Source organism: Aedes albopictus, chromosome 3 (assembly GCF_035046485.1).
Source record: "Aedes albopictus strain Foshan chromosome 3, AalbF5, whole genome shotgun sequence".
NCBI lineage: Eukaryota > Metazoa > Arthropoda > Insecta > Diptera > Culicidae > Aedes > Aedes albopictus.
In genome coordinates this window covers 131,492,998-131,564,278 of record NC_085138.1, presented here as the reverse complement: position 1 = coordinate 131,564,278, position 71,281 = coordinate 131,492,998, and the positions used below count along the sequence as shown (strand labels likewise).

General features: G+C 41.3%; 3 protein-coding genes across 6 annotated transcripts; 2 read left to right on the top strand and 1 right to left on the bottom strand.

The window, feature by feature from the left end:
- The first annotated feature begins 10,778 nt into the window (after positions 1-10,778).
- Positions 10,779-15,231, top strand: LOC109622354 (uncharacterized protein DDB_G0284459-like). 2 transcript variants are annotated; one of them, XM_029878647.2, is made up of 2 exons: positions 10,779-11,597; positions 12,226-15,230. In XM_029878647.2, the coding sequence occupies exons 1-2, from the start codon at positions 11,205-11,207 to the stop codon at positions 14,317-14,319; spliced, it is 2,487 nt and encodes an 828-aa protein (XP_029734507.1). In that variant the 5' UTR covers positions 10,779-11,204; the 3' UTR covers positions 14,320-15,230. The 2 variants fall into 2 exon arrangements, with proteins under 2 accessions (XP_029734507.1, XP_062713069.1); XM_062857085.1 differs by lacking the exon at positions 10,779-11,597 and adding an exon at positions 12,016-12,155 and having other exon boundaries at positions 12,226-15,231.
- Positions 15,232-24,654: 9,423 nt separating this feature from the next.
- LOC109405987 (peroxisomal N(1)-acetyl-spermine/spermidine oxidase) lies at positions 24,655-48,690 on the bottom strand. Of its 3 annotated transcripts, none has more exons than XM_029878636.2 (4): positions 48,188-48,690; positions 26,092-27,378; positions 25,774-25,974; positions 24,655-25,546 (listed from the first exon to the last, which is right to left on the bottom strand). In XM_029878636.2, exons 1-3 carry the CDS (start codon positions 48,422-48,424, stop codon positions 25,792-25,794), a joined length of 1,707 nt encoding a protein of 568 aa, XP_029734496.1. In that variant the 5' UTR covers positions 48,425-48,690; the 3' UTR covers positions 24,655-25,546; positions 25,774-25,791. The 3 variants fall into 3 exon arrangements, with proteins under 3 accessions (XP_029734496.1, XP_062698815.1, XP_029734490.1); XM_062842831.1 differs by having other exon boundaries at positions 24,655-25,515; XM_029878630.2 differs by having other exon boundaries at positions 24,655-25,974.
- Positions 48,691-55,101: 6,411 nt separating this feature from the next.
- Positions 55,102-57,797, top strand: LOC109622356 (protein TAPT1 homolog). Its single transcript, XM_020076614.3, has 2 exons — positions 55,102-55,505; positions 55,744-57,797. Exons 1-2 carry the CDS (start codon positions 55,265-55,267, stop codon positions 57,495-57,497), a joined length of 1,995 nt encoding a protein of 664 aa, XP_019932173.2. The 5' UTR covers positions 55,102-55,264; the 3' UTR covers positions 57,498-57,797.
- Positions 57,798-71,281: the final 13,484 nt, after the last annotated feature.

Sequence of the window (71,281 nt, the reverse complement as noted above, 5' to 3'; positions counted from 1 at the left end):
AAAGTTTTGAACAAAATACAGGAACATAAAATCAACAACTCATGAACATGTACGGCGTTACGTCCAGAAGAAAGAATAATTAATCGCCAAATCACAGACAGAATTTTATCAAAACGACGAAAATCTATTTAGATGTAGAGAGAGAGTCAAATGTGACATAATTTGAAAGCGAAACATGCGAGTATGGTTTGACTTGGAACAACTTTAAATGCATATAAATACCTAATATCATCCGAAAACGAGTGGGACAGAAACATAAAGCAAAAGTAACCGAAACAAGAACTACCTAACAGATAATCCACAAAAAAAACGAACGGAAAAGTTTAAACTGTAGTTTGTACGAATTGGAAATTTGTAAACGATGACAGAAGTTTGTACATAGAAATAAAGGTAAACATATTTGAAAAAAAAAATACATTGGGATATATTTAAAAAACTTATACTAGTTTATGTTCGATTATCCGAAAATACCCTATTTCATGTCCTGAGGTTTGGGTTTTCTGGTGACCAAAATGATATTGAACACTCGCGGACATAAAACATTTAACTTTATTTAAACAATAACTAATTACACATAATACAAATTAAAAGTGATGCGCGCGAGCAGCATCGCGCTGCTGATGCTAATTTGCACCCGATCCCGTTGGGCTTTGTTGATCGACAACAACGGGAGCACAACAATAAAACTTACGCGCCCCACCGTAGGCATCGTCATGATGGATATTGAATCTATCATGCGAGCTACAGGGCTGTGATGTCGTTTCCATTTTGGTACACAACACCCTACTGCTTCAAACAACAATGTATAAATATGGAAAAGTTGGAGATATTTACACCAACAGATCAAGTATTCAGTCAACGGAACCAGTGAAACACCCTCAAAATTACTAAATATGTATATAAAATAAACCAATTTTGGGGTGATTCGCTGAACAAACTATTTGCTATTTACATCATCATCGCAGCGTAGTTTTATGTCTTTCACATTACACGATTCCTGGCAATAACATAGCGGACTCGCAGCATTTTTTTCACCTCTTTTCATTCGCAAATTTTATGTTTAATGCTAATCACGGGTCTCGCTGCTGAAGATGGTCGCTCAAGAAGGCTACTTAAACACAGCTCCATCTTTTCAATTTACAATATTGATGACATGAATTAGTTAAATTTGAATATTTTCAGGAAAACCTGTTAGATTCGGAAGTTTCCTGCATAGATAAATGCAAGGGTAAAGGTCGTTTATTACTCACTGTGTCGATCGGTAGCTTTTATGTGCGAAAAATCGCTAGAAGAAAGTCACAAAAATAGCATATTACGAAAGCCATCTAAAGTAGAAATTCTCGTAACATCTCAAATATTTCCGTTGTAGCATGTCGAACACGTCACATTTCTAGACAGGAAAGTTACCTTACCGGTCCAGACTAAGGCCTGAATGTCTTCTGCTATACGTAGGAGTCGTCTCCATTCGACTCGGTCTATGGCTGTGAGTCTCCAGTCCCGTACTCTGCCAAGGGTCCGCAAATCGTCTTCCATTTGATCGACCAATCTAGCTCGCTGCGCACTACGTCTTCTTGTACCGGTCGGGTTGCTCTCGAGAACCATTTTCATTAGTTTGCACTTTGCTGATGACATTCTGATGACGTGACCCGCCCCCCGTAGCCTCCTGATTTTCGCGGTGTGACCAATGTTGGCAATCTGAGCAGCTGATGCAGCTCGTGTTTCAATCGCTTTCTCCAAGTCCCGTCTTTCATCTGCACTCCGCCGTAGGTGGTACGCAACACCTTCCATTCGAGAACTCCTCTGCATTCGTTGATCCTCTGCACGTATAGTCAAAATTTCGTACCTATAGAGGACTACAACCGGTCTGATCAGCGTTTTGTAGATCGTTAACTTAGTGTGACGGCGAACTTCGTAGAGTTCTCACGCTTGCTCGTGAGAAGGGAATGTCTCGGCACATGTCGACTTGGGCACAAAGCCTCTTCGTGAGCGGTTCAGCTTTTCGTCCTTAGCGCTGTACAGCTTTTCTTTTCATCGTTTCGCGATCTCGTTCTGCATGCTGCCGGTTCTTTCTCCGTAAAATCGAGTTTTGTCTGTTCTGCGTCTGTCTATAACGCGCCTCATTTTCCCTCGATTATGGCCGACTGAGGTATCATCGGTGAACAACGGCAAGAACCCATTCTCTGATAGTAGAGGAATATCTGAGGTAAAACGGCTGTACAAGAGTGGACCTAATATACTACTCTGTGGAATGCCAGCGGATAGGTTGTGTAAATGGTAATTAACTCTATTAGGGTAACTCTCGCTGAGACCGTCCCACTATTTACACCATGTCTTCAAAAATGTTTAAAATGGCGATTTTCTGAAAGTCCTCCCCAAAAAAGTAAGGAAAATGCATTTGGTTAATCAAATTGGTGGACCCCCCGTTAGTTAGAGCCACAAGCATTTTGGTGAACCCCTCGATTTTGGTCAATTGTTGGCTCATTTAAACCGTTATAACTCGAAAGTTTCGCCAGAAACCACTTTTAAACTATAGGTTGTTGGAAAGAGAAAAGATAGAGGTACTCTTTGCAGTTATAAAAAGTTTGGTCGGCCATATTGATTTCGGCCGCCATCTTGAATTTATGTACCAAAACATTTTTTTCACCATGTTGGCAACCACCGATTTTCAAATTTCTTGCGTCAATCGAAAGCTGGGATATTTTTACACAACATATCGAAAATTTTGAGATGTATCTTTTTCCCATCAAAAGTTATCTGCACTTTTGTAAATCATGACACGTTTTCTCCATACATTTCCATGCGCACCGGCAATGACACGCAACAGCATCAAAGTTGGCGCCTGCTTGTATACACAAACGCACCTGCTGCAAAATTAGGGCAAATCGGAGGATCGTTCTCATTTTTAACTGTTTCTCAACGATGCGGGCATTGCTTTTTAAACTTTTTTGGTGTTTTGAAAAGCTGAAACTTTCAACTTTTCATTAGTGAAACAGATTTAGAATGAATGTTCGTAAACATTGTGAAAAAATCGCTGCATTTATGTAAACAATCGGCACCTGGCCCAGTGCGCAAAAGTGGCATGATTCACAAAAGTGCAGATAACTTTTGATAGGAAATAGATACATCTCAAAATTTTTGATATGTTGTGTAAATATGTCCCCGCTTTAGATTGACGCAAAAATTTTGAAAATCGGTGGTTGCCAACATGGTGAAAAAACAGTTTTGGTATAAAAATCCAAGATGGCGGCCAAAATCAATATGGCCGACCCAACTTTTTATAACTGTAAATAGTAGCCCTATCTTCTCTCTTTTCAACAACCTATAGTTTTTAGATGGTTTCTGGCGAAACTTTCGAGTTATAACGGTTTAAATGAACCAACAATTGACAAAAATCGAGGGGCCCGCCAAAATGCTTGTGGCTCTAACTAACGGGGGGTCCACCAATTTGATTAACCAAATGCATTTTCCTTACTTTTTTGGGGAGGACTTTCAGAAAATCGCCACCTTAAACATTTTTGAAGACATGGTGTAAATAGTGGGACGGTCTCAGCGAGAGTTACCCTTAAGCGAAATTTTGAATGTTCTGTCTGACAGATAGTTGTTGACGATTTTCACCAGATGGTTGGGGAGATTGTACTGGCCATCGTGTCAGACGTTGTCGAATCCATTTTCAACAATGAGTAACGCCACAGCAGAGGTTTTGGAGAGAGACTTTGTAACTCGGGACAGTTGGTGCACACTGGATCGGCCGTGACGAAATCCGAACAGTTCCTCGAGTAAGATATATTGGATCGATCAGTTGCAGAAAGCTGTCGCTGATAAAATGCTTTTTCAAAAAGTTTAGACAACGCTGAGAGAAGGCTGTTGGGTTCGTAGCCCTTGGGTAAGGAAGGGTCTTTCCCAGGTTTTCCGATGGGCATGACTTTATTTGACATCCAGGATGAGGGGAAGTAGCTAAGCCGGAGGCACTTATTAAAAATCGGGGCCAGATATTGGTAGAATTGGAGACACAAATTCTTGAGTTCCAAGTTCAGGGTGTTGGGGTCCTCATATTTTTTTTGTTAGGCCGACAATTCGTCAGCTATCATCTCCAATTACTCCATTAAATCATTGGGGACCACATATAAGTTATCAGCACGCCCAGAGACAGAGACAGTTGCTTCGTGGAGACTGACAATATCTTGTCCAAGATTGAATGAGGTGACGAAATGTCGACCTATTTCATCAGCCTTCTCTTCAGGTGTTATCGAGCGATCCCTAGAGTTATCTAATGAGATCAACGGTTGAATGTGCCTACGCTGTGATTTCGTGGTGCCGTGCTACCAGTCGACTTGGTGGTAGTTGCCCCGGCAGATCGTGTGCCGATTGATCAATGAGCTAGGTTCGCACACCACCGAGCTGAGCTCCTGGTGAACGATCATGTTCCTGTCCATGTTGGTGAGGAAAACGTCGATGCTGGAGTGAGCCCCGGATCTGCTCAACCGGGTGGGATCACCCGGATTGTATAGTGTCCCTCTTCCAACTCTTGCTGCAAGATAGTGCGTTTCGTCAGGTCTTTCCCCAGGCTTCATGTTCCATCAATAACTTAAGCTTTGATAACGCTTATGGAGAAACTTCAGAGAATACAAACATGGCTGCCACAAAGGCCGACTTGTTACCCTACTCACGTTTTCAAGAGCACCAATCTTGAAAATTCGTAAACAAATGCTCTCAATTTGGAAAAGCTGCCTCTTTTTGCAAGTGAGCAAAGACAGGATAAACAAGTGCGGCTTGGTTCGATGCTTCGTTCGTCAGATTTGTGCTTCTAATGTTTGTATGGAAAATTTCAATGGGATTTCTTGATGTTTCACCTTAAACGAAAAAATCGACAACATGCGAAAGTTTATACTGTGGCATAAACCGATGGCGACTCCCCCTTGACTTGAGCCGGTCCGATCAAGCCTCACGACTCGGAATCCGAAGATGAAGACACTTTTCTCAGGTTTGAGATGCGTCTCCATAATTCCGGTGATGTCGACGTCCTATGGGTTGCCTTCCAAGTTCTATTCCCGGGATTCTATCATTTTGATCGGGTCTCCCGGAATTCCTTTCAACATTCCTCCATTGATTTCTCCCGGGAATCCGTGATAGAATTATCCTGGGGGCAATATTATTGATATTCCTTCCAAGAATCATTTAGACATTCCTTCTGTTTTTTTTCAGGGATTTCTTCAGAGATTTTTCCAGAATTTTTTAATAATTTCTCAGAAGATTTATCCTCAGATTTATTAACAAATATCTTTTGGGTTTATGACAAGAATTCTTCCATGGATTCCTTCAGATATACCACGGGGTTTCTTCATTGATTTCTCCCGACACAGTTTTATGGATTTTATCCGGTAGCACAGGTGAAAATTAACTATTGGTCTGTCTCAAGAGGAAACTTATGTGTCTCCGATGGATTTTGGCCGCTGAATCCGAATCCGGGCTCAAACTTGCTCCAGCACGTCCAAATTTTGAGCTATATCCCACCGATTTTGGGCTCTTTTGATTGCAAGCCATTAAGCATGGAAATATAGTTTTAAGCAATCACAGTGGAAATTGGTCTCATGCAAAATATTTCGTTTTACCAAACCGAATTTCATAGTTTTAAGCGATTTATTTCCCATGCAAGTCACTGTCCAAAAGTTATATGCAAGTTTACTTACTAACATAAAATATTTTGCATGAGTCGTTAATTTAGATGTTAATTGACCAATTTACCATTTGATTGCTTAAAACAAATATTTCCATGGTGGAGCGGACCTGGTGTGATGGTTAGAACACTTGATGACTATCACGCCGAGGACCTGGGATCGAATCTCACTCCCGACAAACTCACAAAATGTGAGTTCTTCCTTCGAAAGGGAAGTAAAGCGTGGTTACCGAGATGAACTAGCCTAGGGCTAAAAATCTCGTTAATACAGTTAAAAAAAATATTTCCATGCTTAATGGCTAGTAAATCAAAAAAGCCCAAAAACGCAAATTTTGCCCTATAAATTGAGGTACAGCTCAAAATTCTGACATGCTGGAGTAAATTTGAGCCCGGATTGGGATTAAGCGGCCCAAAATCTGTCAAAAACACATAAGTTTTCTCTTGAGACAAAAAAAAAAACTGTTGCGCTGTGTACATCTTCCTGGATTCCTTCAATGATTTCTCCGGGATTCCTTCCGGAAAACTCACCAGGTTTTTTTTAGATTTTTCCTGGGATTCCTTCAGGCTTAGGGATTCCTCTTGAATTCTGTCAAGGATTTCTCTAGGAATAATTTCTGAAATTTCGTTAGGAATTTTTTCGGTTTCTCTTAAGAAATTTATTTCTCTCGAAATTCGTTTAAGATGCTTCGGATTTTTTTCTCTAAATTCTTTCAAGTCTTTGAAAACAAAATTATTTAAAGATTTAAATTGTGAGCCACCTTGGGCGTTGACGGGTTGAAACACATTTAGCACTATTCTCGTTAGTTATACCGATCTCATATATGAAATAAATAATCACCATCATATAACTTCAGTGCTTAAATTCCGGCACACAATTTCTATGAAGAGAAAAAAAATTTTTTCATTGTTCACCAGCAAGAGATTTTTTTTTTCTTTGAAGAAAGAGTGCGCTGGAATTCGCTCACAGGTCTCAGCATTTTGAAACACAAGTTGATGACGATGGTGGGCATCAAGGTGAAACATTGATTTCAATTTAAATATACAAACTTTAAAAGCACGAACCTGATGAATGAAGCATCGAAGCATGTTGCATTTCAGGCCAAACATTTCAATAGGTCCTATCTGCATTTGAGAGGCTCTCTTTGTTCACTTTCTCTTTCAATTATTGCAATGGAATGGTACACTTTTCAACTATTTTTGCAGTACAAAACAAAGGAGGATTGTTTTGACCATCGTTCAATGCAAGGAGGCAATCAAAATACAAATAAACAGCTGAGATATTAACGAAAGAGAGAGAAACCAAAGAGAGCCTCTCTTCTGCAGATTTGACCTTTAGGGCCGATTTCTTCACCCGCGCTTAAATTTTAAACCAGGCTTAGCCAAATATTAAGCCGGGCTTAACTTTTTTTCGATTTCTTCACCTCGGCTTAACCACTAAACCCGGTTTAATAAAGCTACGGTTTACGTTAAGTGTGGCTTATTTTAAGCGGTGCTCTGAGGTGGCTTAAAAGCGCTAAGCCAGGCTTAACCCTTTGGAGCCGGAGGGGTCATATATGACCCCGGCGATGAAACCGAGCATAACAAACGTGTTCGACACCAGCGAGGTTGCGTCGACAGTGGCGAAACAAATCGGCTCCAAAAGGTTAAGCCGCAAATTGCAGAGTTTGGGTTTCTTCACCTGCTTCATGGATTTCAAATATTTGAAACAGCAGACAAATTTTTTTTTAAATATGTACACTTATAAGTTCCTATAGGAACGATACAATTGTTAAACGTTTCGATACGGATGGAGACGATGATAATGAAAATGATAATCTGCAGCCGGCGCGTCGTTAATATAAAATATTCAACATCCGTTTCAGAGACAATCAAATTTTTAACTTTAGATGGAAAGTAGGGCGAAAAACAAAAATTTCGAAAAATGCCAAGTCTTACCTCCAAAATCAACTGTTTTGGACTCCCAGAAGCTACGTTCAAAATTTGAGCAAAATCAATTAAGCCTAAGGGGCGCTCAAAACGCTTGAAGTTTGTATGGGAAAACATGGCCGAATGTATGCAGAAATATTTTTTAAGTTTTAGAATTTTGCCGCTAGGTGGCGCTGTAAGCGTTCAATAAATTAACCCTTTGGTATTATTGTAGGTGACTATATGCCAAACAACTTTGTCGAGGACCACGAAGTGATCCGACGGCTGTGAAAAAAGTTATACCCTAGGCAAAATGAGGCAAAGTATTGAGATTTCATTAGGCTGACACAAATTTCGATTTTCTCTTATGTCACCGCCCCCTCGGAAATTTTTTGTCCGATTTCGACATTTTGAGGGGGGACACAAATAAATTATTTAAGAAATTTAAAAAAATTCAAGTGAAATTAGAGTTGTCGAGAAAAATTCTTAACAAATCCGATGAGTTTGACGATTTTGCCTAATTGTTTGGTTAATTTTCCATCAAATACATTTATTATTCATCATCCCCCCCCCCTTGACGAGTTAACGAGCAAAGTGACAAAAGAAGAAAATGAGATTTGTTCCGGCCTTATTGATAATATTATTATTCCTTTACATGTATTGGAAAAACAACAATAAAGTTTATCCTCACTTTACCTATCGTATAACTTTTTTCACAGACGTTGGACCACTTTGCGGTCTTCGACAAACTTGTTTGGCATATAGTCACCTACAATAATGCCAAAGGGTTTATTTATTGAACGCTTACAGCGCCACCTAGGGGCAAAATTCGAAAACTTAAAATTTCAGCATACATTTGGCCAAGTTTTCCCATACAAACTTCAAGCGTTTTCAGCGCCCCCTAGGCTCAACCGATTTTGTTCAAATTTTGAACGTAGCTTCTGGGAGTCCAAAACAACTGATTTTGGAGGTAAGACTTGGCATTTTTCGAAATTTTTGTTTTTCATATAAGTGCGGGCCACCTTAATGGAAAGTCTTCAAAAAGGCACCGTGTTGATAGTTTTGGAAATTTGTCATGTTGAATTGTAAGTCGAAAATACATTTGCATTGATGTTTCTATTTATTTTGATCCGGTGCTTCTATAGTTTCGGGTCACAATAATCATATTTTTGTCTCTTATAGTTCAAGAAATATTATTTATTTTAACAAACAAACCTAGGATGACACTTAAAAATATTGCCCGTTGCAAAGATTTATAGATACCGATGCTAAAAAAAAAGATTAGGCTCAATTTCAGCGTATGTGTATTATAAATGTTTGTTTAGAATGCAAAACTATAATCAAATGTGTCAAATCAGGTTTAACTATATGGGTGAATATAGAAAGAAGCCACACCTTGAATTTTCGAAAGCACAAATCTGAGGACGCACCGAGTCATGGCAAGAGCTTGCCAAATTGTCACGGTTATAGTACGGCTTGCTTGATCATAATGTAGTGTCTAGCATGATGGAACACCGAACCACCGCGAAGCACGATGATACTGATGGAAATGATCATATTCTAGTTATTTGTTTTTCATTGCAAAAATGTTTTGCAACTTGTTGCAGCAGCGTGCATCGTATCAACGCATTTTTATATTATTGCGCATTTCCCACCCCACTGGACCCCTTTCGCAGTTAGTATAAGTGCGGGATCGTGAATAAAACTGCGATTTTGCATCGAATCGTTTCGGTGTCTTCTGCGGACTTATTCAGCACTTTGTAATGCATAAGTGCGCAGAAGACACCGACACGATTCGATGCAAAATCGCAGTTTTATTCACGATCCCGCAGTTATACTAACTGCGAAAGGGGTCCAGTGGGGTGGGAAATGCGCAATAAAATCCTAAATCTTTTGTATGGGCCGTAACTTTGCTGTGGCTTTCATTGAATGTACACAGTTCAAAATTTTAAACATATTCGAAAAATGGTCTTGACTCTGGTCTCACGACCAACACATTTTCAAAAACTCGCTTTCGAAATGTAACTCTAACAGGGCGATAATGGAGATTATTTATTCGAAGGCGATTCTAGATATCAAAACATAAAATCAACATTGCAACGCCTTTTCTGCAATGTGGCACTCTAACTTTGTAGGGAATCGCGCCACTTGGGCGGTGGCTTCTATATTCGTCTGTTTTCCACTATAACTCAGTCAAATTTGAACCAATTGACACAGTTTTTGGAATGTGATGAGATAGGTATAGTATCTACCCGTGTACAACATTTCAAGTCAATTGGTTCAAAATTGACTGAGTTATAGTGGAAAACATCGAATATAGAAGCCACCGCCCAAGTGGCGCACACTTAAAAATTCTCAATTTTGATGGAGACGTATTGGAGGAAATTGACGTAACCGATCATGACACAAAACAAACATATGATTTATTTTTACGTCTTTGAACACGTGAACACAAAAACTATCATCGTCAAATTCGTTTAAGATTTGTTTGACATATTTTTAACCGTGCGCCAGCAACATTGGAACATTACATGATCCATAACGTAAGCCAACCAGCCAATGTTTGTTTACAATAAAACGTCAAACGACGTCGTGGCTGGCTGTGATTCTCGATTTTATTTTCCGCGCTACGTTTTTAAAATATAATAAACCATTTTTTTATTTATTTGTACCAATATTTGTGCAGTGGTTTAAGTGAACAAACATGCAAAGGAGCGGCATGCAGTGTACATGTGTGGATATACGGTTTGTACTGTTCCAGCGGGCAACGATAGGGAAGTGTGCTGTGTCCAAAAACAGGAAGAGAACTTTCGGCTCGAGATTTTGGTCTGGGAGAGTGCAAAACTACATGTTGTAATTAAAATTGCATGCCCAAAGTAACGATAATTGAATAAAATATACTGAAATAAGATACCTGGTCTTTATTGTGTTTTATAAGAAGAAAAACCCGGGGTTAGAGTTCTGATAAACGAATGGGTGAATTGAGGTTATGTAACTGCCAAAAAGACCCATGCAGTAAAATTACAAACAAGCTCCAAACCGCCTCTTGTAAAAGTAAGATCAAACTTAATTTTGTGTCATTTAATTCGCTGCTATATGTCGGAGTAAAATGACACAAAATTACATGATTTTTTCGAAGTGTGTAGTACTAAAATGAAGAGAGCTGGTTCAAAAAGCGGAATCACCTAATGCTACCACCATGGGAAAAGAAAATAAGTATAAAATTGTAAGGTTGGTCAGCACAATATGTAAACTGAAAATGTGCGTCCTATGACACGGTCAATCTTGAACCCTAACAGGGGTTACCATGGTTTCAGTTTGTAAACAAACTTGTATTCAATGCTAGCCAGTTGGATGGAGGGTGGCACTTGCAATTTGCAGCTGCACCGCACACGGATCAGTCGACCATGAAAAATCGTTTGCCATATCGTGCTAGCTCATGTCGATTGCCACTTCCCACCCCTTCAAGAAAGGTAGGTTACCTAAATGTTACGTTTACCATAATGTTCCTCAATTTATTTTGGATTTCATTGCTTCCGTTATCCTCGCGTATGCACTTGGCGCACAAATGTAAGTGAACGTTGAAGGCTTTAACACGTGCTTTCATGCGGTGCGGCACATCACCATGGACGATGATGCGGCAAATGCATTCAAGGAACTGTACGAAGAAATTGATAAGCTGCTGTATCAACCGGATGGCGTGCCAATTGTAAAAAAATTAGAAGCAGTAAAAAGTGACTCCGAAAATAGTGCACTCGTGTTGAAGGACGAGGATATCGATGAATTGATTGAATATTCCAAAAAATTCGTTGAAAAAACGAAAAATGAGATAGGGTTTCCGAAGTCGAAACAGTCACAAGAGCATGGTGTACAATGTGCGAGAAGTGAAAGGAAGAGCAATAAAAAGCTGAATACACCGCCCAAGTGGATCAATGGCGGTAAAGATAAGGAATCAGCTGGAACCAATTGTGCTACAGCCATTCGAATCATCAAGAGAATTCCCAAGCCACAAATCAAGGTAAATTTACTTTTTAGCCAAACTAACTTCATAATAGGATGTAATCAGTAAAGTACTAGATAGTAGATGTATGAAAAATTAGATCGCTAATGGCGCTGTAACCAATAAAATATTTTATTTTATTTCATACCTCAGATGTGTTTATCCACTTTTTTTAAATACATATGTTGTTGTGGATGTTTTGTTTTGGGTTTACAAATTGGTTTGACATTTGTGGGATCGGTACTGACGCTGTAAGGGCGTGGCAAACTAGATGTTGGCCACACGAACACTCGCTACATTGACATTCTGTGGCTAGTTATTCTACTTACTAGATAGAAAGTAGTGAGTTTTATTTTTGTATGGTGAGATGATCAATTCTCCATTTCTCCAATTAAATGATGTAAACAGCGTGGGTATTATGATTTTTTGTCTAATTTGATTCCGTTTTAGAAATGTTTATGAGGACGTCGAGGACATCCAATCATCCAACTTATTGTTACTATATTTAACCACTGGTTGAGGTTCAGTATTTTCGTTTCCTTTATGATGAGACTATATAGAAGCATTTCATCTTCGGTAAAGTTTACCATCGTCTGAGGATTAGTCAGAGTTTTAATGTTTTGTCGACTTTTTTATTACTTTGCAGAGCCCAGGCAGTAATAAATCACCAGAGAAAAATCAACTGAACAATCAACGCCCATCTAGTGGATTGAAGAAAGTTAGGAATGTTGGAGTAAATGTCAATTTCATAAGCAAAAGTGTCGCCAAACACTCTAATAACCTTGCATTGGCAACGGGTTCAGTTGCATCCGGCACTTCACCGATTATTAAGAAACCTACAACTCCGCAATCGTCTGGAAAAATCTACAGGTTTTACTGTAGCAAGCTCAGCCCTTCCCAGCTATGGGAACAACAGCATCCAGAATTATCATATGAAAGCTCTGAGAGAAGCATCTTTCCCAGAAGGATAAAGAAGAATGACCTAATGGCGAAGCAAAAGGAGCAACAGAAAGTTGATCAACCAAAAGAGTTAAAAGTTGTACACTTGACAGAGGGACTTGTTCATTGTGCTATCAACGAAGACAAGGAAGTGACGAAAACCAACGAGGAACCCGAAAAGGTACAGGACGAAAAATCTTCTCCGGCTACGCCAGCGATTACGAAACATGTGATACCTGTGATAAGCATTAAAGGCGATTGGAAAGCTTGTCTACAGGTTCAAGAGACGTGCCGAATCAACATTTTGGATGAGAAACGTTGTGAAAATGCGCAGAATCGTCCCAGCAACTTGATGTACGTTGAAATAAAACATGGTGGAATGAATCCGGTTTCAGAAACCCGAAGTCCTGTGGATGATCAAAACATTGAAGCAAGACCTGCTGATGCTGCGAAAACTGTTCGCAAGGAAAGTTCTGAAGTAGTAATCGACCAGAAATGTGTTGATAAGTCATCTAATAGCCCAAAAACGAATCGTTATCTTCAACCGTTTATCGATGTACGCAAAGCACGTACCCCATCAAATCAACAACTCTTCGTTGATCTATCAGATTCAAACTCGGATGACAGCGCTGAGGAATTAATACTTGAAGCAGATTCCAGTGACAGCGATTCGGCAGACAACTTACAGAACATACTGAATCTCAAATCTACAGCAAAGGCCACTAAGAAAACCAAGATTATTGGAAATATTAGCAGTGTATCCTACAAGAATGAATCACCCATAGTTCCAAATGAAGCCACATCCAAAGTATCTGTTCAACTGCAAGTACCATCACCTCCCTGTCGGCTTCTAAGCCCTCCAAAGACTCCCGCGAAATCACCGCCTGCAGATGATTCTATCGAGCCTTGTCCGGATGCTTCAAGTTCGTCCAAATTTTTGGAAAACCTCCGTATTTGGAAATCCGCCATTCAAGTGCAGTCGGAAAATATGAAGCTAGGAAACCAGTTGACGGAAAATTTGGACACTTTGAAGCAAAACATGGAGGTGATTGCTGGAGAAACACGAAACATTACGCAAATCACTCGAAACTGCGAGCAGAACCTAAAGCAAATTGAGGGGTTGAAGGATCGTTACGCTAGAAACTTGGACGGATCAACAATTGGATCGTTTCGTCAGGAAAATCAGTTCACTGGGGTCACCAACCATGAAGCCACCACTACTTGCAGCTGCTTCGGATGTCGTCCACAGCTAGACACCGCTGATCCCGAACCAAGCTTCGATCAAAAGGCTTTTCAACGAGCAGTCCTAGAGCAAAATCCCAGGTATTCCAAAACGATTCAGAAAATCTGTGAGGACGGTCGCAATCGCAGCTTCAGGAAATCTCTTACTCCACCGCGGGACGTTGCAGAACGAGCTGCTCAAAAATTTTTGGAATCGTATAGTCGTTCGGTTAGCAGGATCAGCCATCGCGGAGGAGTTCCTCTGGATGAAAGTTCCATAAGGTCACATTCGCCCGGATCAGTTCGTTCGTGGAGTGAGTCATGTCGTTCAAGAATTTCCAGCGGAACTGATGGTGACGTGAGCCTGAGCTCAAGCTGGATGGTTGGTGGTATTGTTCGTCATAGGGGAGAATATTCCGATTCTGTGTCAGACGGTAGAGAACCGGTTGCTGATCGTAGGGACACTGGAGCTTTCAGCAGTACCAGCATATCGGATGATAAATCGTCCGGTGAGTTCCGAAGGATGAGAAAATCGCTTTCCGATGAGGGAGAGGTATTGAGTCAGGGTGAAATTAGATAGAATAAAATGAGATAAGCTGAAAATGTTGTCTTGTACGTTATTATTTGAAAGAACGTTCGGTTATTTGATGAAAAAGTATCGAGTGTATAGCAGTCCTGCCCAGCTAACACCAAGTCGTAAATGATGTTGCATCTTAATTGTGACTATTTGTGTATCTGCTTCCATTTACCGCGTGTGAAGTGTACGCATATCACCTCTACTTTAGCATCCTATTCAACATCATATGCGATCGTCTGTTGATTAGGTGACTTCCACCCATCAGACAATACGTTGTTGTTTGTTTTTATTGAAAAATATAGTTGATTTCCGGCAATAGGGGTACATCCCAAAATGTGTCATTTTTGAGATTTTAATGGCAAATGATGAAAAACATGTAAACTTTCATCTCACAAAGATCCGTTCCGAAATTCGTTGAGAAACACGAGATTTTGGCATTTTCTCCAATTTTCCGCAATAAAGGCACAACTCAAAATCAGTCAACTTTTTCAATAGTCGTTGAAAAATAGTATTCGAAAATTCCTGAAACAGATAGTCAATTAGTCCCTCCTCATAATACAAAATTCGTTTACTTTTGTCAAATGGTGAGAGAAATAAGTGAACTTGCAGGAGGTGCTTCAAGGTTACCAATTTTTAAACGCTCATTCTGAAAATTCACATTGAGTTGTGCCCCTATTGCAGCAAGCCGACGATATGTTGTATTTGGTGGCGGCTGTCGTACGGTATGAACGCTCGTTTAATTCGACCACCAACCCTCAAAATGCCGTCCTCGGGGTCTACGAACCAGTGTCTTAATTTGACAAATTACAATCATCCGCACCGACGCCCAGTGGCTTTTGCGTCGTAGATTTGTTTTGATTATCGTCTGGACAACACAAGTGCCACTCTCTAACACCGCTAGCCATGATGGTCTCCCATAGCGGAAGGTCCGAAAGAGCTTGAAACTATTGAGAATTCGTCATGTCTACAGGTCGTAAGCCCTGATAAAGTGTGGAACGTTTTGATGGCTGTGATCCCCTGACCATCGTGTCAAAAATCCAGGGATACCCAAGTGACCATACTGTTAGTGTTGGGGCGTGTGGTACTTTCGGAACTAGAATACCATTTTGAAAGCAGCTTCTATTTCAAGCAGCTTCAAAAACTGCAAATTTATTGAAGTATAATTAATTTAACAGTTAATAATTACCATATAAACTATCTTATCTTACAAATCTCCCAACAGTGCACAATCCATCGTTGTTCTGCCTTCCACGAACTAAAACGCATTGCTCTTTATACGCTACTTCCAATAGACATTTGCTCTATCGAACGTCGTGTGTGTGCTTTGTGCGTGCGGTGCATACGGCTTCAGCAGGGTGGTTACTTGGGTAGTGTGGAATAATTGGGTTTGGGACTGAGGGGGTCGTCGTTGATAAGGCCGACATCATTGAGTGCTCAGTGTTGGCGGTTGCATTGGTGACGATTTCTTCAGCCTTCTTCTTCTTTTTTTTCTGGCCAACTAGCACCGTTCGGAGCCAGTTGTGTTTTACGTCGGCTGGGTCTAGGAGCTAAGCCTCAATTCCGACGCCCCAGGGAGACAGCCAACACACCTGAGGACCCTACATATCGAACCCATCAACACATGGGCCGGGACCTACGGCTTTACTTCCTATCCGAGGGAAGACGTGATCACGGATTTTATGTCTCAGAAAATCCCATCGGCGTCGACGGGAATTGAACCCCGACCGACTGGGGTGAGAGGCAACCACGCTTACCACTACACCACCGACGCCGACTTCTTCAGCCTTAAGGTGACTCCCTGTATCACTCCTATTTCAGCACTTCTTTTTCGATTCTTGTTTCTAACAATCATCGAGCGCAACAGTAGTGGTGTTGCCTTTTCACATTTGTTCTATAAACAAACAAACAAAAAAGCACCTCTTTGTCTCGCTTTCACCAATGTAAACATTTCAAGATTATTAATCATTTAAAAGCAATTCAAGTAGTAGACTACTCTGTTTTGCTAAATAACAATGAAACATGTCTCAATATTACGAAAAACACCGAATTTTATGTGTAATAAGCTAAAAATGATCAAATACTCTTAGGGTCTGTTCCAATTGAAATATTAAAATTAATTTTCACTTAAACTTGACAGTTCGATAATTATTTCCTTAAGAGAACTGTCAAGTTTAAGTGTCGAACTGTCAAATTTAAGTAAAAATTAATTTTAATTCGCCAATTGGAACAGACCCTTAATATGTTCTTCCGCTGTTGATGTTTGCAAGCAGCAGCAGTGTTGGCGGACAATGCGGAGATTTCACAAATAAAAATTATTTGCTTTTATTACTGTCATATGTGATTCAAAGTACAACAATAATCATTCGAAGAATAGTTTTCGATTTTACGTCGTATAATCGATAAATTTGAGTTTACTATTTCAATGATTTTGATTGATTTTATTGATGAATTGGCCCGCAAGATCGTTCAATGATCGATGATTGTGCGCCGGACAGCACCGTCGCGTCGCGCTGCTGCCGTCGTCGTTGTATTGTGGTGGGTGGTAAAAATTGCCATCGAACTCTTGGTGCGGTTGAGACAAATTTGAATAATTTTCAAGTTTGAGTGAAAATATTTCTTTGTGGTATAGATAGTTCTAAAGAGAATTTTAATTGGAATAGTGTATTCTATATTTCTTTTCAAAATATCTTGCGTGAAGTGGAGAATTTTAGAGAAAAGGTAAGCGTCGATTTTCTTACGTAAATGTATTAGTGCAATACTGTGTTAAGTTGGATTTGGATGATGATTCTGAAGAAGTCATTTTGTGATGACACAAGAAAACCCGAATAAAAAATACAGTAGAAAAACCGAACGTTGTATTTTAACAGTACTATTTAAAACCATATTTTTACAATAGACACCACTGTAAAAATAAAAATACAAAAACAATAAAATGTAATGTAGAAACCATACAGTAAATTGTAAATAAGATTTTTACAATATACTATACGGGTGGTTAAGTATCGTAACAATATAAAAAAATATTTTTCTCCATATATATTTTTTTGCAAAACCATACATTATATTGTAAATGACTTGTTATAAATACTGGTACGTGGGTTTCAATGAACCGTACATTATATGGTACACATATGGTTTCAATAAATGTATACAATTAAATGTACCGTAAATATATTGTTTTTAATTGTAGTTTCACCACAGACAAACAGACATATTACTTAGAAGAAAATTGCTTCAAAAACATCGTTTGGCATCTCACTAGCACCTATAACTCACTCACTATAATGCTCAATCCGAAGCATTCGTTTGCAGGTGTTGTTTCCCTCGGCTCGATGTAACAATTTAGCAGGTGACGACTCCCCCGTAGCGTCATCCATTCATAAAACAGTATGTCTGTTTGTCTGTGGTTTCACTACTGGTTATACATTTAATTAAATGGTTTTGGAATGGTTCTCTTTTGTTGTGTTGTATTGGTTTACATTACATAAACCATATAATGTTATATTATCTTGTCATTTTCCTCCTGTTAATGGCATCTTAGGCTTACTAGCATTATGAGAATGCGCTTTGGGAATTCTCCAGAGCGTTTTGGATAACCTTTCATATATTGGATCGCCCACGTCTAAGTCTGAGTCGAGGTCTGATTAGTCTCTGATTGCATTAACAGTTGAAGCTTACACCAGCCAGATAACCGGGTAAGCATTATTTGTGGCAACACTTTGAGCGGCATGTTGGAACTATGCCGAGCGCGCTAAGTATTATTAGACCACTAATGTAGTTGCATGAAGTGGGTGACGAGGTACATAAGTATCATTACAGCGTGCTTAACCGTTATTGCAATATTGAGGCTCCAGTTCGACTAAAGTTTGAAATACACGGGGAAATACATAACAACTCATGAGAAAACTGTCAAGTTCGATTCAAGTATAAGTTAGGTTAAAAAGCGAACCCACAGACGAACCTATATTAGAATTTCTTTCAATATTCAGTCCAGCCCATATGTTAAAGATGGCTCTACGTCAAAGATAAAGTTCGTCAATCGTATTCCTCTCATCGCACTCTACATACCTAGCTCGCCATATCTCTTAGATCTGCAGTTCTTAAGACATCTGGTTTACTACTTATTAAAACATTTTATTGACTTCAAGTTGATGTTTCAACTTATTTTTTTTCTTTCCTTTGCTTTGCATCAAAAAAGTCACAAACATCAACAAAACAAAGCACGAAAAAAAATCTAAAATTGAATAAATAATTAAAAATGCACGGAAAAATAATGTTTCGGAAAAGTGAATGGTTCAAACGTAAGAAAAACAGTATAATATTGCTACATAAAAATCGAATGTACTATACATTTAGTAGCTACAATGTGCGAAGCTTTTAGTGAACAATTTCATTACAATATAGATAATTGTAGCTGGTACACTGTATGGTGCAGGAATGGTTTCCACCATACACCCTATGGTTAGTTTTTATCCGGGAAGGCCTTAACTCATTCTATTTCATAGATTGCCAAATTTAAGGGTAATGGTTCAATAGGGTGTTAGCAATCAGAATGGATTAGAACGAGTTAGCGTCTACAATACACCAACACTAACACACACACTCCAATACTTACACGCACACATGCACCTACAACTAACTGTAAAAGACCAGTGGGCGGGACAATGGTGCCTAACCAACAGTTGTAGGTGGGGTGTTTGGCTTAGCTACATGACTTGGTCCGGCAAGCCCATAAACATCAATTACCGTGTGCGCACCTAACTTTGCGCAGGTCCAAACTTTGCGCATTCTTGTAAAATAACGAAACAAATAACTAAATGTCAACATATTCACCAGTTTAATCATTGCACTAGCATTGTGTAAACATAAACATTATTTGACAAATATTTAATGTCCATAAAATCTTTGTTTATGTTGAATAATAAACAAAAAATACACAAAAATGTCAAATTTTGCCTCGCCTTAACACGGTTACCAAGAAGTAACTCTACTAAAAATCAACATTTTCCTCGATAAAACTGTGCAACGATGATTAATTTTGCAGTTAATTGACAAAAAAGGTGATATTCTAGTAATATCAATCACAGTTCGTAAGAAATTTTTCAATTTAATTAGTAAATAGTGGTGCGCAATGTTAGGAACCATTATTTGCACTGTGTTCCTAATTTTTGCGCACTTTCAGTAAATGCTTGTTGAACGTGAATACATGACTTATGAACCATTTAAATATTATGTAACACCAGTACTGATAATTTCAGGTCTGCCTCTCCGCCATGTAGCAGATTTTGTATAGAAATTAGTAGAAAATTGTATGAACCGTAGCACTATGTCAGTCACTCTCCATCTGTCTACAATGAAACGTGATTTGTGAACAGTCCTTCATTTGGATTTTCCGGCGGTCAATGTTAGGGACGATTCAAATATGACGTCCACCATTTTTAAGACTTTTGAGAACCCCCTCTTCCCCTGGGCCACCCCGTCACGCTTCATAGTATACCTAATACATGACATATCACACTATCTCAGACAACCCCAGCCCCCTCCCCCCATAGATGGACGTCGTATTTAAATGACCCCTTATTGTTCCTATCCGTAACGGTCACTTCATTTATCAGAAAGCTTTTACCTTTGATCTTTAGTCACTGGAAACAACCCCTCATGAAGTTTGGATTGTTCACACGGTAGGTGCCTAGTACGAACCGCAGACGAAATCAAGAATTCCGGAGGCCTCCGTTCCCCCTCCCTCGTAGGACAAAGTATTTCAACAAAGATCAATTAAGGGCACAATACCTGATCTGAATAACTTTAGTTTAACATTAAATAATAGCATTTTTGATTACTTTTTGAGAAATTCATAGCATGCGCAAAGTTAGGCACACTATGCGCAAAGTTAGGAACAATCGAAGATTTTGTGCGCAAAGTTAGGAACAAGGCAATGGAATAGTTTTTCAATTTTAAGTGTTTTTTGGTTAATATTATGATTTTTTTTATATTGCAGACTCAAAGAAGGATCATTAGTCTATCGTATGAGCATGTTGTTCATGATATATTTTGTTTGTTTGTATTTTTTATAACGACTAGAAATTTGATTTTTCTTAACTGCGCAAAGTTTGGTACATACACGGTAGTAGACGTATTGCCTAGTGAAAAGACAACGCAGAAGGGCGAATCCCCTGGCTTTAATAATAGCAGAATAGCAGAATAGCAGACAACACAAGTGGCACTCTATGAAGTTCAAGCGATGAAAAACTCATTACCTCGCTGTCTGCTGAATTTCAACCATCCACTGATATTCAAAGCCAGCATATTCATCTTCACATGATATTTTTGGTTTGAGCACGTTTAAAAATCAAAAAAGTCCACCTAAAGCAAACATAATAAATAGAGTTAGGGCAACATATGTGTGAAGAATTAGCCTAAGTTAAAATTCATGAATAAAAAGCCCTGCCCTTCGGTTAAGAAAGGGGTATGGGCGCGTTCTGCCAACTTGGTCGAGGCAGATTTCTTGTGAGAACAAGTTGCATACGTACATTCAAAAGTGCCTGAACGAAAGATGTTGCTTGTGAGGATCACTCGAAGATCGCATGAAAGATCATTCTTTTTTTTTTCTTAGAATATTCGCGTTCGTCTATTTGTTGCTCTTCGTGTTCGTATATTTTAAGTTTCATCTTCAACTGAGTTTGATGCACGCTGCTAGCCAGCAGGGATGATCTTCTCATCTGCATCCGTTGAACCATTCTGAATGGCCGTCGTGAAAGTATCACCAAAAGCGCTACCAACATTTCTTTTATATTTTCATGTATCTGAGTCAGTCTTGTTAGAGATCACAGTCATTGACACCTTTTCGTCGATATTCGGCTGCCTTTGTTTCCGACATTCGCAACACAAGCAATCAAACTACCGTACGAAACAAAAATGTCAAACGAATGCACTTGACCACGATTGCGGCTTCGGGAGACGGTTCGGCTTATGTTAGTCCTGTCTTCTTCCACAATGAGAGCTGTGTTGGCCATATGTGTGTCGTATTCAATATTAACATTCATAATCGGAATTGGCTGAAATCCATGCGAAAAGCTAGAATTAGACAAATGTCATCGTGTCACACGACATTGATTTGACCTTTGTTTATGTTTATTGATCTTCGTCCTACCGCTCGTGTTGTGTGTAAGAGGTAGCGGTAGCGCATGAATGTAACAAAGCAAGCTGACACCCGACTGCGGCACCGAATTGGGGTTTTAAATTTTGAAAAATGTATTAATTTTTTGATTTCATACGAAAGAGCACCTTTTTCTGAGCTACTATGATTTTTTCAGATTTTTAGAACTTTGTTTTGATACCTAAAATCAATTTCAAAGAGATTTTTTGAAATCACCTTTTGACAGCTGGGCAACTGTTTGACAGCTCCGCCCAGTACAAAATGCAACTAGGGGTGATTCAACAAATCGCTCGCATACAAACTTCAAATTGACGGGCACCAAAATTCATGAAAATTTGAATTTCGGCTCAGTTTGGCATGCAGATTCAGAATATGGAATTATCTCAACACCGCTAAAGGAGCCAATTGAAGGTAGTGAAAAGTGTCGAATATTTACAAGACTGATCTGAGTACCATGGAGCGATAGCAGTGGAAAATGGAAGTAATGCAGTACGACGGTGATGCGATGCTGGTAAAAATTATCGCTGGAGATAAGAATTGTTTGTACTCAGCCATGTCTAAGCCGTGCTCCAAAGTGCCAGGAACGGATGCATGCATTAAGCAATAATCTACAAAATCCCGGGAAAAATGTTGAAGGCCTTAGTTCACATGGAAATCCAGCTGTAGACAAGATGTGGCTATGAGAGGATGTTCGTTGGAATATTGAAAGGACATTGTCAATGGCAGAGCCAATGCAGTAGGAGATGGTGAAGTTTGACTACGAAGACGGTTTGTTAGAAACCACAGACAGCAAAACGACAGGCTTATCGTATTTCGATGGGAATGGCGATGAGGAAGAAGCAGCATTCCAAGAACATAACCAAAATTTAGCCACATTTGCTTACCACAAAAAAACAACACGATCGAACGAAAACAGGAAAGAGCAACTCAACTTAGAAACAAAACCAGTATTACTGGTTTTGTTTTGAAGTTAAGTTGCAATGTTCAAAACGCTTACCCCTAAGTGCAGCTTTGGCCGTGATGGATAACGCGCAGGTACTCACGACAGTATCCACAAAAAGTTGATCGGTTTCGCCTTTTTTTTTTTTTTTTTAGTCGTTCTCCTCCCCATCTGCTTACCGACGGTCTAAAAATAGATTTCCCAGCTGCCGCAGTTGCTGCCGTCACCAACACAATCACATTCCGGGTTTGTTTGTGGCAAAAGTGCAGTCGTTTGAATCAATCCATTATTTCATGTTGAAAATACCATATCTCTGTTTGTTTTAACAAACTGTCAAAAATTTCGACAAATGAAAATATTTGTATTATTGCTGACTGCACCCCAAATTGGACTGACACAATAGTGTGCACAGACCTTCAAAGTGTGATTGCAGCGTAGGACCACGTCAGATCGAGTTGAGGTATTCGGTGCACTTATTCCTTGTAAATAGAGGCATAAGTGCACCGAAGACGTCGAGACGATCCGAGGCAAATGTGCACTTTTATCACACTTTTTAGGCGTATCAAAAAAAGTGTGATAGTCCAATTTGGGATGTAGTCAGCAATATCAAACAATAGAACAGTACAGTTTAAACTAGAAATCAGTTTGTCGCTATAGTAAACTAAAAAATCGGTTGATTTGAACTAGAATTTAATTGTGTTTACAATTTATTTTTCTGCGTGTAACAAGCGACTCAAAGGTAAATTACGTTGACCATTTAACTAGCAACACATTCTCTTACAGCTCAATACACCACATCGATTTCCCACCTTTCCCAATCCTTAAGGCCACGCAAAACATAAAAGCCGCATGGCTAAAGAGGTTGCTACTTATGCCTACTCCCAAAGTTAAAGGTGTATTATGGACGATGCGAGTTCTCGGACCTACATTGAAGATTTGGCCCTAGGACCCCCTTGTGCATCAATAAAATAAAAATAAAATAAAATAAAAAATTAAAATTCACGAATAAAAAGAAATAAAAAAGGGCGACATTTGCGTCCCTTGAATAGCCTAAAATCACAAAAAGTCAATTCCAATTAAACTAATCAATTTCATATTCACCGAGCGCACGGTGAAAACCAAAACTGAACTTCAACTAGGGTAGAAGCTTCAGTTTTGGCCAGTCCGGAGTTTTGGCCATAGTGCGGTATTGACCCTGTTGATATCTAAATCGGCGTAAATTTATTTTTTACTAGTAGATCCTAACACAATATGATGATTACAGCTGTGAAAACCACACATTTTGATTAAAAACTAGAAGAAAAAAATATATTTCCTTAAAAAATCAGCTCCCATATATCTATTTTGGCCAGGGTGCTTCTAATTTGGCCACTCCCATAAGAAATACACGTGATTGGCCAAAATAGAAACCAAACTTAAGAATATGGCCAAAACTGCGGCAGAGCTTCTATTTTGGCCAGTGCCACTTTTAATACAAAAATCAAGTATTGGCTTGATTTCTGCATTTTTCCTTCAAAATATAGATTGAAACCTTTCATTTGACGCATTGGTTGTTTTCATAGGATTATTGGTTATTTTTATAAAAATGATTTCCCTTAGACTGGCCAAAACCGGTGCCCGCACCCTACTGTAACAGTTGACGACACTACGAGGCGTCGCTCTCATTGTCTTGCTTTCTCTTTGTCATGTTCATTCTCGGCGTCATGCTGGTGGATGACTCCGTTCGTGTATTTGTGTTCGTTTTCGCAATGATTGAACATCATTGGGCAGAATTTTTTAGGCACTGCTTTTGACATCCTTACGACGCGACCAGCTCAACGCAGCTTGTCGTGTTTTATTGGCTTCACAACATCGATATCTTCATACATTTGTTAAACTCGTGACTAAAGCGACACCATTAGATTCTGTTTTCTTTTTTTCGCCGAGTAGGTATTGTACGCAGCATCTTACCAAACAATACTTGTTGATTCTGGCATTGTTCTTCTTCTGCTATCTTTGGATTCTCATCATCGAACTAAGCGTTTCTGCGTCGTGATAGAGCAGTGCCTATCGTTTCCTGAGAAGTTGAGCTCTCTGTTTCGCGCATAGAGTCCCACACATTGTCGAGGTTGTCATTTACTTGATTCCCCCACTCATCAAGCTTCTCACGGAACTCATCTGCCGCATCTGAGAACCGTTGAGCATTGAAACGGAAGGAACATGGGGCACATTTTCGGCATAAATAACTTTCCGCAGTTCACTATTATAGATTAAACTTTTGATTTTACGAGTAATGTTTCAATTTATTACTTTTAGCAAAATACTTTTGTCGCTTGATTAGGACTCATTTTCTCCGCCATTGGACCAACTCTGCACTCGAATCTTTCCTAAAGCGTTTGTCAATTTTCCTTTCCAATTTGCTAACAATACTATAGGTTGGCCCGCCCTGAAATTTCCCCATAACTCTACTGTCAAAAAACAATACTAAGAACTGTGTAGAAAAACCGCCCGATTCATTGCTTGTTCTTTCGTAACGAAACGATTCCGATTCTGTTTCAACTTCCGATATCTGATGGGTTTGTACGGAGCGATATAATGCCAGCTGTGAATGCGTTTGTAGTGTCGTGTAATTTTACATTTTGTGTATATGTGGGGCGTGGGGATATTTTATTGGTACATACTGAAAGCATCACGCTTATCCTAAGGTTCAACGGATTTGTAGCAACCATCTGACTGCATCGGGTGTATGACCGATATTAGAAGCTTCTACTATTTGGTATCGCTATACAAATGCATATTAACTGTTTTCTGCGTTCAACAACATAGACATGTAAAACTAGATAACTCAGTCAAGGTGTATTTAGGTAGGGGGATTTTTCGTAGATTTAGGTACAGGTTATGCGAGTGGACTAGATTGAACATAGGGAAATCTACAGGAAAATATAGTTTGTTGATAAGAGAGCACAATCCAAATGCGTAATGTTACAGTACGGCAAAGTATCTCGTTTCATAGAGGTTTTGTCTTAGGAATTCAAACAATTTGCATGAAATGTGCGTTACTAATTATCCTTACTTGACATATTTGCAGTGTAGTAAGTTGCTTGACAGCAACTATCAAATAAACCTAAAAACATCAGTCTGGTAAATTTGTTTGCCTAAAATAAGGAAACATAATGTAACATGTGTTGGACTTGAAAACGAAATAGCGAAATTGGTGTAAAATACTTAAATTAGGATGGTGTAACGCAACAACACTAATAGACAAACATGAAACAGAATGATACAAAACAAATTACCAACATAACTGATCGCACAAAAGGAAGGAAATGTTGCGGCAAACCGCAAATGCTAAAATTATAATAAATTATAAGGGGGAACTTACTGGTTCTAGCACTTCTTACTATTCCAGGGCGATGCCCTGGATCCAGGAGCTAAGATCACTGGTATCCGATTCCATCACAATTTCCTGCGGCGAGTCAGGCGTAAGGAGGATCTGGGCGGCTGTTCGACCGCTAAGGTAAGCACCGTGTACCGTTGAGTAGAAGTTAGAGTGGGTGTGCTCTCCAGCAAATAGCACCGATGGCTGCGAATTGAAAAAAGGAATTAGCATATGCTTACATTGATACCAATTTCTTTGCTGCAAGGTTGAAGCAAAGCTTCATAAACATATTATTTACAGAAATAAGACTTTAATACCTACCTTGGACTGATGGGGACTAGAGTAGAGGGGCTGTGCGATATTGTCGATATCGTCCTGCGAAGCACCGACTGCAATGGCCGTGTACGAGCCGCAACTGTACGGCTGCTTGCTCCAGCTGGTGCACACACATCGCTTTGGCTTTGGAATGAATGGGTCCTTGAGGAACCTCCGAAGGATTTCCGTACACTTTTCGGCAACCACTTCGTGGGAAATATTTTCCATGTATTCCGCTTCTCGGCCGGAAATCCACCCCAGCAGTAGGGTGTCGGACACTTTGGAAAATGAGTAGATTTTTTTGTACCAGTTCGCTTTCAGGTATTCTTCCTCGTCGGCGTTGGGGTCCGAATCGACGTGTTCCCACAGGAACATAATCTCGCTGACCTTGGCATTGAGGAAAGGCCTATCATATTCTAGGAAGATTTTATCTACAGTTCCGTACAGTAGAGAATCGATCGATTCCAGTTTGTACTGTGGTAAGCTAGGCGCGAACATCGTTTGACCATGCTTCTTAAGCACTCCAAGCGGGATCGAACAGATTACGTGATCCGCTTCGAATATAGTACCGTTTTCGCACTCGATCTGAACGTTCGACGTGCAATGCTTTAAGCTATTATCACTAGTGCTAGGATTGTCACCGATCGGCACTTCGGTTACCGTCTTGTCAGAATCATCCGAATCGATGTCGTCTTCATCCTCCTCAAGGATAGCGTCCGAGTTATTATTGCCAGAAGGAACCCGGCCTTTTCGTTTCCAGTGTATGGTTTTGACCGGACACGAGAGGATAATATTTTCCTTTGGGAGTGTATCACATAATGGCTTCAGAATGGAACTATATCCAGAGGGCAGCACAATGTTTCCTCCTTGTAGTTCGGTGTAACTTCCTAACTCTAATAGGTCGATTTCATCCATAGTGTGGCACCCGGTGATGCAAGTTTCCCTTTTTAGCAGACATTCAAATATCAGCTTCCTCAGGTGCTTTTCTTTGTAATCGTCAATATTGTTCAAATACAGCTCCGCTTCCAGATTGATGTGCTCTCCAACGCTATGAATATCCGGCGGTGGAAGATACTGACAAAGGAAATACTCTTCACACCGCCGCAGAAAACAAACGTACGCTTCGTAGATTTCCTGTAGCACCTGGAAAGGCACTTGTTTGCCGTCCTCGGTGGCCGCTACCACTTTGTGCGGTTTCGGAATATTGATGATACTGATGAGGCCATGCTGCATCGCCAATTCAAACATGGGATTGCCCAACACACCGTGGATCCAATTCGCACCAAGCTCAACCTGGAAATGAAAAAAGTTATATCAATTGTACCTCTTAAGAAAAGCTTACAAAAAGCTGAGCGTTATGTAGATTATACTGCCCCAACTCGCATAACATCTTCTTCTTATTTATGGCTCGACGTCCTCACTGGGACTTGGCCTGCCTCGCTTCAACTTAGTGTTCTTTGAGCACTTCCACAGTTATTAATTGAAGGGCTTTCTTTGCCTGCCATTGCATGAATTTATATATTGTGAGGCAAGTACAATGATACACTATGCCCAGGGAGTCTAGAAAATTTTCCCGACCGGAACGGGAATCGAACCCGCCGTCTCCAGATTGGTGATCCATAGCCTTAACCACTAGACTAACTGGAGACCATTGGTATGTTATTAATGAATAACACAATATAACATGTTAACCCTTTCCTTCCCACGACTTTAAACGACTACATATTTTTATGCCAAAAAAGCGTTTCCGAAAAAAAAGTTATCGCAAATTAGCTATTTTTTTTCGAAATCAATGAAAAACTTTTTTATGTAAATCAATAGGTTTTTGATTGTTTATCAATAGTTCCATTTTTGAAACAAGTAGTTAGTAGTTGGTAAACTTTATGACGTTAGTCATATTCTAAAAAATATTGCATCATATTCATCTATTTCCGTTTGTCCCGAGTTCGTCGAAAATCGATGGTGGGAAGTAGAGGGTTAAGAAATGAAATAGTTATTTATGCAACAAGTTGCAAATGTTGATTTTTTCAGCATTATCCAACGAGGCTAGCCGAGCATAACAATAACTCCTCATTAAGGAAAAAATGGCAATGAAAAAAAGTAGAATAGCATCACAGACAAACAGACGTAACCACGTAACACTTCGATTTTTTTCGATTAAAATCATAGTCACGGAGACACATGCGCCCGATGATAAAAGAACCTGATTTGGCCAACCTTTAACTAGGTGGCGCTAGTGGGCAAACGTCAAACTCGAACAAAAACTATACGAGCGACACGAGTGGTTAGATGGCCAACTATCAGATTTTTAAATAGATCGTTAATTCGATGTACGATGAGAATTATCAGAGTTTTATATCTGTTTGTCTGTGATAGCATCCTAATGATATATTAGGCAATCATAATGTATTTTATTATTTAATTTTAATTTACGTTTTGCAGTATTGGGAAGGGTAATAAGAGTGTAAGCCAATACAAACCGATGATAAGGAGGGTATTGAAAATGTCAGTGTTATTCGCCTGCAAAATGTTCTGAGATTTATCACAAAATTCAACTGCAAAATACCACAACATAACATTATCCTACTGTTTAAAGTAAACAAAAATTAAAACTTCCTAAATCCTTAGTTTGAAAAAATAACTTTAGAATCAGAATTAGTTATACGCGGCGTTTCAACTAGAGATTCATTTACATAGCGAAAAACCGAAATACATTTTTCATCTACTAATAATAGTTTCATACAAAAAGCTAACAACCCCAGTTATTTAATCCGTGGACCCACTCTTGCATTATATATCCGTCTGAGAAGATAACAAAGTAATTAATTAAGTAAATGTTCCGTATCATAAAACAGACTGAAGTATGCAAATAATTAAAGGATCAATAATGCACTGCATACCATCCAAAACCAAAACCAATGAACTCAATGCTTTGGCTGTTTTCCTACTCTCCGCATCGACCAATGTGGCGCCAGCTTCTACGCGCGAAAAATTGCTAAAAAAAATCGCAAAAATATTGTATGGCGAATAGCAACTAAAGGCGTATTTCTCGAAGTGGAACACATTATTCGAAAAAAATATTTGGTAGAGGTTGTACACAATGATGACCGGTTTGGTGCCTACCAAATATTTTTTCGGTTAAAGTTTTTCATTTCGAAAAATTCGACTTTTCGCCATACAAAATAAAATGATTTTACTACTGCTGACCAACATTGAACGCACTCCCTGCATGTAATCCATTTAGGGGGTTAGAAGCATGCAAGGGGTATTAGCGGCGTCATGGACACGATTTTTTCCGCAGTCAAGTTCGCAGATTGTGAACAATCCTCGGTAGGGGTGGTGGGGGTAAAGTGGACAACCTAAGCATTTTGGTCGTTTCCCGTGGAAATGCGGCAAAATCCATCTGCTTTTCCGAGAAACATGGAAGGTAATGATATACTCTAGAAATCTTGTAAGGGGTTGCATTTAAAAAATATTGTTTTCTTTGATTATTTTCTTCATCAAATCGTGCTTCAAAATAGCGTGAAAAAATTGGTGGGGGTAAAATGGACAATCAATGGGGTAAAGTCGTTAAAAGTTAAATAACAGCATATTGTTTCTATGTTCTTAAATACAAACTATCAAATTTCATACGATACCTTTATTTTGTTGTTTTCAAACGTTTAGTACAAACTTTGAAACACACTTAAATAATTATTGTAAAAATAGTGTAAAAAACAAACACTGTTTTGGATGAAAAATAAATTTTGTTGGTGTTGGAGCCACCCTAAAGATAAGTGCATAATTTTCTCTCAATATCTCCTGTTCTAGAATAAGTAACAATATCGATCTCGTTCATTCAGACACATGCGCCCGATGATAAAAGAACCTGATTTGGCCAACCTTTAACTAGGTGGCGCTAGTGGGCAAACGTCAAACTCGAACAAAAACTATACGAGCGACACGAGTGGTTAGATGGCCAACTATCAGATTTTTAAATAGATCGTTAATTCGATGTACGATGAGAATTATCAGAGTTTTATATCTGTTTGTCTGTGATAGCATCCTAATGATATATTAGGCAATCATAATGTATTTTATTATTTAATTTTAATTTACGTTTTGCAGTATTGGGAAGGGTAATAAGAGTGTAAGCCAATACAAACCGATGATAAGGAGGGTATTGAAAATGTCAGTGTTATTCGCCTGCAAAATGTTCTGAGATTTATCACAAAATTCAACTGCAAAATACCACAACATAACATTATCCTACTGTTTAAAGTAAACAAAAATTAAAACTTCCTAAATCCTTAGTTTGAAAAAATAACTTTAGAATCAGAATTAGTTATACGCGGCGTTTCAACTAGAGATTCATTTACATAGCGAAAAACCGAAATACATTTTTCATCTACTAATAATAGTTTCATACAAAAAGCTAACAACCCCAGTTATTTAATCCGTGGACCCACTCTTGCATTATATATCCGTCTGAGAAGATAACAAAGTAATTAATTAAGTAAATGTTCCGTATCATAAAACAGACTGAAGTATGCAAATAATTAAAGGATCAATAATGCACTGCATACCATCCAAAACCAAAACCAATGAACTCAATGCTTTGGCTGTTTTCCTACTCTCCGCATCGACCAATGTGGCGCCAGCTTCTACGCGCGAAAAATTGCTAAAAAAAAATCGCAAAAATATTGTATGGCGAATAGCAACTAAAGGCGTATTTCTCGAAGTGGAACACATTATTCGAAAAAAATATTTGGTAGAGGTTGTACACAATGATGACCGGTTTGGTGCCTACCAAATATTTTTTCGGTTAAAGTTTTTCATTTCGAAAAATTCGACTTTTCGCCATACAAAATAAAATGATTTTACTACTGCTGACCAACATTGAACGCACTCCCTGCATGTAATCCATTTAGGGGGTTAGAAGCATGCAAGGGGTATTAGCGGCGTCATGGACACGATTTTTTCCGCAGTCAAGTTCGCAGATTGTGAACAATCCTCGGTAGGGGTGGTGGGGGTAAAGTGGACAACCTAAGCATTTTGGTCGTTTCCCGTGGAAATGCGGCAAAATCCATCTGCTTTTCCGAGAAACATGGAAGGTAATGATATACTCTAGAAATCTTGTAAGGGGTTGCATTTAAAAAATATTGTTTTCTTTGATTATTTTCTTCATCAAATCGTGCTTCAAAATAGCGTGAAAAAATTGGTGGGGGTAAAATGGACAATCAATGGGGTAAAGTCGTTAAAAGTTAAATAACAGCATATTGTTTCTATGTTCTTAAATACAAACTATCAAATTTCATACGATACCTTTATTTTGTTGTTTTCAAACGTTTAGTACAAACTTTGAAACACACTTAAATAATTATTGTAAAAATAGTGTAAAAAACAAACACTGTTTTGGATGAAAAATAAATTTTGTTGGTGTTGGAGCCACCCTAAAGATAAGTGCATAATTTTCTCTCAATATCTCCTGTTCTAGAATAAGTAACAATATCGATCTCGTTCATTCGCCCGATAAATTTATAATCATTCTTCCTTGTCACTAGCACTCGGCTAGTGAGAGAAAAACGATCCCGATTTACATTCGGATAGGCCTTTTCGATCCTCTTTATACTGAATTTCCCTATAGTTAAATAAGCAAACCAGTATCGAATCGAATCAGTCAAGAATATATCGCAGAACAGAACACACGTCTCTGTAACATTTCGTCGTCGCAATAAACTTCGCAGTAGTCCGTCCCCAAGTAAAACGTGTCGTGTCGGTTTAAGTGCAGTGAAAGAACGATCCCAAACACTCCGTCGGTCTCCCAAACTCCGCCGCGGTTACATTTTTGGTCCTGGTCGAGCCGGATCAACCGTTTAGTGCCTGTCGAAAAAACGGTAATCGATTCGGACAATTCGATTCGCGGTTCGGTGTACTATCGAGGAGTGAACATATACCGCACGTCACGTGACGTCGTACAGTGACGAACAGTGACTATTTCTGCAAGTGAAATTGCGAAGATTGCCTGCCCTAGAGCAGCATAATTACAATGCGCGTAAGATCGATCGTTAATTAACATCGATCTCGTTAGTGTCGTTCGAGGATAAGCTGCGATTCCCGAGGTGCTGCAATCCAACGTGCTTCCAACGTGGTCCCCATTGTGCAAGCAAACCACGCCGGCTTGGCTTGGGTCTGCATTGTGCTGCACCGGACAATAGGACGTCGGTCAACGGCGTCAGATCGCCACGCTACTGTGAGTAGAAGGGTTCTTTGGTTGACGAATTGATATTTTATTTGCGAGAAAACTGATAGTGGCTATTGCTTCGTTGCTTTCATCCCGGGTGAGCGTTTTGGTTGGTAGCTAGGTGCTCTGGCTTTCAAATTGGTCGGTGGTTTCGTTTTGAGCATAGGTGAGGAGTTGAGCGATTGATTTCGATCATCCAGGTGTGGAAAATGTCGCCGAGTTTGAGGACACTTTCCCGCCAAGAGCGGTTCTACTTGGACACCATGACCAATTTGAAGCATTTTGTGGAGAATTCCAACGAAAGGATGGAGTGTGTTGCTGGCACACATGGTCTGTAGCCGACTGGATCCGTCCATACTTAAGCAGTGGGAAGCTCACCACCGATCAACAGAGGTTCCCAAATACGAAGATCTAATCCAGTTTCTTCGTACTCATCTTACGGTGTTGCAATCGCTGCCACCGTCGAAGTCTCGCTCGTTCGAACCCGCTAAACCGGAATCGTTCCGGTCACAGAAATCCAAAATAAATACAGTCCACACCGTTACTACAGTTAGTCCGTCAGCTGGTGCGTGCCCGTTCTGTTCGAAACCGTCCCACTCTCCCTTCAAGTGCGAGGTGTTCCAGAAGTTGTCAGTCGCCCAACGTTTCGAGCAGGTCAAGAAGAAAAACCTCTGCATCAACTGTTTCTCCTCCTCCCACCTACTTAGAAATTGCTCTTCCAGTACATGCAGAGTATGTAGCCAGAAACACCACACCATGCTCCACCAACAATCGCAAGATCGTTCGTCCACCCCGACAAAACCACCCACTTCCGCTGTCAGTTCGCAATCGTCGTCGTCACTCTCGGGCAATCAAACATGCCCATCGAACCAACCCTCACACTCTCGAACTCCGCCGTCAGCGGAAGCACAATCGCCGTCAGCCAACGCCTCTACTCTCGTCTCCACCACTCTCGTCGGAAGTTCCCGTACTGTTCCTGCCACTGTGTTGCTGCAGACTGCTGTCATCAAGATCTTCGACAATCACGGACACCATCATTGGGCCCGAGCGCTCTTGGACTCCGCTTCTCAACTCAGCCTGGTTACTGAAAATCTCGTTCAGAAACTCCAGTTACCTCGCCACTCCGATCGCCAAGAAATCGGAGGTGTGGGTAATTCTATCGTCGTTTCATACCACGCTGTCCTCGTTCGGATGGGTTCTCGCTGCTCGGATTTCGTCGCTGATGCTCGGTGTCACGTCTTGAAGAAGATAACCAGAGAGCTGCCGGTCAGATGCATCGACACTTCGCCATGGAACATCCCCTCGAATCTCACCTTAGCTGACCCTCAGTTCCATGAACCCGGACCCATCGATCTCCTGATAGGAATGGAGATGTACTACGACCTGCTGCTTGAAGGTTTCATCAAACTGGGACCTGAAAGGCCGATCCTGCAGAACACCGTCTTTGGTTGGGTAGCATCCGGGAAGGTCGGTTCCAATCAAGCATCCGAAGGTACCCCGAAGCTCGCTCATGTCACCAGTGTAGAATCTCTCAACGAACAGCTTTCTCGGTTTTGGGAAATCGAATCCTGCTGGACCAACAGCACTCATTCGGTGGAGGAATCCAAGTGTGAAGAGCACTTCGCCGCCACTGTCTTTCGCGACCAATCGGGTCGCTTTGTAGTCACCCTTCCCAAGCGCCCACTGGTTCTCAACCAGATAGGAAACTCGAAAGAGATTGCTGCTCGAAGATTCCTCGCTCTCGAACGTCGGCTGCTAGCCAATCCCAAGTTGATGACCTCGTACTCAGCCTTCATCGATGAATACCACCAGCTTAACCACATGCGGGAAGTGTGCGACGATGCAGCTTTGGCGAACTGTACGTCGTACTATCTACCGCACCACGGTGTTGAAAAGGCTGACAGTACCACCACGAAATTGCGGGTAGTATTCGATGCTTCCTGCCCCACAGATAGCGGAATCTCCCTGAACCAAGCGCTGATGGTTGGCCCAGTCATCCAAGACGACCTGCTGGCAATCATTTTGCGCTTTCGGATGCACCGATTTGTCATTATTGCGGACATCGAAAAAATGTTCCGCCAAATCCGTATAAACCCTACGGACTACCCTTTGCAGCGAATCCTGTGGCGTGATTCTCCCTCGCAACCTCTTCGCACCTTTGAACTCACAACAGTGACGTATGGCACCGCATCCGCCCCCTATTTGGCAACGAAGTGCCTTCAGCAGTTGTCCAAGGATGGTTCCGAAGAATTTCCTCTCGCTTCGTTGATCCTAGCCAAGGATTTCTACATGGACGACATGCTGACCGGTGTTGACGACGAGGACGAAGGTGAAGAAACCTGTCAGCAGCTTCTGCAGTTGCTGAATTCTGCCGGTATGAGCTTGCGGAAATGGACGTCGAATTCGTCAGCGATTCTCTCAAAAATACCGTCAGAACTTCGCGATGAACGAACCACACTTTCGCTGGAATCTCCTTCTGCTCCGATCAAGACGCTAGGGTTGCAATGGCAGCCAACGGATGACGAATTCCGTTATTCCGTTCCCACGTGGTCTCAGGATGGACCAATATCTCGACGAATCGTTCTATCGGACACGGCGCGACTCTACGACCCTCTTGGATTGATCGGGCCGGTCGTGGTGCTCGCCAAACTCTTTGTTCAAACACTCTGGCGCTCCTCCAAGAACTGGGACGAGCCGTTAGGCGAATCCGAGCAACAGCATTGGTTGGAGTTTCATAACAGTCTAGACGGATTAGCTACAATCAGCATTCCAAGATGGGCGGCGCCTGCCTCGGTTCTCGTATCGATTGAAGTGCACGGGTTCTGCGACGCCTCTGAGAAGGCATACGGAGCCTGCCTCTATTTGAGAACCGTTTCGACTGACGGATCGATCGCCGTTCGCCTGCTAGCCGCCAAATCCAAGGTGGCACCCCTCGGCGACTCGAAGAAGCAGAAGCGCATCTGTTTGCCTAGGTTGGAACTCTCGTCGGCACTTCTGCTAAGTCACCTCTATCACAAAGTCCAAAGCAGTACAGCGCTGAACGCCAAATCGATCTTTTGGACAGACTCGATGATCACCTTGCACTGGCTGCGTTCGACACCTTCGCGGTGGAAAACTTTCATTGCGAATCGAGTGTCTGAAGTGCAGCATCTCACCACCAGCGGCATTTGGGCGCATGTTCCTGGCATCGAAAATCCTGCGGATATAATTTCCCGCGGCATGTATCCTGCACAGCTGCAAGAAACCGCATCGTGGTGGAATGGCCCGCCATGGTTGAGCCAACCGTCAAGGTTCTGGCCGCCCTTAACTCCGCAACCCTCCGTCGACATACCGCCTGAACTCCTAGAAGAAAGAGCAGTATCGCTTCCGGTGCAGGTGCACCCTCCAAACGAAATCTTCTCCATCCGATCGTCATTTCCAACGCTCGTTCGTTTCGTCACTCTTCTTCGTCGCTTCTACCATAACAGCAAGCCTTGCAATCGCTCTAACCGGCGGACCGGGTTCCTCCAGACGTCGGAGCTAGCGGAAGCCACCGACAACCTAGTTCGACTAGCGCAACACGAAACCTTTGCCAAGGACCTCGCAGCTGTAGCCAAACACGGTCAGGTTGATTCAAACTCTGATCTACGTACTCTCGCCCCAATTCTCGTCGACGGCATCCTCCGACTTCGTGGCCGGCTCAGGAATGCGGCCATCTCCGAATGCCGAAAGCATCCCATCATTCTGCCCGCTCGACATCCCCTAACAACGTCTATCGTATCGTACTACCACCTCAAGAATCTACACGCCGGACCTCAGCTACTTGCGTCATGCGTCCGGGAGAAGTTTTGGCCACTTCGCCTGCGAGATCTAACCAGAAGTGTAGTCCACTCCTGCGTAAGTTGCTTTCGCTGCCGTCCTCGCAACCTCGAGCAGCTCATGGGAGATTTGCCGCCAGAGAGAGTTACTCCGACATTGCCCTTCATCAATACCGGGGTAGACCTCTGTGGACCGTTCCAGTACCGTAAAACCAGGAAGGCACCTCCCATAAAGTGTTTCGTAGCCATCTTCGTGTGCCTTGTAACCAAGGCAGTTCATGTAGAGCTAGTCTACGACCTCTCCACTGCGGCGTTCATAGCAGCGTTGCATCGGTTTATTGCTCGAAGAGGAAAGCCGAGCCTCATAGAGTGCGACAATGCCACAAACTTCAAAGGAGCAGCACGGGAGTTGAAGGAACTGGCCAAGCAGTTTCGCTCTCAGCAACACCAAGGTGAAATAGTCGACCGCTGCGCAGATGAAGGCATCATCTTCAAGTTCATTCCGCCACGCAGCCCAAACTTTGGCGGGTTGTGGGAGGCGGCTGTGAAGTCCTTCAAACAGCACTTTCGTCGGACCGTCGGGAACTCCGTCCTCTCTCAGGACGAATTCGTCACTCTGCTGACCCGCATCGAAGCGTGTCTAAATTCGCGGCCTTTGACGCCGCTATCGACCGATCCGAACGACTTGGAAGTGCTAACACCAGGCCACTTCCTCGTTCACCGTCCGCTTACTTGCTTCCCCGAACCCGACCTCTCTGAGGTACCCCGAACTCGACTTGATCGCTACCAAGAGAACCAAGAGCTCCTCCGGCGAATCTGGAAGCGGTGGTCATCCGACTACCTCTCTGGCCTCCATCCGCGCACTAGGTGGACTCGCGTGCGGGACAACGTCGCTGAAGGAACGATGGTTCTCCTGAAAGAAGACGACCTTCCGCCCCTGAAGTGGAAGTACGGAAGGATCTCCAACATTTTTCGTGGGGACGATGGCAACATCCGGGTCGTAGACGTCCGGACAGCCGATGGAGAATATCGACGTGGAATCGCCAAGATCTGCGTGATTCCCATTCGTCAACCCACAACCGAACCAGCTGGTACAGCTGGGCCCGACCCTGAAGAATCACCGATCGCAGTACACTAGTGCTGCGCAACGATCGGAGGCCTTAGGGCCTCCGTACCCTGTAAGTATTGTAGTATAACGAATTTTCAAAAAATTAATGGAATGTTTGTACTCCGGCATGTGCTGCGGCTTCGATGGCTGCTCCGATGGGTAACCATTGAGTACACCCAACCCGATGACTGCGAGATGAACCACGAAACAACCCAATCGACCCTCGAGTGCGCCGCAACGGAAGAACTCCCGATGACGTCACACCAACCAACAAGATATCGTCCGAAGCGAACAATACCACCACCACCGATGGTCGTTGACCCAGACGACGTACGAGGTGTTAATCAACATTGAGGTCGCTGACCTGCGGTGTTTAGAAGCAGCGGAACCAAAACAGACCGGCGAGTCTCCCGAGTTGCGGCGAGAAAACCCGAAGACGATTGAGGTCAACGATCAGCTCTCTCAGCATCCGAATCAGGAAAGTCGGTTGAAAGGTCCGACCTTTCAACAGGGGCCGGCATATGTTGGAGCCACCCTAAAGATAAGTGCATAATTTTCTCTCAATATCTCCTGTTCTAGAATAAGTAACAATATCGATCTCGTTCATTCGCCCGATAAATTTATAATCATTCTTCCTTGTCACTAGCACTCGGCTAGTGAGAGAAAAACGATCCCGATTTACATTCGGATAGGCCTTTTCGATCCTCTTTATACTGAATTTCCCTATAGTTAAATAAGCAAACCAGTATCGAATCGAATCAGTCAAGAATATATCGCAGAACAGAACACACGTCTCTGTAACATTTCGTCGTCGCAATAAACTTCGCAGTAGTCCGTCCCCAAGTAAAACGTGTCGTGTCGGTTTAAGTGCAGTGAAAGAACGATCCCAAACACTCCGTCGGTCTCCCAAACTCCGCCGCGGTTACAGTTGGTATAAAATATTTTTTATAACTTTTTACTTCAACTATCTCACGATAGGTATGACGGCTGATGATTCTGAAGTTTGCAAAAAAAAACATTAAATTTTGGTGAAATTTGAACCGATTGTCCATTTTACCCCCACAGCCTGATTTTGTTAAAAAAATTCCAAAACTTTGTTTTTACAAAACCTATTTTTTTTGGTCAAATATATTCTTCTACGTGGACTTTATTGGTTTAGGGTGTAGAACTTGTAATAATTTGAAAATAACTTACGAGAAAACCTTAGCAATTATAAGCAGATTTTACTGCCCATAACTGCATATTTGTAACATTTGCATATTTTGCTGGTATTGAGTTAATATCGGGGATCATCATGAAATCACAAGTGCTTTCGACCACCTGGATAAAAAAAAATCAAGTTTGTTCTAGGATTTATGAAAAAAAATACCAAGTCAATTTGTCTCATTGAGCAATGTGACCGCATAACAGTCACACTAGGAAAATAGATTGGCTTTAAAGCGTGACATCAATCATACTGAGGTTCGATTTATTTTTTGACAATTCCCCCAGCATACAGGAACTGCTGCAGAAAATTTGATTGCTATACGACTGATGACAAATTTATGAGAAATTTTTAAAATTTCGATTCATTCCTATACTATTCAAAGTTGCAACTTTGGGTTCCATTTTCTCCAATGCCTACTTTTGTCGAATGTTACTGTTATGCGGTTATGGGCAGTTTACATCATTTCCGATTTTTCACGTGAGTTTTAAAGTTTTTGTCATCTTGAAGAGGTTTATTTGATTTTAATGTTCAAGATCAGCAAAAGTATAATGATTCATGCTTAGGCATAAGCTTCAATCGTTGAAACATTTTGAAAAACAATAAAAGCCATGAAACTGTACCCTGTCCATTTTACCCCCACCACCCCTACCCACTTTACGTAATTTATGTTTAGTCCCTCACTGTTAGAGCTGTCAGATCGGTGTAACACGCTAAATATAATTTACACAAAAGGCAATTTACACGGAAAAAATATGCGGTAATGAATTAAATGCTTTGGCTGTTTTCCTACTCTCCGCATCGACCAATGTGGCACTAGCTTCTATGCGCAAAAAATCGCTAAAAGTAAATCGCAAAAATAGCATCTAAAGGCGTATTTCTCGAAGTGGAACACATTATTCGAAAAAATATTTGGTAGCGGTTGTACATAATGATGACTGGTTTGGTGCCTACCAAATATTTTTTTGGTGAAAGCTTTTCATTTCGGGAAATTCGAGATTAGATGCTTTTCGCCATACAAAATAAAATGATTTTACTCCTGCTGACCAACATTGAACGCACTCCCTGCGGGTAATCCATTGTTGCGCACGGTCCCTGTCCGACGCCGCACCTACCAGGGGGATGACGAAGGGCCAGAATCATCTACCCAGCATTCAATTCAACATGGCGTCCAATGTTTTTGTTTTGATTGCTTAATTCATGGAAAAAATGCGCTGGAAACATCGACACTGCTTCGCTGCTACATATAATACCGTGCAAAGTGTAATTTCTGAAATAAGCACAAGCAACACACGAGTCACACACCCGAAAATCAGGAGCAAGTTAGGGTAAACCGACCAGAAAGTGGGTACCAAAACGCGCCGTACCAAAAATGATGTGGCGTGGAGCGGCGATGTACCGAGTTTGACAGCCGTGTCACCCCACTGGCACCTACGGATCAACCACTCTGAAGAGATACCTGATGAGATACTACCTTGTCACACTGATGCTAGCGAGGTCCTACGGTGACGCAAAGAACTATATGACGGATCGCGATGATGAGGCAGAATTGATAAAAACAACAAAAATACGACCAGTACAGTCAATTTCTAAAACCTATTTTCTAAAAACTATTAAATTAAACGTTCCTTAACCTTCCGTAACTCGCGCGGTTGACTACCTGCGTCAGCACCACGCTAATGCTGAGTACAAAAAGCGAGATTTTTTCAACGTGTTGTACAAAATACAACAGCGCGATCGCTCGAGGGTTAATTAGAATATATTTACTTTGCTACTTTAGAATTCACTTAAACTGGTGGCTTAGTATACGGTAGGTTTGAATTAGGATACAAATAGATGAACTAGCATTTAAAACAAAATTTGTCATATACAGGGTGTTAGGTTCCCGAGTGCAAACTTTTTAAAGGGTGATAGAGGACCATAAATGGAGAAAAAAATTGTTCTACGCATATGGTCAAATCTCAATCGTTACGTTGTTATTGAACTTCCCATGTTTATGACACTTATTGCCTTAACTGGCAATAACTTGAAAATGGTCAAACTTATCGAAGTTTTTTTACCCTTATTCGAAAGATTATTGAATTTTCTAACATATGGCATCTTTGAATCGATTGGTTTAGTTAAATAACTAAGTTTTCTAGAGCAAAATGACTAAAAATACTGTGTTTTTATTGGTTGTTGTCAATTATCTTTGAAACATGCGTTATAAATAAAAATTCTTTCTTTGGCAAAGTTGTGGCCCCTGTTACACTTACAATTCGTTCTTTGACACCAAACTTCTAGCTCTTATCGTTTTCTTGCAATTTTGATTTAAATGTGCGGCACAATGCGCAAAAAAGTGCTTTCCATGACAGTTGCAAATTTATGATCTGAAATGCGATGTTAAAATCGAAATTGCAACACAACGATAAGAGATAGAAGTTTGGTGTCAAAGAACGAATTGTAGAGTGTAACAGGAGCCACAACTTTGCCAAAGAAAGAATTTTAATTTATTACGCATGTTTCAAAGATAATTGACAAACACCAATAAAAATACACTATTTTTAGCTATTTTGCTCTAGAAAACTTAGTTATTCAACCAAACCAATCGATTCAAAGATGCCATTTGTTAGAAAATTCAATAATCTTTCGAATAAGGGTAAAAAAACTTCGATAAGTTTGACCATTTTCAAGTTATTGCCAGTTAAGGCAATAAGAGTCATAAACATGGGAAGTTCAATAACTACGTAACGATTGAGATTTGAACATATGCGTAGAACAATTTTTTTCTCCATTTATGGTCCTCTATCACCCTTTAAAAAGTTTGCACTCAGGAACCTAACACCCTGTATAGGTTGAATTAAGGTCATATATGCAATCGCATTAGAAGTGCACTCCACGTTGGAATGAAATCGTGGAACTTAAGGTAAAAATAGTTGAATTTCTTTCTTGACATCAATATTTGAACACGCAATTTAATATAGGGCATAAAACGAAACAAGTACAAACAAAAAAGTACAAATAAACAGTTATCATAAAAATTGTCTTAAAAAATGTAAAAGCTTGAAATCTGAAGAATTTTTTGATATGCTCAGCTCAAAATCGACAAAATGGTCACTTGCACCCCTTTACATTTGGCACCCTCAATTATCCTCAAAATGACAAGAAAACCTCAGAACATAAAAACGCCTTTTGTTTATTTTGTAAATTATGACAAACGGGCACTCCTATCATCTGCGACTAGTCAATCACTTCGGAGAAAAATGCATTTTTAATTCCGAAAAATGGACAATTCCCATTTAAACCTACAATCGAATCGTCCGCGGGGTTTTGTAGTAGCCCTACTAGGTGAGAATCAGTCATTGCCATACATATCAAGTGCTAAACATGACCCCATGGGAAGCACTTGTATATAAAAAAAAATCTGATGTGACTTTCTAATTAGGTATCAGGTATCAGAAGGCCGGCTCCAGAGGCACGTTATCCTCCATTTGGGACATTTGTGCCATCGCCAAAATAATAGCCTATTTTATCATCTACCCGAGGGAAAAGGAAGGAAATAAGGATAGGGATAAGGACAGATAGGGAAATAGGAAAAGTACCCTGGAAGAGGATACTAACGCATAAGCGTACCACAATGGGTTCAAACAGCACCCTGAAAAGGGTACTGTAATAACGCATAAAGCGAAGGAGAGCCTATAGCTCCTTACCACGACGTTTAAGAACAACAGAATATCCTGAATATTCAGGTCTCTGAAGTCAGTTTCACTGAATAAGTGTTTACCGAATACTCGGAAACGCAGTTGCGCAAAAACTGGACAGTTACATATCAAATGATACGAAGTTCCATAATCGGATTCACAGCTATCACATGCAAATGAATCAGCTTGCTGAATATTCGCCATGTGATAGCTGAGTCGGCAGTGGCCAGTCAATGCTTTGACCAGAATGCTGCAATTCTGCTTTGACAGATTTGTAAGATACTTCGCCACCCTTGGAGATGGCTCAGTACAATACAATTTGGTTTGACGACATGACTCCAAACCTTACTCCAAACTATTCCAGTATTGTCTGAGTTGAATAGCAGCCCAGGTGTGAATCTGAAGCTTTACCCAACACTTCGATATCGGAGTAGCTGGCTCAGGGCCAATGAAGTCATGTGATGCTCCAGTGCGAGCTAACTCATCAGCCAATTCGTTTCCAGCGATGGAAGAATGGCCATGGTATCTGCAGATACCCATACAAGGTGAACAGCGTTTGCTGAATTCAGCTCCTCGATTTGAGTTCGACAAGCGATAACTATCTTCGACCTGGAGTTGGCCGAAGTAAGTGCTTTAATAGCAGCCTGGCTATCTGAACAAAAGTATATTACTTTGCCCACTACGTGCTGCTGAAGTGCTGATTGCACTCCGCACATAAGAGCAAAGATTTCAGCCTGAAAAACGGTGCAGTTTCTTCCAAGTGAGTAAGACTGATACAGCCTTAGCTCACGAGAATAAACACCAGCACCTGCTCGACCTTCGAAAAGAGAGCCATCAGTGTAACATACGATGCCGTCTGAAATACTTCTTTCCAGATAACCAGATGTCCACTCTTCCCGAGAAGGGAATTTCGTGGAAAATGTCCTATATGGAAAATTACAAGCAATTGTAAGATCACTTGGAGCAAGGACAACTTTGTCCCAATTCACCAAAAGTGGAAACAACGAGGTGTGTGTTGATGTGCGGTTCACAGGAGTTTCCTCTAGTAGACCGAGTACCCGTAGACTGTAAGTGCAAGAAAATGCTTCTTGTTTGAGATGAGTGTGTAGTGGAGCAACGTCAAAGAGAACTTCGAGCGCTGCCGTGGGAGTTGAAGAGAACGCTCCAGACATCGCCATTAAGCACATCCTTTGGAGATGGCCTAACTTTGATTGGACCGTTATCATTTCGCCCCTTTGCCACCACACAAGACATCCATAAGCCAATATTGGCCGAACAACAGTTGTGTAGATTCATTCGATATACTTGGGTTTTAGACCCCATGTTGTACCAAAGGTTCGCCGGCAGTGCCCGAAGGCCATACAAGCTTTCTTGATTCTGAACTCAATGTGAGGTGTCCAGGAAAGCTTGGAATCAAGAATGACTCCAACGTATTGGGTTTCTCATCAATGTTTAGACTACTGTGATAATTCGAGAATTCACTGAATCATTGTTTTCCAGCGACATTGCACACTAATCAAACTTATTTTGTTTACCTGTTATGCATGCGACGCCCCTGTCATGAACTCAATCGAACTTGTGTACGCTAGCCGCTGCGAAGTCGTGTGCGAAATTCGACTGTGATAATAATGAATTTGGGTCGAGTCTAAATGGGTGCAAATGTCGCAATACTTGTTCAGTCACATCGATTTCAGAATCAAAGAGATGCAAAGGTCGAACGCCATTACGGTTTCGCCTTTCCGTAAAAAGAACAATTGATGTTTCACTCGGATTAACCGAAAGGCCATATTGGCGACACCAACCCTCAACTACCTGAAGGGCGCTTTGCATCAGGTCGAAAAGGGTGGTGATACACATACCAACTAACAATGCTAGGTAGTCGTCGGCAAAACCATAAGTAAGAAAACCGCTATTATTGAGTTGCCTCAATTTCCTAATCCCTGCTAGACGCAATGTCGAGAAGAGATAGGGTATCGCGCCACTTGGGCGGTGATTCTATATTCGTCTGTTTGCCACTATCACTCAGTCAATTTTGAATCAATCGACTTGAAATGTTGTACACGGGTAGATACTATACCTATCTCACCACATTCCAAAAGTTGTGCCAATTGGTTCAAATTTGACTGAGTTATAGTGGAAAACAGACGAATATAGAATCACCGCCCAAGTGGCGCGATTCCCTATCGGTTTTTGAGCATTTGATTTTTTTTTTTTCAAAGTGATTACGGCGGTAGCAACACTGTGCTTATATTCTACACCGCACCCTTTCCCTACATTTGCTTCTAGGAGCCTCTATTTTTGTTTCAACACACAGAAGTACGTAGGCGTGTGTGGCCCAAGTCGACACTGTTTTGGCCTGCGTTGAACAAAAATAGTTTTAATAAAAGTTTCCCCTTTTTTTTCTTTTTGTCAATTGGTTTTTTATAGTATGGTCCATGTATTTAGTTAGGTTCTTGTCAATTTGTCAGTTATTCGAAGTAGATCTCCAAGGTAATAGTCAATTCAGTCATTCTGATCTGTTCTATCATAGCAGCTTTAGTCTTTGCTTTATTGAAGTGTAGTTTTATTGGAAATATGCTGAATGTCGTTATTAAAAAGAGACGTCTGGAACTGTGTCCTGCTAGTTGTTTCGTCATGCACATACGTCATGTCTTAATAATGCCTAGGAGATTAAAGAAAACACGTGTGTTTGGTCGGATGTCCATTGCGTAGAAGGTCAAGGAAAACAGGTTTCTTTATTGTCAGTTGTTATGTAAGCAAGCCTCGCCAAGTTGGTCAGTTGATTGTAATAAAACAAAAATTGCTTGTCAACTATTATGTATTCATCCCCCTACAAATACTATGAAAAATATTCAAATTCGTTCTGTCCCATCGGTCCTACCTCGATAAACCATGTCATTTTGTCATGCGTGGCCTAGAAATGTCAACCTAGTCATACAAAAGTAACGTTGTTCAGTTAATAAAAAGCAGTCAGCTTTTGTCCGAAATGTCACGTCGAACACATTGATGTCAACAATGCGTTTAAATGTTCGCACGTTAGCTTCGAATCTATCAGCACAATTAAGTGCTGCAAATCTCCTTCCCACTATTAATTCGTCGGTTTATTTTAATTGCATTATTTAAAGAAAATATGACCAACTAACATGGTAAAAAACCGACAAAGCGACTATGACATTGATAAATTACTAATCAAAATCAACCGAGAAACGTGGGAAATACAGCCCAAACAACATTTTGAAGTCAGCTGGCTGTTAAAGGTTCCAAAACCTGTCACAAATCCTGTATAACTTTTATTAGGATTTGTAACGATCATCAAAACCTTCTCAAATCCAACCGACTTGAAACTATTGCTTGGGAATAGACTCTACTGAGCCCTGGCGGATCCTCCGTGTTTATCGAGCATGTCTGATGCATATGATCAGTCATACTCCATCTGCAGCAGCCGGTTCGTGATGAACCGTTGGAGGCGCATTAAAGTGTTAAAAAGGTGATATGTTTCACTAAAGAACACTACATTACAATAATCAAAATGAAACTCCTTCACTTTAATACCGTCAACCCCTGCGAACTTGGCCAGGGAGAAGAGATATCGGTTTTTGAGCATTTGATGAATCCAATTGAAAATCTTTGGAGATATAGGTACCATAACTCCGTGCGGCTTCCAATATGGCATCGAAAGACACATTGTCAAAGGCACCCTCGATATCTAAGAAAACACCCAAATAAAATTGCTTTTGAGCGAATGCTTTCTCGATATCGTAAACAACCTTGTGTAAAAGAACCACAGTGGACTTACCAGATTGGTAGGCATGTTGGTTCACATGAAGAGGCACGTTGGTAAGATGAACATCACGAATGTGATGATCCACAATGCGTTCTAAGCATTTCAGAAGGAAAGAGGTCAAACTGATAGGTCTGAAACTCTTTGCTTTTGCATGCGACGCACGACCCACTTTCGAAATAAACTTCACAGTAATATCCCGCCAGGATTTCATAATATACCCTGTAGCAAAACTGCAAACAAGTATTTTTTCAAAACATGTTTGAAATGATCAAATCCCTTTTGAAGCAAAACAGGATAAATCCCATCTGCCCCTGAAGATTTGAAAGGAGCAAAGCTATTAAGTGCCCACTCAATCGATTCTATAGTTACAATACTCCGAGCCGAAGCCAGGGAATCGTAACTACAAGAAAAGACATCAGGATCATCCGAAGATGTAATATCTACACATCCATGGATGTGTGTGCTGAATAAGTATTCCAAAACTTCCTCATCAGAGGAAGTCAGATCGACATTTGGCAAACGAAGTTCGTTAACTCGGAAATCCTTAGATTTTGCACGGATTTTATTTAACCGACAGACTTCACTCAAACTGGAAACATTTGTACGAAGGTTTTTCCAGCCGGATCGTTCAGCAGACCGGAGAGCTTTCCTGTAGGCCTTGCGAGCCGACCTGAAAGCCCCCGAACCAGCCGAACGTCGTCTGTTCAAATTCTTTCTACATTGTTTCCTGAGTTTCGCCAGATCAGAGTTCCACCAAGGGGTTCCTCTTGTGATCTTCACAGACCGTAGAGGGCATGCTTCTTCAAAAGCTTCCATGATGAAGGTCGTTGTAGTATCAACGGCATCATCTAAATCACTTGGAGTGTCAATGGATGGTGGGTATCCATGAAATTTGGCCGCAACCAAATCAGTAAAAAGATCCCCGTTCGTTGACCGGGGATTCCTGAAACGCAATGTTTGCGAAGTAACATTTAAATGTTCAAAAAAGATGTAGCGATGATCAGATAAAGATTCTTCATCTGACACATGCCAATTGGTCAGCTCGTGACTAATTCTACTAGAGCAAAGCGTTATGTCTAACACTTCCTCTCTAGTAGATACCATGAAGGTTGGGCGGTTGCCTATGTTAAGTAATGCAAGATCTGTACTACTTAAGTACTCCATCAAACTGGAGCCTCTCAAGTTAATGTCTGAGCTGCCCCAGATGATATGGTGAGCATTAGCATCACTGCCAACAATTAGCGGAAGGCCTTTTGAAGTACAGTATGCGATGACTTGTTTGAAAGCATCCGTAGGGGATGGTTCATCATGCGGTAAATAAACCGAACAATAGACGTATTTCCTGTTGAATTAAACCTACATTGAATTAAACCTACAATCGAATCGTCCGCGGGGTCTTGTAGTAGCCCTACTAGGTGAGAATCAGTCATTGCCATACATATCAAGTGCTAAACATGACTCCATGGGAAGCACTTGTACATAAAAAAAATCTGATGCGACTTTCATATTAGGCAACTCTCCCATCTAATGTTCATTTTTAAAACCTAGTAAAACTTAGAAAATTAAAGTTTACATAGTGAATACGTTACAAATTTTAAATTTGCATAGAATGAGATCATTTAGTCATACTACAACATAATATCACAGGCAATAATATCACATTCTCTGATTGCAGTACAAATGCGCGACCCTTTCCAGCAATAATTTTCAAGCAAATGAAAATATACGTTATTAAATAACGTTGAAGATTAATGATTAGCTATTTCTTTTTGTAGAAACTCCCAATTGAACAAAGCCTGTTTAGCAAATTTTGCTTAGAATGGGCACCCATCAAATTTTGATGGGTGCCCATTCTAAGCAAAATTTGCTAAACAGGCTTTGTTCAATTGGGAGTTTCTACAAAAAGAAATAGCTAATCATTAATCTTCAACAATGGAGTTAAAAGATTAGCCAATTCTGACTATTGTTTTGAAATTCAGTTTCGCAAGTGCAAAGAGCAGCAATCAAAAGCGAATAGTCATCGCTTTCAATGTACCTGGCAAAAATAGAAAAGTAATGTTTTTGTCCATTAAATGGAATCACCGCCCGTGATAATTGCATCAAATTTGCGTTACCTTTTTCTAATCTTATCATACCGCCTAAAAAGCAATTCCGAGATAATCAATACCTGAGGCATCGCAACACCATCCGATGCAATTCCCTCCCCTTATATAAGGCATAAAAATTATTGCAAAAACTGACTCGTCATAACACACAATCCTCCACTAGCATCTTCCCCCCATCCCCACCGAAAACCATTTATTTACCTTCTGTGAGCCCATCTCGATCCCGATGATCCTTCCACCGACTCGGTTCCGCGCTTCCAATATCGCAAAATCCGAGCATCCGTTCTTGATCAAATGATTCGCCGAGGATAATCCAGCCATCCCAGCACCGATTATGATAACTTTGTATTTTCTTTTCTTTCCTGCTGCTGCGGTAGCAGCGCAATCCGACGAAGACGATGCACTCGCCGCCGTGGATTTTCCATTTTCTTCGCTCATGCCCCTAGTTTTCGGGGGCGGTTGCTGCTCGAACCAATTCCTCCGGCGCAGCGACCACAACAAACATTAAACCACCCACCTAGAGCCGACGACCGAACGCGACCGTTTTCCGGGGGTTTTCCAACCGGAGCAAACGACGGAAACCGCAACCTGCACTCGGAAAATGTTCAATTTTCACCAACACTTATCTTTGCACTGCCAATGCCAAGGAAAAACTTTTCGCTCGCGGTGTTGATGCGGGGAGCGCACGGATTGAAAATAAAAATTTCGATGACGTTTCGGGGGCTCTGTCGCGCGCACCAGGCAGAAGCGTGTTTCACTTCCTTCGTAAGGGAGGCTGGTGCGTTTGGAGCATTACATGCTATAGGGCACTGCATTGTTTTGATTTTGTATGGGATTTTCACGTTTCAAAATCAAAACAGTGCAGTGCCCTATGGTCCACTGCACGAATTTATTCTGGTCTGCTTACTCCCACACGAAATTTGACGTTTGAGCGGTGCCGACACCTCTCAAACGTCAAATTTTCTGTGAGAGTAAGCAGGCCAGCAGAAATTCGTGCACACGCTAGTTTGAGAATACCCATTAATGGGTATTTTAGTACCCATTTCGAACTAAAGTGGCTTAACCCATTTAATGGGTATTTGCAGTTTACCCATTAATGGGTATTCGCGCCAAACTTCATAAAATGGGTATTTCTTACTCTTGTTTTTTGTACACGAAATGGGTAAAAATGCCCCATTATTTCAAGAACGATTTTGCAGCTTGAGGTTAGGTTTTTTCCTCGGTTTATTCAATAGTTTATTGAAATTAAATTAGGAAAATAACGACGAATTTAATAATTTTCAGTAAAATAATAGTATATTTCCGTCTATTGCAGTATCAAACTTATTTGTCTGGACCGGAACGTATCTTCCAAGAACCGCTCCCATTGCTTTCAGCAAATCCAAACTTCTCTCGAGGAACTTAGCCATCTGCAATTAGAAACGTATTTTGCTGGGAATATTTACAAAAAAATATTCACTGTTGTTACTTACGGTTTGAAAAGTAATTATGAAAATGTTTCCTGTACATATTATTCACTTTTATATATTTTTTTCGATCGACGAAACCAAAAACGAAAACTTTAAAAAATGGTGGGCTTAGAATTTTCACAACTGACATGCGTACTATTTACCCATTATTATAGTCAGAGGCGAAACTTCACAATGGGGCTAAAATACCCATTATTTGTTTTCATAAAAATACCCATCTTTTGACAGCTCAGTACTGAATCAAAAAATGGGTACGAGAAACCCATTTAATGGGTATTTTCAAACTAGCGTGCAGTGGACCATAGTGCATATTCAATTGGCTTCTTTAGCGGTGTTGAGATAATTCCATATTCTGAATCTGCATGCCAAACTGAACCGAAATCCAAATTTTCATGAATCTTGGTGGCCGGGAACCTATTTATAAATCAATTTGAAGTTTGTATGGAAGAGATTTGTTGAATCACCCCTCGTCGCATTTTGTACTGAGCAGAGCTGTCAAGCAGTTGTCCAGCTGTCAAAAGGTTATTTCAAAAAATATCTTTGAAATTTATTTTAGATATCAAAATAAAGTTCTAAAAATCTGAAAAAAAAATCATAGTGGCCCAGAAAAAGGTGCTCTTTCGTTCAAAAATAAATAATTGATGATTTTTTCTAAATTTAAAAACCCAATGAGCCATTTTACGAAGTGACAACAATGTTGATGATGATATTGATTTTCACGGGTTATTGGACACTAGCTCCTGTCAAAATTCATTCATAAAATCGGCTCGTTAAATGGACTATTGTGTTTTTAAATTTTGAAAAATGCCGAAATCAAAATTTTCATGAATTTTGGTGCCCAGGAACCCGCATAGAAATTTACTGTATCTAAAACGGTTCGAAAATTAACATTACCATTATTTTTGTTGTCACCTATTTATCATACATTCTACGTATGGTATGTTCGTTATGGTAAAACGATATTGCAGTAATTGAGTGATATTGTTACAACATCAACTAATGTCCATTTACTGTTCGAAATTACCCCACTGTGGAGAGACTTTTCCGAACATTAGTGGTACCATTGATGAAGATGTCCATCCACTTCGTCTGGTTCGTCTGGCAGCACAGCATTCCGCGGTGATCGGTAGCCATGTTTGTTTTCATTAGTTCATTGGAATTTGTTTGTAAAGTGTTTTCTTTTAAATTTGATCTAATTTACCAGTTTAACGATCGAGAGGACAAATAATATTAAACAAGGATGCGTGGTCTACACTCAAAAAAATTTACACGTCTGAGTAATGTGTTTTACATATAGATTTGCGCAAATTGTAAAACCCACGAATATTGTATGTTGCTTCCCTAACAATACGCGCTGCCAACTTCCAGTCGGCATTTCTGAATCATCGCATCGAATCAAGCACCACCTCTGCTGCTGTTTGTGTTAGTGAGATCGGAGAAACGTCAGACTCCCGCCTGCTGATTGGCTGCGACGACTCTGGCGACGGTTTCATCCGCGACGGATTGAAATCGTCGCGTTCGATAAGGGGGAAAACCGTCAATATCTCGTGTGAAACATATAGATTTACCAACATTAGTTTTGCGTTGATCTATCAATAATCCATATGATTCTAATGTGTATCTTACACAGAATTTTAATTGTAGATCTAGTTGAATTTGACTCACGAACACATCAATATCATATTATGCTGAACATACATTTTGTGTTTTATTGCACATGAATTCCTTGTTCTTGCTGACCATGCAGTCCTCCATTTCAAATTATAATGTAAAGTACTCTTATTTCACGCAAGCTCACAGTTTTTCCATCACGAATTTAGTTATTTTGAGTTGCAATTGATGTTTCAAAGGTTAATTAGTTTTACCTTCAATAAACATTTGTTTGCTACTCAAGACTAGATCGTGAAAGAAAAGGAGATCTCGCGCGAAATATGAGCACTTCACTATAAAGGCAAGTTCTATGTTCCGGATTAATTAAAATTCGAATTTTGTGATTGTAATACCATTTTATTGTTGTACTCTTGTTACTCATTTTACACGTTACTTACTTGGAGGGCTACAATTCGCTCCGAATTCCGGCATTCAAGTCCAAATCTTCTCCATCAAACATTTCACTGGAGTTTCAAATTCTTCCACTAAATATTCCACAAATTCTTCCACTACCTAATATTTTTCAACATTTATTCACGACTTTTGCTTGTTATGCCTGTAGAAAAGTATAATATAGAAACAATTTATTCAAATTTGTTCCTTATGCTGAAGCTTTTTATTTACTCACCGTAAAAACGAGGTAGCTGCTACAAAAAGTCCTTCACCAGTTGGTTGGCCATGATGAAAACCGTTTGACGGTTATTTTTCAAGTGTCATGTGTCACCAATTATGGAAAGCAATTGAGAAATCCAGTAGCGCAAATTCATTTAAAAAATTACTTTAACTTCAATCTTAACACATGTGGGATTGTAATGTTTGGCTGTTCGGGTTCAGTCAAAAATAGAGGCATTCAAACGCGAAGTGTAACAAATATTATGTTGAAGTTAACTACATTTGATTCGGTGATGTAAGCTTTGCTGGGTGATCCATCTCATAAATCAGATCAATGTGACGTGTAAAAAACACAGAAGCCATTGGAAAAACACATAAGATTAACGTTGACATTTTTGACTCAGCTCATAAGTTAAAACACATTAATCGATCCTGTCAATTTAATAACAATCTTTTGTGGAGGTATTGTGCGTGCAGTTGAAAATCGGATTTTTTGACACGCGAAAATCGATGTTTCTCCTAAACCGTGTGTCGGACGTACGTCGGGCACAGTGCGCTGGATAGAGGGCCAGGTCCGCTGTCCAGCGCACTACGTCCGACGTTAGCTTTCACGTACGGATTTTGAAAAAAATCGATTGTCGGGTGTGGGTAAACTTCGGTTTTCAACCGCGACAACAATATTGTCGTCGCGGTTGAAATCCGAAGTTTCCCCACACCCGACAATCGAATTTTCTCAAAATCCATACGTAAAACCTAACGTCGGACGTAGTGCGCTGGATAGCGGACCTGGCCCTCTATCCAGCGCACTGTGCCCGATGTACGTCCGACACAAGTGTTTCATCTTGGGTTTTCATCATTTTCCAGTGCTCGAACAAGAACGGATAACTAACCGCTAATATTTCTTTCAGAGGTGAGCTGAAGGAAGATTTCAAGCAGGAGAAATTAGATCATTCAGGGATGCTCAGCCTGAGCAAGGATCCATGACCAAAGATACCAACGACAGTTTGAAAGATGGTTTTCAAGAACAACGCACCCAAACATCACCACAGACGACATCCCAAGGAAAATTCCGAAGTAAGGCTTTTATGATGAACCTTTTCAGTAATAAAATGTATCTGTGAACTGAATCGGTATGAAGAAAATAAATCTTAATTGATTATTATTCAGTTAATTGAGTGTAGTTGTTTATTTTCCGAAATTAAATTAATTTCAAATTGATACCAGTCCCCCGAACGCACGCTCTATCCGTAACGGTTAAAATATATTGAAACCATAGCTCGTACTATCTCATGGCCAATGCATGAACCAAACTGGCTATGTTTTCGTTACAGTTGGTTAACAAAATTCCTATGGAGAAATCGAGATTTTGAAACGGTAAACATTCTTAACGACCCGTTTCTCATATGGTCGCATCTCTGAAAACTGTAATCAATATGGTCGAAACTTTATCCCAGTACAGTCCGTCTATGGTTTCTCAAACCATATCCATTATTGTTTTAAGTGGAACATAAACAGTTGTGTATGTGGTTCTATTACGGTTTTGATTTATGCGGGAACCTATTTGAAGTTTATATGGGTGTGATTTGTCCAATCACCCCTCGTCGCAGTTTGTATTGGGCGGAGCAGTCAAACAGTGAGGTCATCATCATCAGTCAAACAGTTGCCCAGCTGTCAAAAGATGATTTCAAAATATCTCTTTGAAATTGATTTTAGGTACCAAAATAAAGTTCTAAAAATATGAAAAAAACATATTGGCTCAGAAAAAGATGCTCTTTAAATCAACACATTTTTCAAAATTTAAAAACCCAATTATGGCAAAAATCTTATGAATTTTAGTTTTTTTTAGTTGCGCGAGCAGTACTTGGAATCTTGCTTGGAACTTTACAATATTGTATGAAAATTTTGAGACGCAGACGGAAGTGTAATCTCCTTATGGATAGTACGCAGATCGCAAGAAATTTCTTGGCCTATCTCGATGCGTGGACAATAGGAAATCATATAACCCACGCTGTTTACACCATTTCATTGCAGAAACGGAGAATGGGGCACGTTCGGTGTAGTACTAGATTTGTAGTAATGAGCTGAATTTTTGTATGGTGAGAAGGTCAATTCTCCGTTTCTGCAATAAAATGGTGCAAAAAGCGTGGGTATTATGATTCCTTACCTAATTTGATGCTGTTTGAGCAAAACTTTGGATAACTATGTTGTTTATGTTGCAAGAAATAGAAAAAACAACAACACTGTTACCCAAAGTTTTGCTCAAACAGCATAAAAATAGGCAAGGAATCATAATACCCACACTTTTTGCGCCATTTCATTGCAGAAACTGAGAATTGACCTTCTCACCATACTAAAATTCAGCTCATTACTACAAATCTAGTACTTCACCAATCTGTCCTATTGATCATCTCACCATACAAAAATCCAGCTCACTACTTTCAATCTAGTACTTCACTGATTGCTTCCTATTCAGGCAAGGAATCGCTCAAACGGACCTAAAACGAAACGTCAAATCAAATGGGGCTTGCTGTGTTAAATTTCTTGACCATTCCGGTCACGGAAAAAATAATGCACTGAACGAAAATTACTTGAGCGATTCCGTTCGAAGTGCATACCACGTATTAAGGAGAAACGTCAGAGAATACAAATATGGCTGCCAAAATGGCCGACTTGGGCTCCTAATTACGTCTCCAAGAGCACCAATCTTAAAAATTCGAAAATAAATACGCTCGATTCGGAAAAACGGCTTCTTTTTACAAATGAGCAGAGCCAGAATAAGCAAGTGCGGCTTGGTTTGATGCTTCGTTCGTCAGATTTGTGCCACTTAAGGGTTCATTCACAAATGTCATAACGCCAAAATTGGCCTTTTTTGATACCCACCCACCCCCTCGTTACACTGTTTGTATGGAGAAAAAATATTTTTGTTCGAGCTGTAACACCATGAAGGACACCCACCCACCCCCTCCAGCGTTATGACATTTGTGAACAAGCCCTAAGTTTGTATGCAAAATTGCAATGATATTTCTTGATGTTTCACCACAGACAAACAGACGTAACACTACGAACATTTTTCGATTCAAATCATAGTCCCGAAAACCTGTTCGCCCAATACTAAAAGGACTGAGGTTGGCCGACCATGAACTAGGTGGCGGTAGTGGGCAAACGTCAAACTCGAACAAAAACGATGCGAGCGCCACGGGTGGGCAGTTGGCCAACTATCAAATCTTTGAATAGACCGTTAATTCGGTGTACGATGGGAAATGTCAGAGTGTTACGTCTGTTTGTCTGTGGTTTCACCTTAAGATAATTTTTTTGAGCCACCCTTAGAAATGCATCGAAGTTAGCCCTTTTCCGACGATGCTGAGCTGAAATCGAAGTGTCAAAACAAACAGTTTCGTTCGAGACTTTCTCGTCATCGGAGTGTTGTGCTTTTTGTCGCAAAAGTGGAAAAAGAATTTTCCTTACGTGCACTGGGAAAACCCCGTAATTTTCACCTGCTGTTCCGTGTAGTAGCATGTAGCATCGCCATCAGACAGCGTGGAAAGTCATGGCCCACCGTTCGCGAGAGGACAGTTTTTCAACAACGCCCGGTCAGCAGAGGAAGCTTCGCTTCCGTGGTGATCTGGCACTGCAATACGGTTTCGCTGGAATGGAAGGGACGGCTCCGGCCAGTCCCGGCGCTGGTTTGAATCGCATTGAAGACATCATCTTCCAGGATGAAGTTGATTCCCGGAGGGGCACTTCCCGGAACGGTGAAATTGGAGGTTCGCCAGCTGGCGACGGCAAAGGTGAGTCCCGTTCCTTGGTGCTTCTTCGTCTTCTTTTCATTTTTTTTTGTGCAAGGTGCGATGAGATGGATTCTGCTGTTTGTTTTGGTTTGACGAAGTCGAGCGTGGGTGGGGTAGGGGTGCTCAAAAACTAATCTTCGGGATTTCACTAAAATTTTGAATACATGATTTAAATTAATTTATTTGTGCAGAAGTGATTCTTTTCTACAACAATTTCCATATTCCTTTCGCCTTACAGAGAGTTCGAATCACAACAGTTTGTACGACTTCATCCGGATCGAGCTGACTCGTGGCTACGTCCTGGAACATGACGAGGAACGGTATTCGGCTCGCCGCGAAAAGATTTACTCATTCATGAAGATTCCCCGGGAACTGGAGAGTTTCATGGCGTACGGAGTGCTGCAGTGTGCTGATTCGTTTCTCTACATGTACACGTTTCTTCCGTTGCGGTTTATTCTGGCACTGTGGGCGCTGGTTTCGAGGCCGGTTGCCAGGTGTTTGGGATTTAGGCGGCCGAGTCAGCGTTTGTTGGCTCCGGCGGAGATCTGTGATCTTCTGAAGGGGTTGATTTGGGTCATTTGCAGCTGGGCGATGTTCTACGTGGATACGAACATGTTGTACCATCTGATAAAGAGTCAGAGTATCATCAAGCTGTACATATTCTACAACATGTTGGAGGTGGGCGATCGACTTCTGTCGGCCTTTGGACAGGACACGATCGATGCTTTATTCTGGACTGCTACAGAGCCGAAGGATAGCAAGAAGCAGCACTTGGGGACGATTCCGCACTTCCTGTTTGCTCTGATCTACGTGACGATCCACAGTGCCTTGGTGATGTTCCAAGCCACATCGCTGAATGTGGCTATCAATTCAAACAACAAGGGACTGCTCACGATTATGATGTCCAACAATTTTGTGGAGTTAAAAGGTAGTGTGTTCAAGAAGTTCGACAAGAATAACCTTTTCCAGCTCAGCTGTAGCGACGTTCGAGAGCGATTCCACCTGACAATCCTAATGCTGATTGTATTGATACAAACCATGAAGGAGTTCAGCTGGAAGTCGGAACAGTTCTTCGTGATGATCCCGGACTGTATGTATGTAATGTTGACGGAGCTTTTCGTCGATTGGATAAAGCATGCTTTCATCACACGATTCAACGAAATCCCGGTCGACGTTTATCGGGAGTACACGACAAGTTTGGCCTACGACATGACCCAAACCCGCCAAAAGCATGCCTTTTCGGACCACTCGGACCTAGTTGCGAGACGAATGGGTTTTATCCCATTTCCACTTGGTGTAATCCTCGTTAAAGCCCTCTATCATGCTCTCTCATTCGATAACGCAGCTTCCATCGCCCTATTCATCATAGCTTATTTGGTTCTCCTTTCGTGTCGAGTGTTGAACACAGTATGTACCCTTGGCAAAGCTTGCGACCTGATGCAAAAGCACCAGGACGAAAAGAACCAAAGTGCCCAGCACAGTAACGGACCCGCCACATCCACTCCCGTTCAGCAAGCCCGAAGTGCCAGCAAGCTTACCACGGACATTGCCACCTCTCCAATCCACCATCCAAACCACCACCTACATCGATCACAAACCATGGAATCGGTTCCACACAGCCAAATCCCTCAGATAAATATCTCCGAGCAGCAGTCGGACAGCGTGATCAGGGAGACTTCCTCCCTCGGCGCAACGGCCTTGTTCTCCAACAGCGACGTCGACCTGGACGATGTCAAGCTGAACGACAAAGTGCTCAATCAGTGCTCTCAGGACGCGGAGGACCGCAAAGAGGAGGAAAACCTGGCCCGCAGTGTGCCCGATCTTCAGCAGGAATCTGCTGCGGCCGGGTGCAGTCCGTCGGTGGGCGATGGATCTTCAGGAGGCGAAGGAGACAGTTTTTCGTCGTACCAGGGATTGCACCACCGAACGCACAAACGGTCCGAGTCGGAACCCTCGATTCAGCTGGATCCGGATCTGAGGGGCGGCACTTGAGAGGGGCTGTGTTTCTTTCTGTTTAGTTTGTGAGTAATTCGTACGTGTTACACTTAAAGTTACAATCGTCTGATGGCACCAAAGGCTGGCTTATTCGAGAGCTTTACATTAATCTGCTGAAACTTAAATTAGGACTTACGAGAATTTAGTATATTGTGCTGTTTTTAGAATCTGCCCTGACTACAGTGGAAATTATATTCGTTGAAGCGCCGATTAGGAGTAAGGAGTGGATTTTATTTTGTTTTTGCTAGTTTTTGTAAATAATAAAATCGAATTATTCCCTATGTGGAATGTCTGTAAGAGTCGTTGTCATAGATATAAATTATTGAGAACATCCATCTTATGAGCCCACTATTGATATGAAAAAGCTGAATATTCAGGAGGTTCTCTCTATAACATTTCCACAAGAGTAATCTTCAGAACTACTTCACAAATTTCGATTTCCTATAATGTGGGATGTGAGACGACAAGGAGTGTTCAACATAGTTCTGGTCCTCACAAGTTGCTAGGTACCTCATGATTTCACGGGTCAATCGATGACAACGACCGCCGGCTAAGAATTGTGTGCTTAGCATCCTGGGCACTGTTTTGTCCTTCTGACTTCAGTTAGATTGAGGAGGTACGTCCCAAGCGTTTGTCCCCTAAGAAGGTGCGGTGCAAACAGCGTCTGTTCTGGTATACCCAGCGGCTGAATCGCGTCAGCTATACATAAGGTGGAATATCAACCAATGCGATGTTCACAGCGCGACCCATCATCTGATTATTGGTTTCAAGGCGGTGTACGATTCAGTGAATAGAAACAATAGTAGCCAGTTTTTCGGTCAGGGCGGGGGCGGTTACCCTTACACAAAACTTTCCGTCATCAACAATGTACGGTACCGGCGACCGCCACGGTACAGCCTTGAGTCCCTCTAGAGGTGTGCTGGAGAACAGTTAAAGCAGCCATCAACGACGCGGCCGAGAGCTCCATCAGGTCTAAGTCGACGTAACGAATGGTTTGACAAAGAGTGTAGAGCGATTTTGGAGGAGAAGAACGCAGCACGGGCGGTAGTGCAGCAGCAGTACCTCTTCTCGCCTCTTCCGGGGGAAAAGCGCCGCCTGGAAGAAGCGGAATGCGAAAAAAATGGAACTGCTGTGCCGTTCCCATGAAACACGGAAGTTCTACCACAGACAAACAGACGTAGCACTCTGATATTTTGCATCGTACACCGATTTAACGGTCTATTTGAAAATTTGATAGTTGGCTTACAGACCACCCGTGGCGCTCGCATCGTTTTTGCTCGAGTTTGACGTTTGCCCACTACCGCCACCTAGTAGATGGTCGGCCAAACTCAGTCCTTTTAGCATTGGGCGAACATGTTTCCGTGACTATGATTTGATTCGAAAAACGTTCGAAGTGTTACGTCTGTTTGTCTGTGGTTCTACGATAAGCTCAACGCATCCCGCAACGGCTTCGTGCCGCGAGCCGAAATAAACAGGGATAAGGGCGGAGGCCTCTTGATGGATGAATGTGAGGTGATCGAAAGGTGGATGCAGCACTTCGACGAGCACCTGAATGGCGTGGAGAACGTAGGCACGGGAGACCACGCCAACGGAGGGAACGACTACGTCATTGCAGCAGAGGATGGTAATGAGCCAACTCTCACGCTGAGGGAAGTTGAGGATGGCATTTACCAGCTCAAAACTAACAAAGCAGCTGGTACGGATGGTACAGTCGGAACTCGCTCGTTGAGCGACAACCTCCATCCAACCAACGAATTCGATTCGTTAGTTGGGTGAAGTGACAGCAGCACAAGGGGCGTACGCATTGTTTTTGTCATGTTTAGGTTGGAAGTAAAAAGTAAACTGTTGTAAATTTTTCATTTCTTTTACATTCAGAGCAAAACTGATATTGCGCGCAAACCCCAAAATTTTATTCCCACCTTTGGGTTTCCGCGCCGAAGACCCAGCGCCAGATTCGGCGACAAAGAAAACTGACAGCAGTCGCCCGACAGTTGGTATTCCTGATATTTGACGGCGGCCGCCCGATAGTCATGGGAGTGGATTGTTGTCACGCAAATAGATCTTTTCGCTGAAAATGCATGTGTATTGAGTTATTGTTGACAGATTTTCTGCAGTGTTAGTGTAAAATTCAGCGGTTTTCTGTATCGCGTAAGCCTTCGCTGGAAGAAAACGTCATGTTGTTTAGCGAAGCAAGGAAAATTTTCAGTGAAAAAAGCAATACGTTATGGAAGAAACATATATGACCAATGCAAGAATTAATTATCTTCATCCATTTTTAGTCGGTGAAGTGAAAAAACAGATGATTATGAAACCACCCGGACCAAAGTGCGAGCACAAAATGCTTTCAATGATCGACAAAATAAAGATTGCCGGCCGATGTTTTGCATTTGTTTCGAAGTAATTATACATATTGTTTTTTTTGAAAAATGAATGAGAAATTCGTCTTGATTATCAGTAAAGTTTAAGAAACCAAAAAACTCATTTGCTCGCCCCTCGGAATAGGCCTTTTCATGTGACAGATCCGTGCATGCATTTGTTTACAAAGCTTGAACAACAGCTGCTAACAAGAACGTGTCATCTTCATAGAAGAACTGTCAAACGCCCGAACAATCAGCTGATTTAAGACGTCAAATGAAAAGGCCCATTACACATTGTTTGTCATTTTCAGCTTGACATTGAATTATAACATCCAGTGCTTTTTAGTTGGCTGACAGCTCAACTAACGGAGACCCAACCAAAAAGTCACCCAACTATTAAACCCCCAACCAGCGGTTCCCGACTGTATTGCAGCTGAACTCACCGGTTGATAGTCAGGATCTTGGAAACCGAACAGCTACCGGAGGAATGGAAGGAAGGGGTAATCTGCCCTATTCACAAGAAAGGCTTCATCGACGGCCGATCGACAACGGACCAAATTTTCAACGTACGACAAATCCTCCACCAGAATACTTGAATACCTACCAACCCAACTAACATTTATTGTGAATGTAAACGTCAACAAAGCGTCCTTAATACGGCTTGATACTGAGTTACTGTGTTGTACATATGGACGGAAGCTTCTATACAAGCCCTATACCAATGAATCTGGCGAACTTAATCAGCTTGTACATGCTGTGCGATCAGCTTCTATGTCACCTAGTCATAGCTCTTTTCTCGGCTCCTATGTAACCACTAACTGAATAACATCTTGAGAAGGCGCTTTTTCAGCCTTTTCGCAGTTGTTAAATAATAGTTTTACGGCATCCCCAAACTAAACGATTAAATATAATTAGGTTATGGATAAAAATTGAATAATTAAAGTACTTGCCGCTACTTGGAATCGAACTCCCGATCTCCGTATCCACTGGTCCTGATGATGTCCTCGCTGCCACACTGCTATATATAAATAACATAGAAAATAGCCCGTTTTGTTTTACTCCAGACAAGGCTTCATAATTGTGCCACAAGAAACCTTACCCAACTTCATCTTGCTGTAAAAGCTTGTTAAACGTCAAACGCAATCATGTTTACATTGAACAAGCTGTGTGGTTGCGCCAACAGATTCTTCTTCACAGTTTCTAGATGAAAGAGTGTTCTTTAAACGGCTACGAAGCGCTGTTGTTTTGTGTTTTGGCAACATTACAAAACGTACTGTATAAAAGCAGCTGTTGTAGTGGCTGGGACTCTTACTCGATTTTCACATCTTCCGGCAAATCTTCCAGCATTGAATTAAAGTGCAATAAGAGCAACCCAAATGATTTCACAGCGCATACATGGATAGCTGTAAAGAATTTGTGTAGTAGCTATATATCCCGCTTAAAGTTTGTTTTGACAATGTTTATATCCGACAAGCCGTGTTGGTAAACCAACAGTTTCTTTATTACAGCTTCTAGCCGTAATGAAATCGCATAACGGCCTTTAAAGCGCTGCTGGTTTGGGGATTTGTCAGTATAATGAATTGTACTGTATAGTAGCAGCTGTTTTGTAAGTGTGAGAATCTTTCTCTGTAATGATTATTCAACAATTGTATTCACTAGCACTAGCTGTTTGAAAGTATAGTAGAATATTAATATTCATTCTTCTTTTTCATGTTGTGATCCTATAATTATCTCAAATTCTTAATACATACATACATCATCGAAGTCACGCAAAGCACATGCAAAGTTGCATGTAAATTTGAACCGGTTGCTGGTATTGCGCATCATTAAGCTACTTAAGAGCTGAAATTAGCACTAATCTAAATCGAGTTGCTATGTTTATAAGAAGGTTAAACATCAATTTTCGCACCGCCAGTCACTTCGGTTTGGTCGTTGAATAGGTCAAGGAATAGGTTTACATTCTACGATGCATATTCCCCCGCATTAACTGGTGATTCGTGCTCAATCAAACCTATTTTAACATTACAAAACCAAAAATTTGTTCCTTTGATGTCGCTCTTTCGGGTTCTGAACTGTAGGACTTATTTTAATGGTGTACCTCCAAAATATTGCAAAAGCCCCTCAACATGTTATGTTCTCACTCTAGATACCTAATGAAGCTATTTCAACAAGCTTTTTCCAAATTATTCGCATTCAATGTACCGTCAAAATTTAGAACTTTTTATCTTTAAGTAACTCTGATTTTCTACATATGCTCATCATATTGATAATGTTCGCGCCTAGCGCTTCCCAAAGAATTCATCGCAGTTACCAATGGAAGAACGACAACCCGGATCAACAACGGCGTTAGTAACCGCTACGCGACAGATGGGCTCCTTGGCATATAAAAGGGGACAACCAAGCCAGAGATCGTCATTACCAACTTGGACATGAAGCGATCAAGACAGAAGCCACTAAACAGTACACCATTAGAATAAATAGTCAATAGTAGCAGTAGAAGTGTTTTGTTCCTTCCCTTTCCTGGAACTGGTCCCAGTACCAATTCTCCCAGTCCATCGTTCCGCTTATAAATCGTTGGGTTCACGGCCGAGCCCAAACAGATAATATTCTCAGTTCGTTGGATCGAACTACAATATTCTGCATTATTGCAAAGCCCAATCATCTGTCTATCATATCACTTATTTCACATTTTTCCGATGAAATACATCCTCATTTTTTTTTTGTTAACGACTACAAGTCTGACGTAGTGCACACTGACCATGATTGTCTGTGTCATGATGGCCCTTACGCTTGCCTCTACGATTCATTTCTTTGTACTGAAACAATTTAAAGCACGTTTTTATTCAAATTTTCAATGAACTTATTAGGGAACGTTCAAAAATTACGTCCAACATTTGGGGGAGGGGGGGGGTCTAGAAAAGTGTGACACTACGTGTATTAGGTATAGGGAAAATGCGTGACAGAGGGGGGAGGGGGGGGGTCTAGAAATCCCAAAAATTGATGGACGTAATATTTGAATCTTCCCTTAACACAAATATCACTTATACATGTACACGCATTTTTATTGGTAAAAATCCATGAATTTGATATATAAATTTTATTTGTACACACATACTCGTTTTCCACGCTGGATCACACATAAAATCGGAGGACCTTATATAAACTATGTGTATCTACACATGAAAAGGGTTATCTATGACAAATTGCAAAAATCTATGTGAGCGACACATGCATACAATATTTGCAGTTCATTAGCAAAAATGGCACTATATCCATAGTGTTAGACAATCATAAGTCAAAATGCCCCTCCTGACCACACCTGATACATTTTATATTCAAAGACTTCAGAAGTGATTACTCAAGAACTCACTGTATTTGAATCGCATAAACATTTAGTGGCATTCAATAGGTTATAAAGCGCCTTTTACTCGAATTCCTGAGACATCTAGTTAAGCCGAAAGTTTCATTTTTTTATTGTTCGATTTTTTAAAATATCCAATTCAACTAGCCATTTGACTAGCATGATACTTAACAGGATCGTGGTTAGCAACTGCTCTGAATATGTCATCTAGCTTCAACGAATGCTTTAACTGTCATTTTGACTTCCTATCTTGCAAACTACCAAGACAGTTTAATTATTCTCACACATTGATGTTAATTTTCTTGAAGTCTTGTAAGAGAGGACAAAGCATTAGTTAAATCATGTCTTCATGTTAATTTGGTTTCAAGAGCCAACCCTTTTTACGTCTCCGTAGACTTATTATACTTTACTGAGCAATGATAACTTCAATATATATCACCTGAGGTGGGTCCACAACAACCTCAGTATCTGCTCAGTTATATTCGCATTTGGAACATATTCAAATACTATTCGTTACTGTTTTTCTAGTCACGCTCAGCCTAAAGTTTAGTTTTGTCTTTCGCCTTCTCAGCTGCCACTTAATTGGTGTGAAATTTCATTTTTAATGGTTCAATTTAACTAAAAAGCCCAGATTGGAGTTCAAGAGAAATCGCTCAAGAAACTTCTAGAACGATTCCTGGCAGAAACTTTCTATGGTGACATTTGAACTGTCATTTCTTTGCAACTGCGTACTGCGATCGAAGAAAAAACGGTTTCTTGAGTGATTCAGCCAAGGAATTTCCCATGCCTCAAGATAGGCCGAGAAATTCCCTCTGATCTGCAAACAGCCCTTAAATCTGCGTTGGCTGGTAATCTGTTTCTTACGAAATTTACGACACTGTTGCGTTTTTAGTACTTTAATTTTTAATAACACAATTCGCCTTATACGGCTCTACAAAGAATCGACTATATCTGCCTTGCAGGTCTTACCGCCTTCAACGGCATTTCCACCTTCAACGGCTTTTTCCGCCTTCAACAGCTTTTCACTCTCCGACGGATCTTTCCGCCATCGACAGTTTTTCGCCTTAGTCGGCTCTTCTGCCTATAACATTTTCCGCCTTCAACGGCTTTTCTATCTGTAATCCTTTCCGCCTTTCACGGCTATTTCAAGAATGTCGCCTTCATTAGCTTTTATCGCCTTCATTGGCTTTTATCGCCTTCATTGGCTTTTAACAGCAACGGCAAAATTTGATTTCAAAATATTGTTTCACCTCTACGCCTTCCACGGCCATCCGTTTAACAAATCAATACTTCATTCATCATTCAGCATTTAAGTCTAGATTTAGGACAACAACCCTATTCAACGAGTATCAATATCACAATCAACAAAACTTAGATTTTCTTCACAGTTCTTTATTTCTTTATCTGACAATAGTGATTGTCATCGATTTGAACTAAACAATACCGATCACCATCAAAATCTCTCACAGGTTGATCATTGTCATTAGTCGAAGGTACAAATAGATTGTTTGATTCATATTGAATAGTTAGTATACAATATTTACCTTTTTGATTTCAATGTTGAAATTCATTCACAAGTCATCACGTGGAGGTCATCACCACTCTGCATGCACCACTCATCTCATTCTTTTTGCAAAGACAACACTTCCCGAACCGAAATTAAACTAATTTCACATGCACTGTTCACCGTTCTCGTCGCCAATGTGAGAATCTTTCTCTGTAATGATTATTCAACAATTGTATTCATTATTTGTATACACTTTATTACCGATATTTCAATATTACATACAATGATTCACACTCCAGACAACAATAACAATATCTCCGCATATGACAGATACTCAATGTAAACATACACGCTAAACGTAATAGAGTAATACAATAATTTATTATGTGCATACCACAAGGTACCACAGTAAGTGGGGACTCCTATTCGATGTGTTCAAGTTTTCACATCTTCCGGGAAATCTCCCGGAGTTGGAATAGAGTGGAGTAAAGGCAGCCCCAGTGGCAAGCAATGGATTTCTGAAAACCGAGTTTGGTAGCTGTATGGTGCTTGTTTTGCAGTTGTGTATTAGCTTATGATTTATATTTGACTAGCTTTCTTTTTATTCAGCGTTGACTGCTTTTACTCGATGTTTACACAACAGAAAGCAAATGACTGAAGCTTATAGCGCAGAAAATGTTAGTTGGGAGGTCCCGCATCACCTGTTCATCGATTTCAAAGTGGCATACATTGGCGTAACTAGGATTTTTTTGAAGGGGGGGGGGGTCTGACTTGTAATGACTTTTAAGCGGGATGGGCGCCCGATATGTGAATATGCAAATCGGCATTGCAGTTTTGAGGAATCAAAATGACTGTTTTAGATTTGTTCATAGTTTCGTAAACTATATGAGTGTCAATAGAGAGTCCTCCAGGATTTTTTCCCATAGCTTGTTGCAGCGATTCCATCATGGATTCCTCAAGAGATTCCTTCAAGAATTCACCCAGACATATCTTTGAGGATTTGTTCTGGGATATCTTTAGTGGTTCCTCCTCTTTGGGGTTTCCTTCAGGACTTTTTCCAGAGCTCCTTCAAGGTATTTCTTCAGGGATATCTACAGGGATTTTTCCATATATTCCTTCCAGAATTCCGCTAGAGATTGCTCCAATAATTCCATCTGGAATGATTCGAAGTATTTTTGCAGGAATTTATTTAAAAAATTCTTTCAGAAAATTATACCAGCGATTATTTAAAAAATAATCGAAGACGGCTAATAACAAGACAGACATCTACCCTCTTGCTCCATATACTTTGGGAGCTACAAGCACACTAGCGCCGCGAACGACTTCAGGGAACAACATTATGAATGAGTGTGCGTGCGATGCTATAATTTCCGTGTACGTGTAAGCATGTGCACGCACACAATCATGTTTTAATGTTCCTGTGAATCGTTGAGGGCGTTTCAACCATGTCGCCTGCGACAGGGTGGGAGCTGTCTGTCTTGTTATTGGCCGTCTTCGAAATAATCCAAGAGTTGCTTAAGACGAAACAAACCATCATCATTTAGCAAAAACTCAAAAGCAGTTTTCTCGCTGAAATCTCAACCAATGTTAATAAACATTTAAGTATCACAGCAGTCTGGTCACCATCTGAATAACAGTGAAATAATTTTCAATAAAGGTTTTGTGACTTTGAGGGAGAAAACTGTTTTTGAATAATTGATGATTGCTGATGGCTGAATGATGGTTATTTGAGCCTTAAAACATTTGTACAAAAATTTCTTTAGGAGTCCATACAAGTATTCCTTCACTAATTCGTCCAGAAATTACTACAAACACGAATTCCTTCAGATTTTTTTCCAGGGATTCTTACAGATATGCTTCCAGGAATTCGCTAAGAAAGTTTTCCTGAGATTCTCTAAGGAATTCCTCACGGGGTTTCTTCAGAAATTTCTCCAAGTATACCTGCAGGGAAAGGCTGGGTATGCTGCGCAATTCTGATCCCATTGTGATCCACTAACCTCTGCCCAGCAACTCCTATCCCTACCTCCTCGCGGTACCGGCCGGAAACTATGAGCAACCTTAGAGAAGATCGGGTAACCAACCCCGGTGGGAACTTTGGTCGTAGGCTGACAGAAAAGGGGGGGGATTTGCTTCGGCAAACCTGAGCGTGTGTTCTCCAGGAGGAGCGGCTCACAACAGCGTCTGATTCCCATGTTAGGGGCGGCTAATCTGCGTCCGAGTGCCAGAGAAGGAGTCTAAGCGCAACTGTGCACTATGGTCCTCCAGAAAGTAGGGGGTTGGTGTCAGGCCCTACGAGCCAGCCGTAAAAAAGAAACATTGTAACGGAAAATCAGCAACAGAATAATACGAACCGACACCAAAGGCAACGACCCCAGCGAACAAAAAGGACTTGCGATTGGAAACTCGGTACGTGGAACTGCCGATCTCTCAACTTTATTGGGAGCACCCGCATACTCGCCGATCTACTGAAGGACCGCGGGTTCGGCATCGTAGCGCTGCAGGAGGTGTATTGGACAGGATCCATGGTGCGAACGTTTAGAGGTAATCATACCATCTACCAGAGCTGCGGCAACACACGCGAGCTGGGAACAGCTTTCATCGTGATGGGTGATATGCAAAGGCGCGTGATCGGTTGGTGGCCGATCGACGAAAGAATGTGCAGGTTGAGGATCAAGGGCCGATTATTCAACTTCAGCATAATAAACGTGCACAGCCCACAATCCGGAAGCACTGATGATGACAAGGCCGCATTTTACGCGCAGTTCGAACGCGAGTACGATCGCTGCGTTATGATCATCATAGGAGATTTAAACGCTCAGGTAGGCCAGGAGGAGGAATTCAGACAGACGATTGGAAAGTTCAGCGCCCACCATCAGACGAACGAAAACGGCCTACGGCTCAGTGATTTCGCCGCCTTCAAAAATATGGCCATTCGTAGCACCTTTTTCCAACACGGCCTCCCTTATCGTTACACCTGGAGATCACCACAGCAGGAATCTCAAATCGACCACGTTCTGATTGACGGACGGCACTTCTTCGACATTATCGATGTCAGGACCTATCGTGGCGCCAACATCGACTCCGACCACTATCTGGTGATGGTCAAACTGCGCCCAAAACTCTTCATCATCAACAATGTACGGTACCGGCGACCGCCACGGTACAACCTAGAGCGACTGAAACAACCAGATGTCGCATCAGCATACAGAATCTCGAGGCCGCGTTGCCGGACGTGGGCGAGCTCGATGAGACCCCTGTAGGGGACTGCTGGAGGACAGTGAAAGCAGCCATCAACGACGCAGCCGAGAGCACCATCGGGTACGTGGAACGGAATTGACGGAACGAATGGTTCGACGAAGAGTGCAGAACGACTTTGGCGGAGAAGAACGCAGCGAGGGCGGTAATGCTGCAGCAAAGGACTCGACAGAACGTGGAACGTTACAAACAGAAGCGGAAACAGCAGACCCGCCTCTTTCGGGAGAAAAAGCGCCGCCCGGAAGAAGCGGAGCGCGAAGAAATGGAACTGCTGTGCCGTTCCCAAGAAACACGGAAGTTCTATCAGAAGCTCAACGTATCCCGCAACGGCTTCGTGCCGCGAGCCGAAATATGCAGGGATAAAGACGATGGCCTCTTGACGGACGGACGTGAGGTGATCGAAAGGTGGAAGCAGCACTTCAATCAGCACCTGAACGGCGCGGAGTACGTAGGCACGGGAGCCCACGGCAACGGAGGAAACGACGACACCAGTGCAGCGGAGGACGGAAATGAACCAACTCCCTCGCTGAGGGAAGTCAAGGATGTCATTCATCAGCTCAAAAGCAGCTGGTAAGGATGGTATCGCAGCTGAACTTATTAAGATGGGCCCAGAAAAGTTGGCCACCTGTCTGCATCGGCTGATAGTCAGGATCTGGGAAACCGAACAGCTACCGGAGGAGTGGAAGGAAGGGGTAATCTGCCCCATTCACAAGAAAGGCGACCATTTGGAATGTAAGAACTTCAGGGCGCCTACAAAGTACTATCCCAGATCATCTTCCGTCGTCTGTCGACAACGGACCACATCTTCACCGTACGGCAAATCCTCCAGAAATGCCATGAATACCAGGTCTCAACCCATCACCTGTTCATCGACTTCAAAGCGGCATACGACAGTCTCGACCGCGCAGAGCTATGGAGAATCATGGACGAATACGGCTTTCCTGGGAAGCTGACTAGACTGATTAAAGCAACGATGGACGGTGTGCAAAACTGAGTAAGGGTTTCGGGTGAACTATCCAGTTCATTCGAATCTCGCCGGGGACTGCGACAAGGTGATGCACTCTCATGCCTACTCTTCAACATCGTTCTGGAAGGTGTGATGCGACGAGCCGGGGAACGATTTTCACAAAATCCGGTCAATTTGTGTGCTTTGCGGACGACATGGACATTATTGCCAGAACATTTGGAACGGTGGCAGAGCTGTACACCCGCCTGAAACGCGAAGCAGCAAAGGTCGGACTGGTGGTGAATGCCTCAAAAACAAAGTACATGCTAGTAGGCGGAACCGAACACGACCGGATCCGTCTGGGTAGTAATGTTACGATAAACGGGGATACTTTCGAGGTGGTGGGGGAATTCGTCTACCTCGGATCCTTACTGGCGGCTAACAACAACGTGAGCCTTGAAATTCGGAGGTGCATCATCAGCGGAAGTCGAGCCTACTACGGGCTCCAGAAGAAACTGCGGTCGAAAAAGATTCATCCACGTATCGAATGCAACATGTACCTACAAGACGCTGACAAGACCGGTGGTACTCTACGGACACGAAACATGGACCATGCTCGAGGAAGACCTACAAGCATTCGGAGTTTTCGAGCGACGCGTGCTAAGGATGATCTTCGGTGGTGTGCAGGAGAATGGTGTGTGGCGGAGAAGGATGAACTACGAGCTCGCTGCGCTTTACGGCGAATCCTGCATCCAGAAGGTGGCCAAAGCCGGGAGGATACGATGGGCAGGGCATGTTGAAAGAATGCCGGATATCAATCCTGCAAAATTGGTGTTCGCGACTGATCCGGTGTGCAATAACAGAAGGCGCTAGTGTGAGTGGAATGCCAAATGCAAGGACAAATACCTAATACTCGCACCTATGGTTGTAATGGCCACAACAATGAAGTTTAAAATGATCGTTAAAAGTGCGATCAATGGAAATATAGCGAGATGCGTGCAATATCTAGCCATACATAAACAGTTCAAGCCAATTGGCATTAAAATAAACTGATCGAAAAGTGTCAAAAATAGATCCTCCCCTCTCTGCTGATTTTTTACTATATGGCAGAGGTCATAACTTTGACTCTCAATAAGCTATTCAATTCAAACTTTTTGTGGTTTAAATCTTGATAGCTTTGCCAAATTCGATAGTTCAATGTTAGCTAATTTCTAAGAATAATTGTATCTAATCGAAACACAAGAATATCAGAGCTAGTGCTATTCGCTTGATTTAGCCAGTAACTGTGTCTATTTCAATCGCCAGTTAAAGTTGCCTTCCCGCTCTGTTGACTGTTTATTCAACATTTGCTTATGCTCAGCAAAATCAATAAGCCATAGGGAGGCCTACCGTTTCCTAATGTGCTCCATTCAGTTTCATATGAATACTATGGATAGACCTATGGCTCGGTGCATATATCGCGTATCGACATCGATCTCTTCTCTTCCAGTTTCAAGTGGCTGATGGCTGATGGCTGACGCACGATGGATGGAGCCTAGCTGTCTATCAGCGATATGGAATGGATCCGAAGAATGTTTATCAGCATGCCGCGCCACCGGTCGCTTCGTTCGGGGGAGTTGTTCTTTTCTTGATTCACTGAAATTTCGGAACGGAGAGAGGGGGCAAATAACAGACCAGACGGATCAAAAGATGAATCAATCTGGAAGTTGATCGGTATACGTCTTTGAATGATTGGCAAGGAAAGTGGATAAATGGTGGAAGAGAAAAAAAAATCAAGTAGGAAGTTATACCTACTTGTTGTGCTTGTACAATTTTTATGAAAACAATTTGTTGGTGGCTTGGTCGGAACGCAAAGTTTATACAGAAGCCAGTTTTGTTGGTCCAGTGTGGTCGACGGAGAAATTTCGAGTGTTTTCTGTACAAATATCATGGACTTCCATGCCGGAGGTATCCGCAGTCACTGGCTAACGGCGACTGTGGCGGCATAGTGCCTATGGGAGGTAGACGTTGTTCGTGGTTTATGATAATGCTTCAAGATGAACTCGGTAGCAATAATTGAAAGCAGAGTATAATGCATTTTAATGTACTTTGTCCAACATTTGGCAAGCCACACACGAATTGCTCCAGATGAGAACAACTCACTTTAGGAACCATAAGCTTTGTGTTGCATAGGCCATAATCATGGCCATGGCTTTATTCAACCAAACCTATATGTACCAAATTTGAATATTTACTGGAATTATATCCATTACGGTATTGCTCAATGCTGCTAAAGCTTTTGATGATTATTTAAAATGATAGTTTTTCGATGTTATTTATGAAGAAAAATCTATTCCCATCGAACGATGACAACAA

What these genes read in the sequence shown, in the direction of transcription:
- LOC109622356 (XM_020076614.3), top strand. Translation starts at nt 55,265, where the DNA reads ATGGCCCACCGTTCGCGAGAGGACAGTTTTTCAACAACGCCCGGTCAG. An exon ending in GCCAGCTGGCGACGGCAAAG is followed by an intron (nt 55,506 to 55,743) that starts GTGAGTCCCGTT and finishes TTCGCCTTACAG; the next exon opens with AGAGTTCGAATCACAACAGT.
- LOC109405987 (XM_029878630.2), bottom strand. Translation starts at nt 48,424, where the DNA reads ATGAGCGAAGAAAATGGAAAATCCACGGCGGCGAGTGCATCGTCTTCG. An exon ending in TCGAGATGGGCTCACAGAAG is followed by an intron (nt 27,379 to 48,187) that starts GTAAATAAATGG and finishes TTTCATTTCCAG; the next exon opens with GTTGAGCTTGGTGCGAATTG. An exon ending in CTAGTCCCCATCAGTCCAAG is followed by an intron (nt 25,975 to 26,091) that starts GTAGGTATTAAA and finishes TTCAATTCGCAG; the next exon opens with CCATCGGTGCTATTTGCTGG.
- LOC109622354 (XM_029878647.2), top strand. Translation starts at nt 11,205, where the DNA reads ATGGACGATGATGCGGCAAATGCATTCAAGGAACTGTACGAAGAAATT. An exon ending in TTCCCAAGCCACAAATCAAG is followed by an intron (nt 11,598 to 12,225) that starts GTAAATTTACTT and finishes ATTACTTTGCAG; the next exon opens with AGCCCAGGCAGTAATAAATC.